General features: G+C 34.7%; 2 protein-coding genes across 2 annotated transcripts; both read left to right on the forward strand.

The window, feature by feature from the left end:
- Positions 1 to 8,298: 8,298 nt before the first annotated feature.
- On the forward strand, positions 8,299 to 10,465 carry LOC130052638 (uncharacterized). The gene is made up of 2 exons (XM_056158182.1): positions 8,299 to 8,573; positions 10,157 to 10,465. Exons 1-2 carry the CDS (start codon positions 8,378 to 8,380, stop codon positions 10,378 to 10,380), a joined length of 420 nt encoding a protein of 139 aa, XP_056014157.1. The 5' UTR covers positions 8,299 to 8,377; the 3' UTR covers positions 10,381 to 10,465.
- A 7,324-nt stretch (positions 10,466 to 17,789) lies between these two features.
- On the forward strand, positions 17,790 to 30,379 carry LOC130053594 (uncharacterized). Its single transcript, XM_056160946.1, has 4 exons — positions 17,790 to 17,843; positions 27,296 to 27,383; positions 28,354 to 28,572; positions 30,156 to 30,379. The coding sequence occupies exons 1-4, from the start codon at positions 17,790 to 17,792 to the stop codon at positions 30,377 to 30,379; spliced, it is 585 nt and encodes a 194-aa protein (XP_056016921.1).
- Positions 30,380 to 59,744: the final 29,365 nt, after the last annotated feature.

A 59,744-nucleotide genomic window follows, 5' to 3' on the forward strand; every position in this document is an offset into this window, starting at 1 on the left:
TGAAATTACCCTCCACTATAACCAAAGGGGTCCTTCCATGTGTTGTAATTCTGTCCTGAACATAACACTCCCTCCACCGATTTTGACGGCGCTGAATAATGCAGGCGTCACTGTAACATTCTCCGGCATGACGGTAAGTCCGACCACGACCGTCACTGATGTTATTTAAACGACAAACCACGCTATTAAACCTTTCAACACAATGACACCAGATCAGAACAGGACGGATATCAGGACGTCTAAGGCGGATGTTGGCCTCTCACAATATGTCGCTTACGGTACAAGGACTTATTCGTCGATGCCCAGGGATGCTTCTAGTGGTCAAAGAAGACGATTGGAATCGAATACACAGATGTGACGTCCGTATATACGTATTTTGCCGACGTGATGTCACACATTGGGTGTGCTGATCATGGACGGTCCAATACGATGTCACTTTGTTGATATCGTTTCCATAAAGCATTTACAGTGTTAATATGGACTGCCTTGCCACATTGCTTTGGGACCCCCAGCTTGCAGCATCCTAATAGCACAAAAACGATCATATTTAATTATGTGAGGCATCTCTCGATAAAAATATATTTCAAAAACCAACGTTTTTCTGTGTCCATACATTGAATAATTTCAATGAATGCAAGAAATTCTGATTGATTACTAACCACATGTCGCTTAACTCCAGAAAAGCGTAATGTGGCCATCAAGGCGAATCAAACGCGATATTTAAAAAACAAAAACTTGAGTAATCAAACACGCTTTTAGTTTGATAAACTATGTTAGTAAGAATAAAGAGAGATCAATGAATACTTTTTATGTTTTATATCTAACTTCTAAGTATACACAATTTCTTTTTTCCGCTCACGGCAGGTGTGACCAGTGGGCAAGTTTAAGACTAATTTGTATCGTTGATGAATTGTCAAATATCCCAAACAAACACAATGTTTTATCAGATGTAATTACATAATTTCTTTTGAATTCCAATTTCAATTTGAATAACGTTTGTGATTTTTATAACATTACTTGAAAAATCATCAGATGTGAATAATTTTTCACTGACAAGGGAGGTATTATGTTTCTGTTAAACTGATTATGGGTGAGTGATACAATACGGATCATCTCTCATTAACTTAAACATGTATAACACCCATGTGCCGATTTACTGTGGAATCAGTTTAATTCGTGGGGGCAAATGTTCATGGGTAAGCAAAATTTTGCTGGTTCGTGGGGACGTAATTTCGTGGATAAGCGATACGATGTCACTAGGAGAGATAACTACTTGGTTTAAAAATATATTCGAGGACACGTAAATTCGTGGGTAAGAGTAACCCACGAAAACCTTAAATATCAATCCCACACGAACAATGATGATTCCACAGTATGCCTTATTTTTGCCTGACAATGACATATATCAGCAGTGATTTCTAATACTTGCAACATAAGAATATATATTTATAAATCTCAATTTCACAGTGGTCGACACTGTCTTAGAAATCATCCATCTATAACAGGAAATGAAAGATGCAGTTAATCTCAGAACTGCTATAAGCAATATACAATAGAGAGTTGAGCAAACACGAACCCTTGGACACATCAGAGATGGAATCAGAAGCCTAGGAGGAGTGAGCATCTCCTGTCGACCGGTATGTTTTAATGGAGGATTTAAAGAATTGATGGAAATGTATTAAATTTTGATGACTTATCAAACTCTATTATATCAGCGTAGCTAGGCGTCGGGTGTTTTTCTGGTTGTAGAGATTTCGATCAAAAACAATCAATAGATATATCAAAGATGACACTACTAATTTAAATATATATTATTTAAATGCGTAGTCATTTATACCTTTGATACATTATGCATGTGCTCTCTGATGTGCGTGTATCTTGAGACAGTCGTTAGTAATTAGTCACTATCTGAATTGTAAGGCAGTGGATAATTGTTTTCCAAAAGCTTCGAAGAGAAAATAATACAATGAAACTATTACAGAGAGTTTTTGAATTAAGTTTTATCTCTTATCAATGGATGGCGAGTATTTTCGCACACTGTGACAATTCAATCATACAAATGGTCAGCAAATCGTCTGCAAATGCGAGATTCAGCTTCAGATATCTGACTTATCATACGATGGGACGAGAAGTTTGTATAAAGGAATGTATGAAATACCCCTGTTGCGTCTCCGTAAATTTCCAGAAAGCACAGTTGAAATGCGAGTTAGTTAACTTTTCTAGTGATATGAATTCCGCGTTTTTATTGCAGGATTTTGGATTTGAACACATAGTTATAAAAAGGACGGAAGACGCATTACCGCTACATGAAATGGTAAGATGGAGCAAAAATAAAGAAAGAAATATCAAAACTGGTGTGTATAAGCTTGATAGTTGATAAAAAGTAATTTAAACGATCCTTGTTCATCATTTGAGAAAGTTGTTTTGCAAATGAATTAATGAGGAATTGAGTCATCAAAATGTTTTTAGTTACTTATTTTCACGTGCGAAAGGGTGACAAGTTTGACATTATTTGCAGCCTCTCATGGAATAGCGATGATGCTTTAAATTGACGGTTGTTTGTATATTGTTTAAACGTTCCACTCGAGAATTTTTTACTCATATGGTGACGTCACCATTGCCGGCAAAGGGCTGCAAAATTTAGGCCTATGCTCGGCGCGTATGGCCTTTGAGTAGGGAGGAATCTTCACCGTGCCACAACTGCTGTGACTCGGGACCTCAGTTTTTGTGGTCTTATCCGAAGGACCGCTCCATTTAGTCGCCTCTCACAACAAGCAAGGGGTACTGAGGACCTATTCTAACCCGTATTCCACAGGATTAGATTGACGGATAAAAGACTATTTATCAAAGATTACATTATAGACCAGAAATATATGTTTTGAATTAAAGAAATAAAGATACGACAAAAAATTACGCAATGTTGCGTTCTTAAAGTCTTTATGTATATTTACAGTTTTTATGGTGCATTATTTGAGTTAAAGAGGCTTTGAGGAATAGTTGAAAAGTTATTTCGAATTTATCTACCCTTTAATATAAAAAAAATTGCAATTCCCGGTGTCATCATTTTGTTCACATGCGATACAACTCGATTTAGTCAGGACTTGTATAACTTCGTTTTATTACAAATTTGCACATTTGCATTAGGTATATTTAAAGGATCCCGAGGGTTTTCCAATTGAAGTAAACCCGAGAGGCTACATGTGAAATGGAAGTCAAGAGGGATTCGTCAAAATGGGGTTTTCGCAACAAAATGTCGGGTATGCTCAACATTAACGCTGATAACAGCACGTATGTGACGTGTCACTGACTGACAAGACACTCTGAGCGGTCCTTTCTGTTCTGCCACTCTACCAACAATGCCCTTCATGTTCCTGCGAACACATCTACTCACGTCGTACCACTATCGGGTTTAGTACCACTATCGGGTTTAATACCACTATCGGATATAAGTCCAGGAACGTAGCGGCCTAATCAACAGCGTTGACGTCGTTCGTTTGAATGAGTTAATTTTCTGTGTGTTGCGTTGCGTGCATTATCCTGTTGAAAAATTAATTCATTGCCTGCTACATTAATGGGACTACCTGCAGAGTTTCATCTAAATTCTGTCTGGTAGATAAGGTTCCTTTCAAAATGAGCAATTGTGAGCGAAAATTATATTAATCGCACCCCAGACCATTCGCTGAATATCTCATGCCCCACACAACGTTCATGAACTCGACAGTGACCCCTAACTCTTATCTTGAGAATTAATGCCGTTAAAGCTGGATCCGTCGGAGACCAAAACAATTGTGCAGTTTTTGTATTGATTTAACCTCTCTCCGGCCAATTGCACTTTGTAGCATCAGTGATGCGATTCACGTTGTAACCCTTAATGAAGTTTTCTGCAGCGGAAACTATGGTGTTTCAATATTCTGGATACTGCTCCAAGATGAATGGACCTACGTAACACCGGATGCTTTGCCTCATTGCAGTCGGAGGAGCAATTAATGCGGTCTGATGATATGCATTTTTCAATTCATTGTTTAAACGCGGCATAGTCTTATTGTTTAATTTTTACTGTTAATAATGCATTTGCAATCACCAAAAGAATTGATATACCATGAGCAAACTCGTTTTACCTTCTTGTTTTGAATAACATAAGGAAAATTCTTTTACAAAGTTGAATAATGATCGTTGGTTCGGCAGGTCATGGATTTAAAAAGCAGCACGACGAATGGTGAGCGATTTTTGCAATAACTGTTATAAAATGTTGTCCTTGTTTTGTGTTTTGAAAGTCCGTCAGTATATGGTATTTCTCATGGTATCCCTGAAATGAAACGATAACAAATACATTTAAATTTCCAAGCAATATCACACTGTGCATTCTTGTGTCAGCAAGACATCAATACATACCCCGATTAGCACGTGCAACAACATTTCATACATCGCAGACCTGTTTGAAATCCTTCAGGTATCTGGTAAGAATAGTTCGATATTGAAATTCGTTCATGAGATTGCGTAATGGATGCCTAGGCTACCTAAAGAGACAGTGCATGTAACTGTTACCTGAAAACACCCAAAACGCATAGGAAAGAGCTCTGAATGTCCATAAAAGCCCTAGGCTGACTAACCGGTTGATCAACAGTTATGAAGCCTCGTCAATATCATTTCAAGAGGTTTCAGCACTTGAATAGTCGGTTTAGAGCTGCGCAAAAAACTGTAAATGAGACACCAATAACACATCGTCCAAGAATAAGGAGAAATGCTGTGCTGAGGCAACACCAAGCATTGTTGCGTAGCAGTGGAAATGCCCATTAATCACCATCAACGTGACGTCAGACTAAAATATATGCAACGACAATGCACAAATAAACACTTATTTAAACAATAAAGTGCTTTCTTTGTTGTTTCATCGGTTGATGAATGTAGCTAGCATTGCAGAAGAAAACAATCATAACCCGCGTTAGTGGGTTATGTCAATGTTTTCTGCAATGATTGCTACCTTCAATACTAGATGAAACAAGAAAGAAATACAATTTATTGTTTATATTTATATATATTTTTAAAATATAAACTAGATTTAAGTACTAAAATATCATGCTTGACCCATTCGTTACGCTAAACGGAACAGCCAATGCACCCTTTGACCTTGATGACGCTTCATATTTGGTAATGATTACAGAGACAGGTGGTACTAAAAAACCGGATCGAACTAGTTTGCAACAAACATGCATTCATTGTCCCAGATGAAAGCAATGTCAATTTCAATAGAAATATAAGAGAAAAGATTCAGTGAATGTAAATATAGAACGATGAATTCTTTAAGGAGTCAACATTCACACTCTATCGCTCAGGTAGGTGTAGACGTGCTTTTGAACGTCACAGTGAACGTAATACCGATAACGGTATGGTGTAATGTGACAGGTTTAGTTTTATGGTGCTGTGTGGGATTTGTAAGGCTCGCTACCAACTTGGAAGGTCAGCGATACATCGACACTGCTTTGCAACCTGTCGTCGTAAGGTTGCCCGCCAATAAAGGTTTTCAACAATTGAGTGTCCGGTGTCATATGGCGCCACCTACAATGGACTATCTTCACCAATACAATGTAAACACGTAACTTTGGCGCCCTTACATTACCGACTTCTCGCAATAGAGCATGTGTGGAACATGTTACTTCAACACAATCGAATGCGCCGAAACGGATTATAGACTCTACTAACTTTGCGTCAGAAATTTTGGAAGAGTGGCAGAATATCCCTAAACTTTAAAATTCCTGTAAAAACTAAGAGAAGAACAAACAGAGTCTTAGACATACCAGATGTGGAATCAGGATGAGTGAGTATCCCCTGTTGACCGTTAAACTCACCGTTAGCCTTATATTTCGAAATTGCCATGGAACTCCTCAGACAGCCTTCAACTTAAAGACCCAACTGTAAGGTAACACCCCCGAATTGTTAGCCGTCTGTCAATCAAACATTTAACAATAGATGTCTGAGGATAATAGGTGGAGTGACGTCTGCAGAAACTGTGGTCTAGAGCTACCCCAGAGAGGTGTTTGATAACAATAACAACCAATACCTTCAGGCATTCTTTAGATCTTGAAGAAGCCCTGTATTCTAGAGTTTTGATAGCCTTGACTGTTCACAACTGCTATTTTCTCGTAATTCAATTGTTTTGATAAAGACCCCTGAACAACGCAATTTTAATATAATTGTAATTTACCCCTCTATATACATGTATTATAAATTACACAATCAATAATCAAACAATAATCTGCCCATGAATTTCTATAACTTGTAACTTATTGAAATAATTTATATCATCAATTTATGATAGTTCTATATTTATAAAAGAAATTATTCGTTGAGCCAATGACTGAGAGTAAAAGAGAGAAAGAGGGGGTGGTGTAGACTGTGTGTCATCTAGCCATAGGGATACAACCATTATACAAACACTATGACCACAGAAAGACTGCAGACGGCCCTGATACCCTTCCTGTGTATATCAAAAGTATACACAGCACCCTGATCTCTTGGCCAGGTAAATTCAAGGTAAATAACAATGACCATAGATGAGCTCCGCCCACATCCTGTGATCCGTGAAGAAACCGTATGATATTTTATTTGGGTCTTTAACGACACGTTTGAATCTGTAGATTAGAATTTGCCAAATGTGACTTTAAAATTAGGTTGTTGAAACCCCTGTAACAACAACTTATATGTCAGTTGGCTACCTTGACTAAAAACTGATTATACACATATTAACATGTTCTTGCAGATAAGATTCTTGTAACGAATCTATGCATCGCAGAATTGAGCAGCAAGAAATGCTAACGGGGCATATTCGTTATCAAATTAAGGAAATTCAAATGACTATTATGTCTTCAGTCTTGACAATTTCTAAAGTGATGATAGCTAAATCCACTGTGTTATCCAATTGAATAGATGTGTACCCTTTCAGTTGCAAATATCAAACGGTATTTTTAATGAAACAAAAACTATTATTAAAAAAATTTAAAGTTGGGTTTCTTTTGCGCTTTAGCATACGTTTGCGTCTCAAAGTTTTGCAGTTCCAATTTCAAGAAATATATCTTTATTTTGAAACTATTTTTTTTTTCAAGATCAACATTTAAAATGAATATAACTCTTATCCTTCCATGATATGACGGTTGTGCTCTGAATGAATAATATATGTAAATTCGTGAAGTAACAAAGGGCGGTGGTGATGGGAACCTGGGGAATTAAAAGAGAATGAAATGAGGTTAACCGTAATATAAGTGAAACATTTTGATTAAAAATGACAGTCTTTCTGTTTATTGTAGAGCAAGTCTGCAGTTCTTGGAAAATGTAATGAAATATTTTACAAATGCGTTTTAACCAAATCAGAAGAAAGACACTGTTTACCAGAAGGTTGGTAATTTTTAAAAAAAATCTTGCGATATATTGATATATTTAATTAAAGGAAATTTTAAATGAATTTTGAGACAACACGGGCTCGATCGCTTTACGTTCTGTCAAGAGCTGTAAACCTGTGATATTTTGATCAATAATTGACATGTTTTTGTATTTTTTAAGGCAGAATTTATTCACAATTTTTACATAAAAAAAGAAAAAATACCTTGCTGTGGCTTTCAACTTGACATTTAGAAACATTAACAAAGTTTAATCTATTAACAATCTTCACCTTCATTCATAGAACTGGAAGAAAAAGACACAACTGAGTCTTCCGCATCTGCTTCTTACTCGGGTATTTTACTGAACATAAACGTTAACGGAACCAACGACTGAATTTTATGACAAACATAATGACTTGAACTTAAATCTACACCCCATATTCATGTAGCAATATTCCATTTATCACCTGCATGGTGTTTATCGTATAGTTTCATTCAAAGTCAATAATTCGCTAATTGTTTGGTCGCTATAATGATCTGATTTGCAAAATTAACCTGTCATTATGTCGAATACTTTATGACCTATTTCATACCAATGGTTAGGTCGTTATTTACACATTGGTTTTAACTACGGCATTGCTCCGTTTATAGGGGCGAATGTTTATCCTCCTGATTCCACTTTTGATGTTTGCTAGGGTTGGGTTTGTCCAACTCTTAATATTGTATTCGTTATAGGATTTACGAGATTGGTAAATGATCATTATCTTCACTTTTTCCTACTAAACTTTCCCATATGACTGACCAGGCACATGCTCAATTAGGAATATAGCATCAATATTCTGCTGTATTTTGTCAGTATGTTGTGGCAATGTCTGATTTTGCAAGTGATTATTTTTTTTTACATGTATGGATAGAGTATGAAACATATTATAACTTCTAGTACAAAACATCAGCTGTCAGTATCTTTTATAATTTCAATAGGTAATCGACTATCTTTCAAAAACATGGCACTGAACAAACTTGCAGAATCCAGTTCAGTTTATAATGGTGACTTCCATGCTCATAGTCCCCTGAAAATGACTGATGGCGAACGAACGGATAAGAATTTGCACTGCGCCGCGACAAAGATGGAAACACAGCCATGGTTTAGAGTCGACCTACAGAATGTACATCAAGTTGATCACGTGGTTGTTTATACCGGTAAGGAGTGATACATGTAATGGTTCAATTAAAAATAAAGAGGTTGGATTGGTCACATGCATTATCATTTACTAAGACTAAAAAAGTAAAGACAAGGAACGGTGATCAACCTCATAAATCTTATAAAGAATACAAAATTAAGAGTAGGGTTAACTGGAACTCTTACACACCATATGTGGTATCAGGTGCCTAAGAGGAATAAGGATTCTTTGTTGACCGGTCACACCCGCTGTGAATCATATACAGTACATGTACCTTGAACACGTAAACGCAGCAATCCGCAATCAAAATCATTATGCAAAGTACGGTTTAACAATTGTGATGAATCACGTCACATCATTCAATCTAATAACAGGTTACATAAGCATATACAATCCTCACAACGACCATATAATTTATCAAATGCGGATTTTCAAAGGAGAGTGTAGAAACTACTATTGCATCAATTTATTTGTCAGTAGCCTACCTCAGGTTCATAATTGAATTTTACACATAACTACATTTGAATTGGTTGAGGGACATAAAAACCGCCCGTGTTTGTCCAACACTCTATTTTGTATCGCTTAGAGGAGTTATGAGATTGATCACTGTACGTTATCTTTACCTTTCATGCAGGTGATAATGGAATATTGCTACTTGAATATGGGAAGTAGACAATAGTGAAGCTGGAGTCATTCCGCTTTGCATAAAGTTGAGTCGTATTTTGATTGTCGTTAATGTCTATGTTTTGGTCAAATAATGAAATATGAATCCGATATGGAAGTTGTATTTAAAGGTTACTGGATTTATCGATTTTACGGGTTCCGGTAGCTCACTACGTAGTATTGCGTTCGTTTGTGACCCGGACGACGTGTCTTGGCCGCGTCACATCTAAGACACAAACCTGGTTATTTATGGTTCCTTCGCTAAAAAGTGAGAGTCACGAGTCTTTCAGATATGACTTTAAAAACGGAGGTTCCATGTCGCGGCAGGCATTGACACGTTATAGAACCCTTACTGCTACGGCCCTGAACGCTAAACATGGGTCTAATTTTATGGTACTTCACTGGTGACGTCTCAATATGAGAGAACAATTCTCAAAAGGTCGTAAAAAGCCCATATAAATAAAAATCAATATATCGAATTTAGAATGAATGAAAATCAATATTATTGACAGATAAACGTCTTCTATCTAAATTTCGACTTGAAGGCCAAGGCAAGAAATTTCGTCTTCTTGGGGTTCGTATGAATTATACCTCATAAAAATGCAAAAACAGGTCAGCTAATAAAGGAACACAATTTTGTCATGACTGTTCCTTCTCTAAGCGTGGCAGTCACGAGTCACATGGCAGTCACGAGTCGTTAGGATATGACCTTAAATTCGGAGGTTCCGTGTCAAGGAAGGTGTTTACACGATAAACGACCTCACTGCTACGACCTTTAACACTATGCGTCTAGGTCAAAAGGTTTAAGTATGAGTTACAATTCTCAAATTCGACGCAAAACATCAAGCCAAAAAAAATATTGTAGGGGTTCTCTATCAAACACATCTACACACAGTAATTTACAGTTTCTTCTCTTTTTTAATAACATTATAATGATAGGATGGAGTAACGGTGAACCATGTAATGCATACCAAGTAAGAGTGGGTGTGACCACATCATGGAGCGAAATGACGTCATGTGGAGAGGGATCACAGGCAAAGGACGAAACTATCGTCTGCAAGGATTGTCTTCTTGGACGCTATGTTCAACTTCAAATGAAATCCGTGGATGCCAGCTGTCATATTGTAACATGCGAACTGGAGGTTATTGCAACTGTTGTATAAATCATTTCTAAATTATAATGATGCATTTTTCGTCTTATATTCAATCAAAGTGTACATTTTAAACGATACCCTTTGTATTTGGGCGATGTAATCATTTTCAGAGTAATTGAAATATAATTTATTAATAAACCATGAAATGATTGTTTTTCTATATTTCAATCATATTTATTATAGCATGTACTGGAACGTGTAAGCGGCTATTAAATTGAAAAGTTTACGTAGAAGAACAAGTAGGAATGTACATGTAATTGTATCAGTAAAGTGTAAAGCATACGATAAATACTATATCGGAATTTTGTGGCGATGCTATGGCACAGTTGTATACAAATACAAAGTATGCACAAACATGCATTAAAATACCGGTATATCCATAAAGACTTTAATGATCTAGGTTACATATTCTTCGAAGTTCATCAATGTCGAATTTATCAAAACGATGGGAGTTAAAACCCTGGAATTGCAACAGTCAATGACATTTGGTGGTACATTAATCAAAACAGCGTCTCTGATATTTTCACTAACATTATCTATCGTTTTACACCAAAAAACCTCCCTGGACAGCGAGTCAAGATACTATTGTTGGTGGCGTCAGGAACTATATATGATTTCAGCTTCTCCATCGTGAACTTCCCATATATATGTAGCAATATCCCATTATCACCTACACATGGTGTTTATATCTTTCAAATGGTTCGATATGCAAGAGCTTGTTCTGCGTATAGTCATGTTTAAATCGAGGCAAGCTACTGACAAACAAGTTGATAGTACAGGAGTTTGAACAGTCTCGATTGAAGTCAGCATTTTTTAAATTCTATGGTCGTTATAACGCTCAAGTTCGTCAATACAACCTATCATTGAGTCAAATGCTGTCTGACATGTTTCATACCGATTGTTAGGCCGTTCTTGGCACACTGATTTTGACCACGGATAACTCCGTTTACCTGATCTATCATTTGACCACCATACTGAGAAAGATGATTTACAACAGTGATTTGCGTACAAGTAGATCTAGATGCTAATATTGACAAGGAGAAAACAGTATGCATATGCAAAAATAACCTGCGTTCAATTGGAATTTGACTATTCAGAGAGAAGGATACAATAGTAATTAAATCATAAAAATAATGAAATTTAAAGTGGAAACCACATTATTTTTTTGATAAAGCAATCTTATTATCATTTTTGAAATGTGATCTGCACGTCGTTGGGAAGTGGAGCACGGCGTTATACTGACACACTTAAGATGCTGCGAGTTCAAGAAGGAAATAAGCTAATTTTATAATTCACTTTAAAGTTAAAAAATACAATATTCTATTATCTATATAATTAAAAGTTCAATTATTTTGTATTTTGTATCTTTAAATTTTTTTAACCAGTTGGTAGAAACTTGAAGCACAAGTTAAACCGGGTATGTTGTTACAAGGTGAAGGTCAATTGATCCGAGTGTGTATTGAATTTGAAGACCAGAAAAGAATTATGTAGTGATTAGCTTCAATATATCCATTTTCTCGCAGTTTATTAGGGTCTCTGTCCAAGAAGTTTTTAAAAAGGTGACTGGACGTTTTTTAAGGTAAAGTTCTTGCTCCAGCGAAAAAGTATTCACGTCTTTTTTCTCGTGCTGTTGAAAAATTGGAAAATACTCAGTCTAAACCCTTTCTACCGACAACTAGTACACCCGAGCACGGCACAAAACATCATACTGCAATATTATTTTCAAGCTGTTAACGTGATAATTGTTATTTTGTCAATTAAATCTAATCTGTTTATGAAATAGCTAATAAATGTTTTCAAACCCTAGGGTGCATATGACGTCACACATAATAGCGCGTAAAATAGCGAAAGTAAATATGCATATGATAGGTTTGAATTTAATAGCTTTCAAACTCGAAAGCTACGCAAAATATTTCATTTAACACACATTTAAAATAGTTTCAGACACGAAAAGAATTGATTTTGCTGAAAAAATGAAAAAAGTTTTGAAGCATGCGTCATATCCTATAAGTTAAAAAGAAATTTGAGTCATATGTTGTTCTGGTTTTAGCGAATTAACGAAAGCAATCAAGATATATAAATAATTTGAACGTTTATCAAATATTTATTTATACCTTTGATGTATTATGGATGTTGACTTAATGATTGAGATGCGTGTACCTTGGGGGCAGCCATCAGTCATCAGCCACTATCTGAAATAAGAATGACGTGGAAGTCATTAAAAGGCAGTAGATAAACTGTTATCAAAATCTTCCAAGAAAAAATATTACAATTAAACTATCAACATATGATTAATTTTGTACAATGTGAAAGTTCAATCACACAGTTGATCGGAATATTATCTGTAAATTCCAGACTCAGCTTTAGAATATTTGACTTTTCATACGATGGGACAACAATTCCGCATAAAAGAATGCATGAAATACTGATCTTGTATACCAAAGACCCATTGCCACTCCATGGAAAGGTTGGTTGGTCGATTGTAAATAGTTTTCACAGATATGGAGATGTCACCATTGGTGGGAAAGGGTTGCAAAATTTAGGGCTATGCTCGACGCTTTTTGCCTTTGAGGATGAGGGATCTTTACCGTGACACGACTGCTATGGCAAGGTACCTCAGTATTTGTGGTCTCATCTGAAACACCGACTATTTTAGTCGCCTCTTACAACAATAAGGTAGTTAGGATCAATTCTAACCCGGTTCCCCTCGGGACGGTAAGAAGGTTAAAAAGAAAGAAAAAACTACTACAAGCTATTGCATATTATACTATTTACAAGTTAAGATGGAAAAACAATTTGAATCAGCGGTATTGGCATATAGCAAGAGTAAATGTGTACATGCTATGAATATAACAATACACATATTTTCAGCGACATGAGTGACTGAAGTATGTGTTACAGACCCGACGAAATTTGGACTATGGAATATTTATACACTGTCCATTAATTTTGGTTTTTTAACGGAATTTCATGAGTTTTATAGGTTGAAAATGTTAGACTAGGGGTGAAAGTCATAAAGAAACAACAATGAACAATTCATGAAGAATGATTTAAATCAAGAAAAAAGAATTAAACACATAGGAAAATCAGAGGAAAGAATGGTAAAGCTACAGGAGGAATGCCTCAAATCCAACGGGCATAGCCTTTTTACCCATGTAAGGTATTACTTACCACTTCAGCAAGAACACCTACTGTATTTCTTAATTTTAATTTTAATTTACGTCTCGTTGAGAATATTTCACTCATATCGAGACCTCACCAGCTGTAGGTAAGTACTACAAATTCAGAACTACATGTATGCTTAAAGCCCAAAAGCTCAGGGCCGTAACAGTAATGGTTCTTTAACGTGACCGCGCCTGCCACGACACGGAACTGCATTTTTAAGGCACTCGTGATTCTCACTTCTAAATGCCGAGCATTTAACAAAAAAGCAAATACTACATATATTCATGCCTTAAGTTTTACGCCGTCATGGCACGAGCAGGACTCCAACTCATGACTACCCGGCTACGAAGCGAACGCTCTTCCATTGAAGTACCGCGAGATAATTTCTCTTCCTGAAACTTCCATTTTTGATGAGTCAATTATACGCTCAGGAGGCGAGTACTCAACTGCCAGTGACTACCTCTGGTTGTACTCACTGGCCAGTTACCCACTGACAATGCTGGTGCTGTGCAGATATCATATCCAACCAAAATCAGACACATACAGACACCCCTGATCTAAACCTCTCATATAAATAATTACATTTGTGTACCACAAAAAAGCATTTATTCTACAAACGGACCACATCACTGTTGGAAGATTTCAACCACAATCCATAGTTATACAACAGGTTCCACAATGAGTCAATTAACAAACTAGTCAGCCATAGCTAAATGGCGTTAGTATCAATGTTTGAATTTACGACCTTGACATTCCATCCAAATAGAACAACTCAAATTGCAAACTTAATTCGGGGGAAATCAAATATAACCCACAACATCATATAGTTCATGTATGATAATTGAATAGTTCTTTATTTGATGAAGATAAGCCTCTGTTAGGTATTAAAAATATATATTGATAATGTTGATGTAAAATTCCAGATTGGAAGATTTCGGGAAAAGCCACTTTTTTTGATCGTCGCAAGCCACGCACATTGTCTCCGTTTACAATACGTCAAATGCCGTAGCTCCATGATTTAAAAAATCCTCGACTTCGTGAATATCTTTGTACATTAATCAACCAATCGTTGAGCTTCCATGATTTTGTTTGGTGGAAAAAAATTATTCGGAGGTCATTGCGTGCTCGTAGCGGTATAATCCGAGGATTGCCGATTGAGAACAAACTGGACACTTTTTAGTTGTTATAACTAATGGACTTTTCTTTATTGACTTCACCAGTGTAATAAACTTATCATAAAGTATAAGTAACCACGCCGCTCTCTTTAGATAGTTGTCCGATCAACTCTAGTCTTTCAGATTTCAACACGTCCACTTTACCCCGATTTCCTCATCAAGTTTAAGAATATGATTAAGTTTATTAACACGGAATTTACAAGGGTAGTCACTGTTATTAATGCGATTTTCATTTAATAAATACTTATAAACTTTACTTGCTTCTGTAAACAGGGATTTGTAGCCTTTTTTTGTCCGTTATTACTTGTAAACAACTACTGAACGTTTTAGATTGAAATATCAGAAATGTGACTATGATTGTCCCCCCCCAAAGATATTGTGTTATTTCATGACACAACATTCATGATAATGGTGGGTTTCGCTGACCATGCAACCACAGTTCGAGGTTGGTTAGGTACTACCGGACTCATAACCGTGGCTAGCGACGATGCATTTGACTATTCCTGGTTCCTGTCGATTGATTAAAGTTCAAATGCTGATTGTTAAAATAAGAAAACTGAATAAACAAAATACTCTACACCACTATAGTTCTAAACATTTTATAAAAATTCACATCATCTAAAATAACTTAATAGTCCAATTAATAGTGCAGGTATCATAAACATTTCTCAGATAAGTACAGTATTGAAGACCAGGACGCCCTGACATTCAGTATTATTTCTTTGCAGATCAACCACTCAACCACAACAAAGAGTAGGTTTTGTAGTTACTGTGTATTTTGGTCAAAGTTCCTTACTTTGCAAAATATTTTTTAAATTAGTTAATTTTTGGCAGTTTTTGCCCCCAAATGTCCAGGGGTCACGGGAGTCCTCAAATTTACAATTTTCATTCCCCTTGTTCCAAAGATGCTTCATACCCAATTTGAAAAAAATAGTTCTATGAAGTTATAAATGTTCAATTGTAAACGCACGGCGCACGATTGTCACCTGAATAACTCAGGTGACCTAAAACAAAATATGAATATGTTGTACGTGAGAAAACATTTGTTGAAATGTAGGGAAATAATCGTAACTAAAACGTGTTCTTCACCATTGAACATATTGAATTAGTAAATGCCATGGAAAACCATTTCGAATTATGTTATCTTTCTGTTACGGAACCACCTAAAAGCAACATAGTCTTATATTACAATTTATGGCAGTAAAGAATAACTCCCTCTATAAAAATGACAAGATCAATAATCAAGGTTTATGATACGTACGATTAGTTCCTGGTACAGAATTGTGGGACAATGAGACTATTAATTAACATTACGTTCATTATATTCAGAAATTCATTCTTCTATGTCCTTCAAAAAACGTAATTCTAGTATATCGGGATATTCTTTTCATTTCCGTCTGTCGGAAAGATGGGTATTTTGCAGTTCAGTCTGTTGTGCATTCTGATAGCCTTATCATGTTTCTTTTAAAATATATGAAATAAAGATCATCTTGGCATGGAAACCAAGTGTTCTGTACAACGAAATTACAATTAATAAGTGTGACTTACATAAATGCAGCTAATTGTAAACAGGACGGTATTATTCAGAACGGGAAAGTGATGTGTACTGTAATATCTGTATTTCTCATAGAGTTGGAGCGTTTTCGAAGTTAGAAAAGGTTGTCTTCAATAAGCAAGATAATGAGAATTAATCAGAGCGTTTTATATTTCACTTTTCATTTCATCTGCCTGTTCCTCCAAGTATCTGCACAATGAGAAAGTTTGAACATAAAAATGGCGACTAAGTTGATTGCAAACTCTAGGTTCAATTTTGCATTCATGAGTTACAATGCAATTGGGAGAAAGTTATGCATAAAGGAATGTCTGAAGTTTCCACATGTCTGTCCGTTAATTTTGATCAAAGCCATTTGAAATATGAACTCGTCAGTTTTTCCAGTGATGTCAATCATGTTTATTTACTCGAGGATTCAAGATTTGAACACATCGTTATCAACAAATCCACAGATCTATCAACCAACAATGAAATGGTAAGTTGTAAATGTATATACAGTGGAAAGCAATGTTAACTATTATACTAAAGTTTGTGACTTGAACGAAGTTCGACAGTTAACATACGGGAAAAACATTTACTGCATCAACTTTATGAAAACAGGATGACTTCATCTTCTCCATCGTCAACCTCTCATATAGCAATGTTGGATTATCACATGTACATCAGGTTCATAACTGATACGCAAGAGGTTGTTCTGCGAATGATCAGTTTTTAAATCGAGGCAGGTTAGTGACAAGCAAGTTGATGTTACAGAGGTTTCAATATTGCCGTTTAAAGTCAACATTTCGCAAATTCTATGGTCGTTATAACGATCTGCAAACCCTCATTAAATAAAATGCTGTCTGACGTATTTCATACTACTTCTTAGACTGTGCTTGGCAGATTGATTTGACTACTGATTACTCCGTTTACCTGATCAAGACATAGGGCTCACGGAAAGTGTGACCGGTCGACAGGGGATACTTACTCCTCGAAGAACCTGATCCTACCTTTGGTATATCCAGGAGTCCATTTACCCAACCCTCTATTTTTTAAATTCTTTATAGGGGTTATGAGATTGGGCACTGTGCGTTATCATCACCTTTTCATTGAAGTATCCAGTGCTACTGGACAGGGAACTCCAGGGAATATTTATATCCACAAATTTTCTGCAATAATAGGAAAATAATTCTGGCTAATCGCAGCTTGTTTTTGATCAAATTTCATATACTGCATATTTCATATCAATGAAGAAAAGGACTCAAATCATGAGACAATGTCATTTATTAAATCTAACAAATGACAAAAACTAAACTACATTTACATGACAATTAATTGGCTGGGCTTAAAAAACAAAATATAGCAATACTACAAATTGACTAGTTAAAGTGTAAAACATACAACCAAAAACATGCTGACTAGTCACATGACACAAATATGACTAATCACATGACATGACAAAAGTAGCCCAGCCAATAGATATATGTTAAGAATACTACTAAATATCAAAAAGGTGGTGCATAAAAAAGGCCATGACTAGCTTAAGCATGTTAGTGGTCATGCTGGAATCACAAATGTGGGCGGTGGACGGGGAAGAGGTGGTTTGTAAAATTCCGTGTCTTCTTCCCAGAGAAAAAATGGCTTGAGTGAATATACCACGTGATATGTAAACATTCATTTGATTGGTCAATATTACAAAGTCCAGTAGTAAGTTGAAGGGGCACCCAAAGGGATGCACAATTAAACAGTAAATTACCTACGTTGTTTGTTATATAAAAATTTTGCATATAAAACAATTTATTGTACCAATAAATGTTTATTTATATCCACAAATTTTCTGCAATAATAGGAAAATAATTCTGGCTAATCGCAGCTTGTTTTTGATCAAATTTCATATACTGCATATTTCATATCAATGAAGAAAAGGACTCAAATCATGAGACAATGTCATTTATTAAATCTAACAAATGACAAAAACTAAACTACATTTACATGACAATTAATTGGCTGGGCTTAAAAAACAAAATATAGCAATACTACAAATTGACTAGTTAAAGTGTAAAACATACAACCAAAAACATGCTGACTAGTCACATGACACAAATATGACTAATCACATGACATGACAAAAGTAGCCCAGCCAATAGATATATGTTAAGAATACTACTAAATATCAAAAAGGTGGTGCGGGAATATTTATCTTTTGTTTTGTCCTTACTGACGAATAATATTGTTTTATCCTGGTTTATAGATTTTGTTACATGCTACTGATGAATACTGACCACGATCTCTTACAGTCGTTTACCTGTGAGAATTTGATGATTTCAGTGATTATTGTTGTTGCGTTAATTTGCATTGCTGGTTTACTAATATTGTTAATGGGTATTTGTTTTCCCGTAAACAATTATACAGGTTATCAAAGTACAAAATAACATCAAAAAGAGAGAAGAAATAATACATGAATAATGCTAATATTGATAATAATCGTTATGATACAAAGGATGCATTTATGTACGTTATATACAAAGTAAATATTATGACGATCAATGCACACATATAATTAACTATTTGCAAGTTCATTTGTATTTCTTAATATTGATTTTAGATACTTTCTTTGTTTATATGCTATTAATGTTTTTAACATTTTGTTTACACTCAACAATTAAAGAAGTTTGAAACACTTAGTCTGTTTTCACACACATACCAACACATGCAAATGAAATATGATGATATAAGCAAAGAAGCAAAGAAAATAGGACTAAAACAAATGACAAAAAGACCAAAATTATGAAGATCAACTTCCGTAACACTAAGTAACATCGTCATGGATGGACAGCCAATTGAAGAGGTATCAGATTTTTGTTATCTTGGCAGCACTCTTAGTAGTGATGGAGAAGTGATGAAAGAAGTTAATATTAGAATAGGAAAAGCAACATCAGCCTTTAATAAACTGTCCAACATCTGGAAGTCGAGAAAAATTATCTAACAAGACAAAGATAAGTTTATATAAAAGCAACATAAGAGCAGGTTTGCTATACGGCGCAGAAACACGGAGAACAAACAGGGCAATTGAAAGGAAACTGAGAGGAGTAGAAGGTAGGCTACTAAGGAAGACCATGAACATCAAATGGACAGACAGAGTATCGAACATCGAACTCACAGAAAGAACAGAAATCAACAACATCAATGAATAAATTAAGAAGAGAAGGTGGAGATTTACAGGACATATACTAAGGATGGATAACACCAGGCACGTAAAAAGAGCACTGGGGTGGACACCGGCTGGCAAGAGGAAACTACGAAGGCCAAAGGGTACATGGAGGAGGACGCTTGAAAGGGAGATGAAAGAGTTGGGGTACAGTTGGGGTGAATTAGAAAGAAAGGCAAATGACAGAGCTGGTTGGTGGACCCTGTTGGAAGCCTTATGTGTTACCTAACACGAAGAGGATAAGAAGAAGAAATTTATGAAAACAAAAAAACTTCTTGATGAATTTTGGTCTTAATTCTTGATAAAGCGGGCCAATAAGAATAAAATGGTATTCGTTTTACATTTTCTATTTACGAATTGTGTGCACAAAGTCGAAACTCTAAAATAGATTTTTGCATGCATAATTGCTCGGTTTGGTAAATTAACACAGATATTATCAATAAGATGATGATACAAAGTACATTTCCCCGAATTCAATAACTTTGCAAACTTTTTGTTTTTCTATATCAAACTTTCTGCTTTCAAATATTTTATAAATATTCGAAATTAACTTCATTCCCAAAATGACCTATACCCAATGAATGTAGGTCTTGCTTAATATTGATAACCTACCCGTCATTGTAAAACACATTTATCCGATAGACTAACTCCAAGCCGGTATTTAAATTTTTTTTAACTTCCTTGTAATACGCAAATGGAATCTGATAAGCTCTACATACACCACGTTATTACATAAAGATCAAGTTTTTTTTTTATACCTTTCCGAAATATGAAATCCCCAAATTTCGTAACCGTATGTCAAAACACTATTAACATAAGTATCAAAACACACACAAAGCATTTGTATGTTAAAACAATGTTACCTTGCCTTATTCAAAGTTATAAAAGTGCTTTTCAACTCTGATCAGCAAAATTTATATAAACTAAATAAAACCGAAATGATTAACTTAACTGATAATATCCGCGTATTGACTTTCATACACCAATTTTTGTTCTACTTAATTAATCCACACCCAACCCCCCCGGTTTGGAAATAACAGTTTTTATTTTTTGAATGTTGATCTCTAATTTCAACGTGTAGCAATAATGATATGAGGTACTCCTGTGTCCAACATTGTCTGAAAATTTTGCGGTGATTCGGCAAATAAAATACCTCTTGTTTACATACCCTCAAACCATCTCTAAATGTACATGTATATTCTACAAACTTGAATCAATCCGAATGGCGCCATTTTTTTCGTATTTGAATAGGTTGTTATTTTGCACTAATGGATTTTTGGAAAGAGTACAGTTGTATTTGATTTAATGTAAAATGCAAATAAAATGTAATAGATCCATTCCATTTGTATTTATTTTAGAGCAAGACTACAGTTCGCGGAAAGTGCAGTGAAATATTTCACAAATGCGTTTTGACAAAGTCAGTTGGAAGACGCTGTTTACCAGAAGGTGGGTAATCCAAAAGATGACGTCATGTATCGATTTCACGTGCGTCGTTATGTCATAAATTCCAATATAACATTCAGTACATTAACTGTAAATAACAATTAAATCATTCACCTATATGTGTGTGCATATTTAGGTCACCTGAGTCACTTAGATGACCTATTGCGATTGGTCTGCGTCCGACGTCAGTTGTCTGTCGTACGTAAGCAATTATACACTTTTAACTTCTTCATAACTACTTTTTAAAATTTAGTCCGAATATGAAGCATTTCTGGGACAAGGGGGGCATAAATTATAAATTCCAGGACTCCTGCACCGCTGAGCCTTAGGAAAGTTTGTTTGATATTCGTAGGATTGGTTAACTATATATCGTTAACCGAATGGTGACTGTATTATCTGCCATAATACTATCCATCTCATTGCGATCCAGCCTCACCCTCCAACACCTCCCAAATGCACCAACGTAGTGAAGTTGAAGTGTGTTGTAGTAACATACATATGCTCTGTATGGGACGTATGGGTTGTCCCATGGTTTAAAAATAAATAAATATAAATAAATAAGGACCATCGTGTACCAACACGTCTAATGACTGTGGTACTGTCTTTTGATGGCCGGACACATACATGTGGTCATATGTCATAAATCATAATCAAATAAAGAAGTAACTTATAAATGATTAATAAAAATGATAAAGAAAATTTAATATAATAATTTTTATTTGATTTGATTTATTTAATAATTATAATAATAATAATTTATGTTTAATATATTATATTTTTTTTTATAAATAACAGAATATTTAATATTTATTTGGATTTGGATTTTAATAGAAGGTAATAATTAGTAATATTAGTAACAGGTAATAGTAATAGGGATGTACATGTAGGTATGTATATACATGTGAAATAACTAAAATATATACAGAAAAGAATTAGGGTAGGGTCGCCAAAGAAAATTTTGATAATAGAGTGCTACTAGTTATTAGTTATTAATTATAAATTTTGCCATACAACAATTTTGAGATCGTCATTAGGCAAGAATTTTGAGGTCATCATCAGGTGCTACACCTCATACCCTGTACCATGTTTCTGTAGCTAGATCCAGCTTATAGCACGACATGGCTCCATAATTCTTATTCGATAGTATGTATTATGTGTATAAAACTGAAGATGCATAATGTAATAATTGGTGAGTTAGTAATAATGTTAAAATTGTATGACAGATAAAATATTAACCATAAGAAGTGGTATACTTAATTACAAAATATATAGATTTAATTAATTAATGAAAATACAGAGTAGATGCAAAATCACAAATCGCATACATCCAACAAGCTTACATATATTAAATATAATAGTATGTAGCAGGCCTGCATACATACAAACTGCGACATTGCATCTAAATGTTTGTCATAAAAAGAGAAGTTTACAAAATACATACGTATAATAACATACCTGAATTTTATGTATATTTGCATATACATGTACTTATAATATACCTGGATTTGATGTATAGCTGCATTTATACTTTAACATACATGTTTATATAAACTAAGACGATTTAAACGCAAAGTTTATATTCCTAATATTAATATGCTACGATATTTATATATGTAATTGTTTACATACTGATAAACATATAGATATACACGATAGAAAACCCGAATTATATGCTTAGTTGTTTATATAAGTATAACACATGTAGTTGTTTATATATTAGTAAGCATATGAAAATTCAACAGTAGAATAATGATGCTTAGTGGTTTCCATACTTATAAACATGCGAAATTGTTTACATATTTGTAAACATGCATATAAACATACGAAATTGTTTACATATTTGTAAACATGCATGATAAAACCTTAGTTATACATATAAGTAAAACTTTTTACTCACCAACCGGAAGGAAACTTACGAATGATATTGGAAGCTATAAATCATGCAAATTGAAGATGGCGAATGAATAGATTAGTTACGTGGCAGCCGCTGTGAAGACGCTCATACAACGTAATTTGTGACGTAATTTGTGACATTGTGACGTTTCATCCACTGAAACCGCTCATACAACGTAATTTGTGTTATTGTGACGTTTCACCCGCTGAAACCACGGTACGATGGCCTATTATATCAATAATAAGCAAAACAGAAGGTTAAGTTAATGAATGCATTGAATATTGAATAAGCATAAATTATCAATGGAATTATAAGGACATGTAAATAATTAAGATTTTGATAGTAAAGTAATTTAACATAATGATATTTAGATTGGAAAAAAAAATTTTTTTAATCGAATTATAAGGACATGTAAATAATTAAAATTTTAATAGTAAAGTAATTTAACATAATGATATTTAGACTGGAATTTTTTTTTTTATATTACAAGACACTCTGAGCGGTCCTTTCTGTTCTGCCACTCTACCAACAATGCCCTCCATGTTCCTGCGAACACATCTACTCACGTCGTGCCACTATCGGGTTTAGTACCACTATCGGGTTTAGTACCACTATCGGATATAAGTCCAGGAACATAGCGGCCTAATCAACAGCGTTGACGTCGTTCGTTTGAATGAGTTAATTTTCTGTGCGTTGCGTTGCGTGCATTATCCTGTTGAAAAATTAATTCATTGCCTGCTACATTGATTGGACTACCTGCAGAGTTTCATCTAAATTCTGTCTGGTAGATAAGGTTCCTTTCAAAATGAGCAATTGTGAGCGAAAATTATATTAATCGCACCCCAGACCATTCGCTGAATATCTCATGTCTCACACAACGTTCATGAACTCGACAGTGACCCCTAACTCTTATCTTGAGAATTAATGCCGTTAAAGCTGGATCCGTCGGAGACCAAAACAATTGTGCAGTTTTTGTATTGATTTAACCTCTCTCCGGCCAATTGCACTTTGTAACATCAGTGATGCGATTCACGTTGTAACCCTTAATGAAGTCTTCTGCAGCGGAAACTATGGTGTTTCAATATTCTGGATACTACTCCAAGATGAATGGACCTACGTAACACCGGATGCTTTGCCTCATTGCAGTCGGAGGAGCAATTAATGCGGTCTGATGATATGCATTTTTCAATTCATTGTTTAAACGCGGCAGAGTCTTATTGTTTAATTTTTACTGTTAATAATGCATTTGCAATCACCAAAAGAATTGATATACCATGAGCAAACTCGTTTTACCTTCTTGTTTTGAATAGCATAAGGAAAATTCTTTTACAAAGTTGAATAATGATCGTTGGTTCGGCAGGTCATGGATTTAAAAAGCAGCACGACGAATGGTGAGCGATTTTTGCAATAACTGTTATAAAATGTTGTCCTTGTTTTGTGTTTTGAAAGTCCGTCAGTATATGGTATTTCTCATGGTATCCCTGAAATGAAACGATAACAAATACATTTAAATTTCCAAGCAATATCACACTGTGCATTCTTGTGTCAGCAAGACATCAATACATACCCCGATTAGCACGTGCAACAACATTTCATACATCGCAGACCTGTTTGAAATCCTTCAGGTATCTGGTAAGAATAGTTCGATATTGAAATTCGTTCATGAGATTGCGTAATGGATGCCTAGGCTACCTAAAGAGACAGTGCATGTAACTCTTACCTGAAAACACCCAAAACGCATAGAAAAGAGCTCTGAATGTCCATAAAAGTACAATGTCTTGTCTTTACAAACGCCCTAGGCTGACTAACCGGTTGATCGACAGTTATGAAGTCTCGTCAATATCATTTCAAGAGGTTTCAGCACTTGAATAGTCGGTTTAGAGCTGCACAAAAAACTGTAAATGAGACACCAATAACACATCGTCCAAGAATAAGGAGAAATGCTGTGCTGAGGCAACACCAAGCATTGTTGCGTAGCAGTGGAAATGCCCATTAATCACCATCAACGTGACGTCAGACTAAAATATATGCAACGACAATGCACAAATAAACACTTATTTAAACAATAAAGTGCTTTCTTTGTTGTTTCATCGGTTGATGAATGTAGCTAGCATTGCAGAAGAAAACAATCATAACCCGCGTTAGTGGGTTATGTCAATGTTTTCTGCAATGATTGCTACCTTCAACACTAGATGAAACAAGAAAGAAATACATTTTATTGTTTATATTTATATATATTTTTAAAATATAAACTAGATTTAAGTACTAAAATATCATGCTTGACCCATTCGTTACGCTAAACGGAACAGCCAATGCACCCTTTGACCTTGATGACGCTTCATATTTGGTAATGATTACAGAGACAGGTGGTACTAAAAAACCGGATCGAACTAGTTTGCAACAAACATGCATTCATTGTCCCAGATGAAAGCAATGTCAATTTCAATAGAAATATAAGAGAAAAGATTCAGTGAATGTAAATATAGAACGATGAATTCTTTAAGGAGTCAACATTCACGCTCTATCGCTCAGGTAGGTGTAGACGTGCTTTTGAACGTCACAGTGAACGTAATACCGATAACGGTATGGTGTAATGTGACAGGTTTAGTTTTATGGTGCTGTGTGGGATCTGTAAGGCTCGCAATACCAACTTGGAAGGTCAGCAATACATCGACACTGCTTTGCAACCTGTCGTCGTAAGGTTGTCAGCCAATAAAGGTTTTCAACAACTGAGAGTCCGGTGTCATGTGGCGCGACCTACAATGGACTATCTTCACCAATACAATGTAAACACGTAACTTTGGCGCCCTTACATTACCGACTTCTCGCAATAGAGCATGTGTGGAACATGTTACTTCAACGCAATCGAATGCGCCGAAACGGATTATAGACTCTACTAACTTTGCGTCAGAAATTTTGGAAGAGTGGCAGAACATCCCTAAACTTTAAAATTCCTGTAAAGAATAGAAAACTAAGAGAAGAACAGAGTCTTAGACATACCAGATGTGGAATCAGGATGAGTGAGTATCCCCTGTTGACCGTTAAACTCACCGTTAGCGTTATATTTCGAAATTGCCATGGAACTCCTCAGACAGCCTTCAACTTAAAGACCCAACTGTAAGGTAACACCCCCGAATTGTTAGCCGTCTGTCAATCAAACATTTAACAATAGATGTCTGAGGATAATAGGTGGAGTGACATCTGCAGAAACTGTGGTCTAGAGCTACCCTGAGAGGTGTTTTAATAACAATAACAATCAGTACCTACAGGCATTCTTTAGATCTTGAAGAAGCCCTGTATGCTAGAGTTTTGATAGCATTGACCTGTCCACAACTGCTATTTTCTCGTAATTCAATTGTTTTGATAAAGACCCCTGAACAACGCAATTTTAATATAATTGTAATTTACCCCTCTATATACATGTATTATAAATTACACAATCAAAAATCAAACAATAATCTGCCCATGAATTTTTATAACTTGTAACTTATTGAATTAATTTATATCATCAATTTATGATAGTTCTATATTTATAAAAGAAATTATTCGTTGAGCCAATGACTGAGAGTAAAAGAGAGAAAGAGGGGGTGGTGTAGACTGTGTGTCATCTAGCCATAGGGATGCAACCATTATACAAACACTATGACCACAGAAATACTGCAGACGGCCCTGAGACCCTTCCTGTGTATATCAAAAGTATACACAGCACCCTGATCTCTTGGCCAGGTAAATTCAAGGTAAATAACAATGACCATAGATGAGCTCCGCCCACATCCTGTGATCCGTGAAGAAACCGTATGATATTTTATTTGGGTCTTTAACGACACGTTTGTATCTGTAGATTAGAATTTGCCAAATGTTGACTTTAAAATTAGGTTGTTGAAACCCCTGTAACATCAACTTATATGTCAGTTGGCTGCCTTGATCAAAAACTGATTATACACATATTAACATGTTCTTGGAGATAAGATTCTTGTAACGAATCTATGCATCGCAGAATTGAGCAGCAAGAAATGCTAACGGGGCATATTCGTTATCAAATTAAGGAAATTCAAATGACTATTATGTCTTCAGTCTTGACAATTTCTAAAGTGATGATAGCTAAATCCACTTTGTTATCCAATTGAATAGATGTGTATCCTTTCAGTTGCAAATATCAAACGGTATTTTTAATGAAACAAAAACTATTATTAAAAAAATTGCAAGTTGGGTTTCTTTTGCGCTTTAGCATACGTTTGCATCTCAAAGTTTTGCAGTGCCAATTTCAAGAAATATATCTTTATTTTGAAACTAGTTTTTTTTTCAAGATCAACATTTAAAATGAATATAACTCTTATCCTTCCATGATATGGCGGTTGTGCTCTGAATGAATAATATATGTAAATTCGTGAAGTAACAAAGGGCGGTGGTGATGGGGACCTGGGGAATTAGAAGAGAATGAAATGAGGGTAACCGTAATATAAGTGAAACATTTTGATTAAAAATGACAGCCTTTCTTTTTATTGTAGAGCAAGTCTACAGTTCTTGGAAGATGTAATGAAATATTTTACAAATGCGTTTTAACCAAATCGGAAGAAAGACACTGTTTACCAGAAGGTTGGTAATTTTTTTAAAAAAATCTTGCGATATATTGATATATTTAATTAAAGGAAATTTTAAATGAATTTTGAGACAACACGGGCTCGATCGCTTTACGTTCTGTCAAGAGCTGTAAACCCGTGATATTTTGATCAATAATTGACATGTTTTTGTATTTTTTTTAAGGCAGAATTTATTCACAATTTTTACATAAAAAAAGAAAAAATACCTTGCTGTGGCTTTCAACTTGACATTTAGAAACATTAACAAAGTTTAATCTATTAACAATCTTCACCTTCATTCATAGAACTGGAAGAAAAAGACACAACTGAGTCTTCCGCATCTGCTTCTTACTCGGGTATTTTACTGAACATAAACGTTAACGGAACCAACGACTGAATTTTATGACAAACATAATGACTTGAACTTAAATCTACACCCCATATTCATGTAGCAATATTCCATTTATCACCTGCATGGTGTTTATCGTATAGTTTCATTCAAAGTCAATAATTCGCTAATTGTTTGGTCGCTATAATGATCTGATTTGCAAAATTAACCTGTCATTATGTCGAATACTTTATGACCTATTTCATACCAATGGTTAGGTCGTTATTTACACATTGGTTTTAACTACGGCATTGCTCCGTTTATAGGGGCGAATGTTTATCCTCCTGATTCCACTTTTGATGTTTGCTAGGGTTGGGTTTGTCCAACTCTTAATATTGTATTCGTTATAGGATTTACGAGATTGGTAAATGATCATTATCTTCACTTTTTCCTACTAAACTTTCCCATATGACTGACCAGGCACATGCTCAATTAGGAATATAGCATCAATATTCTGCTGTATTTTGTCAGTATGTTGTGACAATGTCTGATTTTGCAAGTGATTATTTTTCGTTTTACATGTATGGATAGAGTATGAAACACATTATAACTTCTAGTACAAAACATCAGCTGTCAGTATCTTTTATGATTTCAATAGGTAATCGACTATCTTTCAAAAACATGGCACTGAACAAACTTGCAGAATCCAGTTCAGTTTATAATGGTGACTTCCATGCTCATAGTCCCCTGAAAATGACTGATGGCGAACGAACGGATAAGAATTTGCACTGCGCCGCGACAAAGATGGAAACACAGCCATGGTTTAGAGTCGACCTACAGAATGTACATCAAGTTGATCACGTGGTTGTTTATACCGGTAAGGAGTGATACATGTAATGGTTCAATTAAAAATAAAGAGGTTGGATTGGTCACATGCATTATCATTTACTAAGACTAAAAAAGTGAAGACAAGGAACGGTGATCAACCTCATAAATCTTATAAAGAATACAAAATTAAGAGTAGGGTTAACTGGAACTCTTACACACCATATGTGGTATCAGGTGCCTAAGAGGAATAAGGATTCTTTGTTGACCGGTCACACCCGCTGTGAATCATATACAGTACATGTACCTTGAACACGTAAACGCAGCAATCCGCAATCAAAATCATTATGCAAAGTACGGTTTAACAATTGTAATGAATCACGTCACATCATTCAATCTAATAACAGGTTACATAAGCATATACAATCCTCACAACGACCATATAATTTATCAAATGCGGATTTTCAAAGGAGAGTGTAGAAACTACTATTGCATCAATTTATTTGTCAGTAGCCTACCTCAGGTTCATAATTGAATTTTACACATAACTACATTTGAATTGGTTGAGGGACATAAAAACCGCCCGTGTTTGTCCAACACTCTATTTTGTATCGCTTAGAGGAGTTATGAGATTGATCACTGTACGTTATCTTTACCTTTCATGCAGGTGATAATGGAATATTGCTACTTGAATATGGGAAGTAGACAATGGTGAAGCTGGAGTCATTCCGCTTTGCATAAAGTTGAGTCGTATTTTGATTGTCGTTAATGTCTATGTTTTGGTCAAATAATGAAATATGAATCCGATATGGAAGTTGTATTTAAAGGTTACTGGATTTATCGATTTTACGGGTTCCGGTAGCTCACTACGTAGTGTTGCGTTCGTTTGTGACCCGGACGACGTGTCTTGGCCGCGTCACATCTAAGACACAAACCTGGTTATTTATGGTTCCTTCGCTAAAAAGTGAGAGTCACGAGTCTTTCAGATATGACTTTAAAAACGGAGGTTCCATGTCGCGGTAGGCATTGACACGTTATAGAACCCTTACTGCTACGGCCCTGAACGCTAAACATGGGTCTAATTTTATGGTACTTCACTGGTGACGTCTCAATATGAGAGAACAATTCTCAAAAGGTCGTAAAAAGCCCATATAAATAAAAATCAATATATCGAATTTAGAATGAATGAAAATCAATATTATTGACAGATAAACGTCTTCTATCTAAATTTCGACTTGAAGGCCAAGGCAAGAAATTTCGTCTTCTTGGGGTTCGTATGAATTATACCTCATAAAAATGCAAAAACAGGTCAGCTAATAAAGGAACACAATTTTGTCATGACTGTTCCTTCTCTAAGCGTGGCAGTCACGAGTCACGTGGCAGTCACGAGTCGTTAGGATATGACCTTAAATTCGGAGGTTCCGTGTCAAGGAAGGTGTTTACACGATAAACGACCTCACTGCTACGACCTTTAACACTATGCGTCTAGGTCAAAAGGTTTAAGTATGAGTTACAATTCTCAAATTCGACGCAAAACATCAAGCCAAAAAAAATATTGATGGGGTTCTCTATCAAACACATCTACACACAGCAATTTACAGTTTCTTCTCTTTTTTAATAACATTATAATGATAGGATGGAGTAACGGTGAACCATGTAATGCATACCAAGTAAGAGTGGGTGTGACCACATCATGGAGCGAAATGACGTCATGTGGAGAGGGATCACAGGCAAAGGACGAAACTATCGTCTGCAAGGATTGTCTTCTTGGACGCTATGTTCAACTTCAAATGAAATCCGTGGATGCCAGCTGTCATATTGTAACATGCGAACTGGAGGTTATTGCAACTGTTGTATAAATCATTTCTAAATTATAATGATGCATTTTTCGTCTTATATTCAATCAAAGTGTACATTTTAAACGATACTCTTTGTATTTGGGCGATGTAATCATTTTCAGAGTAATTGAAATATAATTTATTAATAAACCATGAAATGATTGTTTTTCTATATTTCAATCATATTTATTATAGTATGTACTGGAACGTGTAAGCGGCTACTAAATTGAAAAGTTTACGTAGAAGAATAAGTAGGAATGTACATGTAATGGCAAATAAAACTTCAAATTACTCGCCCTTGATTACAGGTGGCGCACGATCCGTTAACGTCCAAGGCGTTTCTAACCTCAAGTTTAAGAGAGCGTCGGAAGGACATGTTTAGATTAGAAAGTTGTTGAATATTTAGTAACGATGTCTGATTACGGTTCGTATGACCTCACTGCGCTCAGAGACGAACTTAGAAAACGCATTGCAAGACTCTCTGAGCGGAAAGGAAAGCACGTTGAGAGTTTCAGCTGTAACCGAATTTTCTCTGTCACATCGATTAAATAAAGACATTCAATGCACATTGAACGTTTTTCATTATAAACTACTTCGTGGTGAAGTTTACATACTTAAACAGTAGTTTAGGTTGAATATATAATATACAATACATCATAATTCCTTATGAGTTGTTGAATTGCATATGTTTAAAACAATAATATGCCCTTCCCCCCTCTCTCTCTCTCGATCGAGGATTAAGAATATCAATTATTAAATATATCCATATATATCTGAAATTCTATTATTAAGCTGTTAAAATGGGTAGTAATAGTGAATGTATATGTATAACTTCTCTTTATGAAATAAAATTCACGATAGAGAAGGCACATGTGTAATATTCCGGAAATTTATCCATCGACCATCTAGGTTCTACATTGTAGTTTTCAATGTAAACATCCGTAATTTAGTCACATGACCTAACACTATAAATACAGCGCGAAACAGTTGTCACCAGTCAGTTATTGTCGAAGCCCAGAGCGAGAAGACGTGGTGGACAAGTTTAAGAGTAAGTTGCAAGTAATAAAGTGATTTACTGAGAAAGACAGTGTTTGATTCCGTACGTTGTAACGGTGTCAGAGTGGAGGCATTGAGGCTGTCCTTTTAATAGGCTGACCTTAGTAGTAAGAGGCCTGCCACTGTCGAGGTCGACCAGATAAAGGCTAGCCACATAATTCGTCTGTCCTGTGTACTGGACTTGACTGACGACCAGGCTGTTGTTCACAGTGTCTGCCTGAATAAGGCTCTACAGTGTGTGCAGCGGTTGAAGGGCTGTCACTTGTACTGTGTGTCCTGAATAAGGCTGCAGTACAAGCGTTAGTCCGAGGTCAGCCAGTCGTTCGCTGAGGGTGGTCATATTGATATTATAAATCATTTGGTGAACCCCTGATCTTTGTATGTTGATTGACTTTCCTTGATTTCATAGTAATTATTAACCTGGGTAGGGTTAGGCCATATTTGTATATATCTGCAGGCCCAATTTCTAATAACATTCCCAATCTTATTTTATCAATGAAAGTTGCTATTCTAATTACACCTCGAACCCTTGAATTGACAAGGCACGGACTTTGATAGCCTTCTTGCGTATAAGGAAATACGTTACACATGTATACAGAGTACATGATATATCATACAACATTAAACAGTTTATTTGCGTGTTTTAACTTATATCACTTACGTGATGACATCACGATAGGTAAACAGTTTGCGATTAACTTTTTTATTAGTCCATAGGGCAAGCGAAAGCATAATAATTGGCAGGTCAAATAAATTTTACTACCCCATATGCTAGTTGTACAATAATGATTCAAAATTTCGAGTTTGTACATTTTAATCGAATATTACAATTTGGATTGCAAGTTTAAGATGGAAGTTCAAGCTTTCTTTCAACTTCTAAATTCACGTCTCCATCCATATACTATGATTGATAAACTATGAGTTGGTTGTACTCTGCATGAAAAGCACGACTGTATCCTGCGTATAGGAATGGTTGTATCCAAATGACGTTTGTCCATGGTGTTACAGGAAACTGATGTAGGCCTACATAATTTGACCCATGTTTACTTTCATGTATAAGGATTTATCATGTTTATATGTACCATGACAGTTCATGATACGAATGATTTAATACTAAAATACATCACTTAACAAATGTAGTACATTTTTCAATTTGAAGGTCAATTTAAATGTTCATACTTCAGATTGAAATCGAAGTTACAAGTGAATATTGAAAAACGTAATGCAATGATTTTTAAAAATAAAAACCACAATGAACAATAGGCCTATGTGTGGCTTTTACTATAAACACAACATTGTATATATGATAGTGAAATTTGTAATTTACTTCACTTGGATAAATTTATAGCTTTATGAATTTGCATTTAATTTTGATAAAAGTAGATATGATTCAAATTTTATTTCTAAAAAATTCAGAAATATCTTAATCTCTTGAGATGAATTTTTCTTCTGGTTTGCGTCAACAGTTAAAATAGGCTAGGACTGGTATTCGTTTCTTTGACGTATTGAACTGTACTTCCGTGGGTCAGTTGATAAACATGACATACCAACATAACTATGATAATGAAAACTTGATAAGTTATGAAAGTTTGACAATTTCATCTCATGCTTTGATTATTTTCATACGTATTGACTATTGAAGAATCCAGACTCGTTTTCCCTGAAATTCAAACAATATTTTACAACACTTTTTGAATTATAACAAAATTAACAATGAAAGTAAAGTGTTGACATCAATTTACAATCCAGTCATCAAAAACGAAAACAAGACCTAAGAATAGTCACTGCCTTACAGTTACAGTCTGATTATAGCCACCCCTCCATTACAGTCGTGTCGTCGTACCGAGTGACGGCGTAGGGGGGTGGGGGGTGGGGTTCTATTAGCAATCGCGTTCATTCATATTTTGACGACCTTGGTTAACTTTAAAACTAATTTTTAAATGACATCTGAAATGTATTTTTGTAACATACTTGGTTTATATATTGAGGACTCAAATTTCCCCTGTTCGATTATAGATCTAGTCTAGAAAGAGGGGGGGGGGGGGGGGTCATAGAATTATAAGATCATTGATGACTGTATCACTAAGGATAGATAAAAGTTCAGCATAAAACATTCATGCAGAATATTACGATCTACAGAGCAAATGTTTAATCCCCCGTAAATACTTTCTGCAACAAAGTCGTCATCTGATATCTGTGAAGTCGGACTGAACTGAAAACTGAAGTTTATAGCGCACGACGCTGAGTGGAACTTGAAACGATCGTTGTCGCTGTCACATTTGATGACAATGAACCAATTGAATTTTTTAAAAGCTTCATATTTCGGGAATTCTACCCCCGCTCCCTATTTGCACAACAAAAACCTTACACTCTCTTATAAATCTTATGTACACCGGAAGTCAACAAGGACGTAAACGAGTCTTGCGCCACCTATGTTTGAAATAGGGGAAACAACTGACAAATATTCGCAATTGTATCAGTAAAGTGTAAAGCATACGAGAAATACTATATCGGAATTTTGTGGCGATGCTATGGCACGGTTGTATACAAATACAAAGTATGCCACAAACATGCATTAAAATACCGGTATATCCATAAAGACTTTAATGATCTAGGTTACATATTCTTCGAAGTTCATCAATGTCGAATTTATCAAAACGATGGGAGTTAAAACCCTGGAATTGCAGCAGTCAAATTTGGTGGTACAGTAATCAAAACAGCGTCTCTGATATTTTCACTAACATTATCTATCGTTTTACACCAAAAAACCTCCCTGGACAGCGAGTCAAGATACTATTGTTGGTGGCGTCAGGAACTATATATGATTTCAGCTTCTCCATCGTGAATTTCCCATATTTATGTAGCAATATCCCATCATCACCTGCACATGGTGTTTATATCTTTCAAATGGTTCGATATGCAAGAGCTTGTTCTGCGTATAGTCATGTTTAAATCGAGGCAAGCTACTGACAAACAAGTTGATAGTACAGGAGTTTGAACAGTCTCGATTGAAGTCAGCATTTTTTAAATTCTATGGTCGTTATAACGCTCAAGTTCGGCAATACAACCTATCATTGAGTCAAATGCTGTCTGACATGTTTCATACCGATTGTTAGGCCGTTCTTGGCACACTGATTTTGACCACGGATAACTCCGTTTACCTGATCTATCATTTGACCACCATACTGAGAAAGATGATTTACAACAGTGATTTGCGTACAAGTAGATCTAGATGCTAATATTGACAAGGAGAAAACAGTATGCATATGCAAAAATAACCTGCGTTCAATTGGAATTTGACTATTCAGAAAGAAGGATACAATAGTAATTAAATCATAAAAATAATGAAATTTAAAGTGGAAACCACATTATTTTTTTGATAAAGCAATCTTATTATCATTTTTGAAATGTGATCTGCACGTCGTTGGGAAGTGGAGCACGGCGTTATACTGACACACTTAAGATGTTGCGAGTTCAAGAAGGAAATAAGCTAATTTTATAATTCCCTTTAAAGTTAAAAAATACAATATTCTATTATCTATATAATTAAAAGTTCAATTATTTTGTATCTTTAAATTTTTTTAACCAGTTGGTAGAAACTTGAAGCACAAGTTAAACCGGGTATGTTGTTACAAGGTGAAGGTCAATTGATCCGAGTGTGTATTGAATTTGAAGACCAGAAAAGAATTATGTAGTGATTAGCTTCAATATATCCATTTTCTCGCAGTTTATTAGGGTCTCTGTCCAAGAAGTTTTTAAAAAGGTGACTGGACGTTTTTTAAGGTAAAGTTCTTGCTCCAGCGAAAAAGTATTCACGTCTTTTTTCTCGTGCTGTTGAAAAATTGGAAAATACTCAGTCTAAACCCTTTCTACCGACAACTAGTACACCCGAGCACGGCACAAAACATCATACTGCAATATTATTTTCAAGCCGTTAACGTGATAATTGTTATTTTGTCGATTAAATCTAATCTGTTTATGAAATAGCTAATAGATGCTTTCAAACCCTAGGGTGCATATGACGTCACACATAATAGCGCGTAAAATAGCGAAAGTAAATATGCATATGATAGGTTTGAATTTAATAGCTTTCAAACTCGAAAACTACGCAAAATATTTCATTTAACACACATTTAAAATAGTTTCAGACACGAAAAGAATTGATTTTGCTGAAAAAATGAAAAAAGTTTTGAAGCATGCGTCATATCCTATAAGTTAAAAAGAAATTTGAGTCATATGTTGTTCTGGTTTTAGCGAATTAACGAAAGCAATCAAGATATATAAATAATTTGAACGTTTATCAAATATTTATTTATACCTTTGATGTATTATGGATGTTGACTTAATGATTGAGATGCGTGTACCTTGGGGGCAGCCATCAGTCATCAGCCACTATCTGAAATAAGAATGACGTGGAAGTCATTAAAAGGCAGTAGATAAACTATTATCAAAATCTTCCAAGAAAAAATATTACAATTAAACTATCAACATATGATTAATTTTGTACAATGTGAAAGTTCAATCACACAGTTGATCGGAATATTATCTGTAAATTCCAGACTCAGCTTTAGAATATTTGATTTATCATACGATGGGACAACAATTCCGCATAAAAGAATGCATGAAATACTGATCTTGTATACCAAAGACACATTACCACTCCATGGAACGGTTGGTTGGTCGATTGTAAATAGTTTTCACAGATATGGAGATGTCACCATTGGTGGGAAAGGGTTGCAAAATTGAAGGCTATGCTCGGCGCTTACTGCCTTTGAAGATGAGGGATCTTTACCGTGACACGACTGCTATGGCAGGGGACCTAAGTATTTGTGGTCTCATCTGAAGCACCGACTATTTTAGTCGCCTCTTACAACAATAAGGTAGTTAGGATCAATTCTAACCCGGTTCCCCTCAGGACGGTAAGAAAGTTAAAAAGAAAGAAAAAACTACTACAAACTATTGCATATTATACTATTTACAAGTTAAGATGGAAAAACAATTTGAATCAGCGGTATTGGCATATAGCAAAAGTAAATGTGTATATGATATGAATATAACAATACACATATTTTCAGCGACATGAGTGACTGACCCGACGAAATTTGGACTATGGAATATTTATACACTGTCCATTAATTTTGGTTTTTTAATGGAATTTCATGAGTTTTATAGGTTGAAAATGTTAGACTAGGGGTGAAAGTCATAAAGAAACAACAATGAACAATTCATGAAGAATGATTTAAATCAAGAAAAAAGAATTAAACACATAGGAAAATCAGAGGAAAGAATGGTAAAGCTACAGGAGGAATGCCTCAAATCCAACGGGCATAGCCTTTTTACCCATGTAAGATATTACTTACCACTTCAGCAAGAACACATACTGTATTTCTTAATTTTAATTTTAATTTACGTCTCGTTGAGAATATTTCACTCATCGAGACCTCACCAGCTGTAGGTAAGTACTACAAATTCAGAACTACATGTATGCTTAAAGCCCAAAAGCTCAGGGCCGTAACAGTAATGGTTCTTTAACGTGACCGCGCCTGCCACGACACGGAGCTGCATTTTTAAGGTACTCGTGATTCTCACTTCTAAATGCCGAACATTTAACAAAGAAGCAATTACTACATATATTCATGCCTTATGTTTTACGCCGTCATGGCACGAGCAGGACTCCAACTCATGACAACCCGGCTACGAAGCGAACACTCTTCCACTGAAGTACCGCGAGATAATTTCTCTTCCTGAAACTTCCATTTTTGATGAGTCAATTCTACGCTCAGGAGGCGAGTACTCAACTGCCAGTGACTACTTCTGGTTGTACTCACTGGCCAGTTACCCACTGACAATGCTGGTGCTGTGCAGATATTATATCCAACCAAAATCAGACACATACAGACACACCTGATCTAAACCTCTCATATAAATAATTACATTTGTGTACCACAAAAAAGCATTTATATTAATGCAATAAGTCTTTTTATTGCCCAGTAACCCATTAATTTGCTTCTTTCTTTCCAAAATCCTCTCATCAATAAAATCACCATATCTTATCCTCCTCTAATGAATAAAAAGCCTGAAGAACAGTTTGTCGTGTGTTGCCACCTTTGTGACGTTTAATAATTTGTTTGAAATTCTCAAAAGTATTATTAACAATGTCATATAATTTTAACAGACAAAAAATGTAAATATGAAAAATAAACTAATTTTGTAAAGGGAGATAATCCAAATTTCCAGTAATTAAAACTTAGACTTAACCGAAAAATTATGAAAATGGGTCTGAAAACGCTTTACAAATTTCAAATAACAACAAAAATTGGCGGAGGAGGGGCGGAAGGAGGTAACTCACAAACTTGAAAAAAACGTCCGTCCTCCAAAGCTGTAGGTGGGAGAAGAGGCAGAGTGACGCACCGCATGGCCGGAATTTTAATTGTTAGAATCTGATTGGTCAATCTCTGCCTGTCCTCAGACACGGGACAAAATAACCATCATCATGCTTAACCATACAATATCTCAGACTATGCCATTCAAGGAGGATACTTATTGATTACTATAAAAATTCTTAAGTAAACTTAAATTTATTTATATTAATGCAATAAGTCTTTTTATTGCCCAGTAACCCATTAATTTGCTTCTTTCTTTCCAAAATCCTCTCATCAATAAAATCACCATATCTTATCCTCCTCTAATGAATAAAAAGCCTGAAGAACAGTTTGTCGTGTGTTGCCACCTTTGTGACGTTTAATAATTTGTTTGAAATTCTCAAAAGTATTATTAACAATGTCATATAATTTTAACAGACAAAAAATGTAAATATGAAAAATAAACTAATTTTGTAAAGGGAGATAATCCAAATTTCCAGTAATTAAAACTTAGACTTAACCGAAAAATTATGAAAATGGGTCTGAAAACGCCACTGACTTGACCGAAACAGGGAAAGTTCAGACCCATGAAGGAAAACTGTGGCAACACACATCAAACCATAAAATTATCAGTAGTGGGTAACAATTACATAATTTGGACATTGCAATATGGGAATAAACATATGTCCCATACTACAACAGAAACACAACTTGTCCATAAGACATGTAGGAAAATATAAATGTATCTATTACAACTCAATAATAATAATGATAAAATTGCTCTTTGAGAGATAAACATATGCCCTCGTTACAACAAAATCAAAGTATTACCGTCATTTGAGGATTTGGTTTGTATGTGATCCTGAGTATTAACAAATGACTCAGGCATAAATGTTCTTGATAAGGGATAAACATATGCCCCATACAAACAGTACATCGCATGTAACATTTCTCACTGTCATTTCACCACCGTCATATATGTGTGTAGCTTGAACATTTACCAGCCTAAGTATTAACAAATGACTTAAGCATATGTCCCCGTTAGGTAATAATCCTGAAACACACTTGGAAGTCAAGGTCCTGCACATGTAAAGAACACTGAGATCTGCCTTTTAGCTCCACTTCAACCCAGACATATATCAACATGGTGTCACATGTCTTATGTAAGATTTAAATGCATCTGATTTCCATCTGCCCAGGAATCTAATCTGACTATCACTCATCCCCCGTGATGCACAGTAAGAGGCCATTCCAATTCGAAAAGAATGTCCTTTGAATCTATTAACATCCAAATTACAAAATATGAGACTCTCTTTTAATATGTTTGAGAATTCGTGCCTTGAGACAGGGATATTTGGGGGGTAGCAAAAAAGGGGCCCTTCACGCCTCCCTCTCATTTTTAAGTAGTAATCTAATGCCCCGACTGGACAATATTTAAAAGAGTTGCACGAATTGATTGTAAGTGTAAAGACTTTACCACCAGAATGTTTATAATTTTGAAAGTGAATCAAAATTTTACTTTTTAGAAAAGTAACCTGTGACATTTGCAAGATATGATTAGCAGTGCAACTTGATGTTATTTCTCCTATTCTGAGGAACCCATGGAAAGCCAATAAAAACATTGCTTGAAATAGTACTTTCTTATAAATATTTGACACTGTATTTTCTAATGCCCCACAGATTTTATGTAGCACTGCAATTGTTATTGGTAAACGAATATCCATTGAAGGTCTTGATTTGCGACAAGAACTTAACAGTTTTTGAACAAGGAAGCATGACGTATTGTCGGGCAAGTTATTGATTCTATGTATATATGCTATTGATGAAATAAATGACACAATAGAAGAGGCTGCATAACCTTCAGCAAATAAATAAGAGATAAACAATGCCAAAGTATCCTGAGACAATGGAAGATCATTACTTATATGAAATTTGTTTGCAAAATTTCTGAAAGTAGCCCATGCCCTTTTATATGCCTGAGTGGAAGCTGGTGCCAATGTTGAATTCAACAGATTCCTCAAGACTGGTTCTAAGGAGGTAAGGCTGGCAGCTGAGGAATCAACATCGGTTCTTTGTCCATCCAAGGAGCCAACTGATGGAACTGCTGAACCTTCAAACGAGACAAACAGTCACATAGAATATTTTCTTTGGTACTAAGATGCCTAGCTTGAAACAAAATGTTAGACTGCAAACAAATGAGCACTAACTCTCTCACCAGATACATTATACATTTATCTTTCGATGATTGTTTGTTAATGATATGCACCAGAGCATAATTATCTGTGTAAAAGTAAATACATTTGTTTTTCAAAATATGACTCCACACTTTAAGAGCTAAAACTATTGGATAAAATTCCAAGAGAGTAATATTACATTTTTTCCAATTAACATCCCAAGTACCATAGAACCAATGTCCTCCTAACACTGCCCCATATCCAATAGATCCTGAAGCATCTGTATACAATTTCAATTCGTTGGAATCTACCCACCTATCCGGTAAGAAAACTGACCTACCGTTGAATTGATCCAAAAAGGCCAACCAAGTATGTAAATCTGCTTTTACCTCTTTGTTTAATCTAATGCGATAATATGATTTTGTAATACCAACAGTGGTATTGATAAGTCGCCTTAGAAATGCTCTTCCTGGCAAGACCACATTACAAGCAAAATTAAGAAGACCAATCACTGATTGCATATCCTTCAAAGTAATCTTTTTGCAAGGCAAAATCTCCTCAATTGCATCCTTACATTTTCTAATTTTATCAATAGGTAGCCGTGCCTCCATCATCTCAGTGTCTAATTCATAACCCAGAAAAGTCATTATCTTGTCTGGACCGAATGTTTTATCCTTAGCCATAGGTATACCTATGTCAGCACAAACTGTTAAGAATGTCTCAAGTTTTTTGCGGCATTCTGTGGCAGATTTATCAACAATTAGAAAATCATCTAATACATGAGTCATAAATTTTATACCTAATTTTTCTTGTGCTATCCACTGAACCGCCGTACTAAACCTTTCAAATATGCGACAAGAAGAACTGCAACCCATCTGAAGACATGTGTCAAAATACCAATTACCTTGCCATGTAAAACCAAAATATTTAAACTGGGATGCATGTAAATTGATAATCCTAAATGCATTAGAAATATCTGTTTTGCAACAATATGATCCTTTCCCACACTCTTTAATGTAATGAATAGCATTCTCAACAGAAGAGTATTGAACAAATGACTCCTCTTCTGGGATGCCATCATTGACCGATTTACCTTCTGGATATGACAGATGATGAATCATACGGTACTCACCCTCTGTTTTCTTGTTAACTAGACCTAAGGGGGAACAATGTAAAACTGGCAATGGCTTTTCTGTGAAAGGACCCATAATTCTACCCAAACATATCTCTTTCTCTAACTTCTTGCTGATAACATCTGGTAAGTCATTTGCTGATTTCAAGTTTTTAGAAACGATATTTTCAATTTCCCCTGTATAACCAATACTAAAACCATATCTAAAACCATTAACTAAAAATTCAGTTTCTATGTTGTCATACCCCACTAACCAATACTCTAACCTACTGGGATTTATTGGCGTTGGACCCTTTTGTGGAATAGGTTGCCTTTGTGGATTTATAATTACCTGTGTAAGTTTGTTTTCCATTACTTTGAAATGATTTTTGGGTTCTAGCTCTGTCCAAGAAACAAAATGGCCGTTGAAGCAGATTTTTACATGAATAAATTGGATGGATGCCACCACAATTAAAACATCTGTGCTGAAATTTGCAAGAAGCACCTAGGGTACAATATCTCCCAGCTTTGTGAAAGGCAAAGCATGCTCCATGAGGAATTTCCTCATACTTACCCAATGTTGAACGCTCTGCTGCAATTTTGCTCAACTTTTTCTCAGATTGCTTGAGGCGAGCATTAACATATATCTCCATATGGACGTCACCCCATTCTACCTCACCTTGTTCTATGAGTTCCCTGAACTCCTTATCATACTCACAAACTTGAAAAAAACGTCCGTCCTCCAAAGCTGTAGGTGGGAGAAGAGGCAGAGTGACGCACCGCATGTCCGGAATTTTAATTGTTAGAAACTGATTGGTCAATCTCTGCCTGTCCTCAGACACGGGACAAAATAACCATCATCATGCTTAACCATACAATATCTCAGACTATGCCATTCAAGGAGGATACTTATTGATTACTATAAAAATTCTTAAGTAAACTTAAATTTATTTATTCTACAAACGGACCACATCACTGTTGGAAGATTTCAACCACAATCCATAGTTATACAACAGGTTCCACAATGAGTCAATTAACAAACTAGTCAGCCATAGCTAAATGGTGTTAGTATCAATGTTTGAATTTACGACCTTGACATTCCATCCAAATAGAACAACTCAAATTGCAAACTTAATTCGGGGGAAATCAAATATAACCCACAACATCATATAGTTCATGTATGATAATTGAATAGTTCTTTATTTGATGAAGATAAGTCTCTGTTAGGTATTAAAAATATATATTGATAATGTTGATGTAAAATTCCAGATTGGAAGATTTCGGGAAAAGCCACTTTTTTCATCGTCGCAAGCCACGCACATTGTCTCCGTTTACAATACGTCAAATGCCGTAGCTCCATGATTTAAAAAATCCTCGACTTCGTGAATATCTTTGTACATTAATCAACCAATCGTTGAGCTTCCATGATTTTGTTTGGTGGAAAAAAATTATTCGGAGGTCATTGCGTGCTCGTAGCGGTATAATCCGAGGATTGCCGATTGAGAACAAAATGGACACTTTTTAGTTGTTATAACTAATGGACTTTTCTTTATTGACTTCACCAGTGTAATAAACTTATCATAAAGTATAAGTAACCACGCCGCTCTCTTTAGATAATTGTCCGATCAACTCTAGTCTTTCAGATTTCAACACGTCCACTTTACCCCGATTTCCTCATCAAGTTTAAGAATATGATTAAGTTTATTGACACGGAATTTACATGCGTAGCCACTGTTGTTAATGCGATTTTCATTTAATAAATACTTATAAACTTTACTTGCTTCTGTAAACAGGGATTTGTAACTTTTTTGTCCGTTATTACTTGTTAACAACTATTGAACGTTTTAGATTGAAATATCAGAAATGTGACTATGATTGTCTCCCCCCCCCAAAAAAAAAGAAAAAGAAAGAAAAGATATTGTGTTATTTCATGACACAACATTCATGATAATGGTGGGTTTCGCTGACCATGCAACCACAGTTTGAGGTTGTTTAGGTACTAACGGACTCATAACCGTGGCTAGCGACGATGCATTTTACTATTCCTGGTTCCTGTCGATTGATTAAAGTTCAAATGCTGTTTGTTAAAATAAGAAAACTGAATAAACAAAATACTCTACACCACTATAGTTCTAAACATTTTATAAAAATGCACTATTTTCTTTTCTTCACATCATCTAAAATAACTTAATAGTCCAATTAATAGTGCAGGTATCATAAACATTTCTCAGATAAGTACAGTATTGAAGACCAGGACGCCCTGACATTCAGTATTATTTCTTTGCAGATCAACCACTCAACCACAACAAAGAGTAGGTTTTGTAGTTACTGTGTATTTTGGTCAAAGTTCCTTACTTTGCAAAATATTTTTTAAATTAGTTAATTTTTGGCAGTTTTTGCCCCCAAATGTCCAGGGGTCACGGGAGTCCTGAAATTTACAATTTTCATTCCCCTTGTTCCAAAGATGCTTCATACCCAATTTGAAAAAAATAGTTCTATGAAGTTATAAATGTTCAATTGTAAACGCACGGCGCACAATTGTCACCTGAATAACTCAGGTGACCTAAAACAAAATATGAATATGTTGCACGTGAGAAAACGTTTGTTGAAATGTAGGGAAATAATCGTAACTAAAACGTGTTCTTCACCATTGAACATATTGAATTAGTAAATGCCATGGAAAACCATTTCGAATTATGTTATCTTTCTGTTACGGAACCACCTAAAAGCAACATAGTCTTATATTACAATTTATGGCAGTAAAGAATAACTCCCTCTATAAAAATGACAAGATCAATAATCAAGGTTTATGATACGTACGATTAGTTCCTGGTACAGAATTGTGGGACAATGAGACTATTAATTAACATTACGTTCATTATGTTCAGAAATTAATTCTGCTATGTCCTTCAAAAAACGTAATTCTAGTATATCGGGATATTCTTTTCATTTCCGTCTGTCGGAAAGGTGGGTATTTTGCAGTTCAGTCTGTTGTGCATTCTGATAGCCTTATCATGTTTCTTTTAAAATATATGAAATATAGATCATCTTGGCATGGAAACCAAGTGTTCTGTACAACGAAATTACAATTAATAAGTGTGACTTACATAAATGCAGCTAATTGTAAACAGGACGGTATTATTCAGAACGGGACTGTGATGTGTACTGTAATATCTGTATTTCTCATAGAGTTGGAGCGTTTTAGAAGTTAGAAAAGGTTGTCTTCAATAAGCAAGATAATGAGAATTGATCAGAGCGTTTTATATTTCACTTTTCATTTCATCTGCCTGTTCCTCCAAGTATCTGCACAATGAGAAAGTTTAAACATAAAAATGGCGACTAAGTTGATTGCAAACTCTAGGTTCAATTTTGCATTCATGAGTTACAATGCAATTGGGAGAAAGTTATGCATAAAGGAATGGCTGAAGTTTCCATATGTCTGTCCGTTAATTTTGATCAAAGCCATTTGAAATGTGAACTCGTCAGTTTTTCCAGTGATGTCAATCATGTTTATTTACTCGAGGATTCAAGATTTGAACACATCGTTATCAACAAATCCACAGATCTATCAACCAACAATGAAATGGTAAGTTGTAAATGTATATACAGTGGAAAGCAATTTTAACTATTATACTAAAGTGTGTGACTTGAACGAAGTTCGACAGTTAAAATACGGGAAAAACATTTACTGCATCAACTTTATGAAAACAGGATGACTTCATCTTCTCCATCGTCAACCTCCCATATAGCAATGTTGGATTATCACATGTACATCAGGTTCATAACTGATACGCAAGAGGTTGTTCTGCGAATGATCAGTTTTTAAATCGAGGCAGGTTAGTGACAAGCAAGTTGATGTTACAGAGGTTTCAATATTGCCGTTTAAAGCCAACATTTCGGAAATTCTATGGTCGTTATAACGATCTGCAAACCCTCATTAAATAAAATGCTGTCTGACGTATTTCATACTACTTCTTAGACTGTGCTTGGCAGATTAATTTGACTACTGATTACTCCGTTTACCTGATCAAGACATAGGGCTCACGGAAAGTGTGACCGGTCGACAGGGGATACTTACTCCTCGAAGAACCTGATCCTACCTTTGGTGTATCCAGGAGTCCATTTACCCAACCCTCTATTTTTTAAATTCTTTATAGGGGTTATGAGATTGGGCACTGTGCGTTATCTTCACCTTTTCATTGAAGTGTCCAGTGCTACTGGACAGGGAACTCCAGGGAATATTTATCTTATGTTTTGTCCTTACTGACGAATAATCTTGTTTTACCCTGGTTTATAGATTTTGTTACATGCTACTGATGCATACTGACCACGATCTCTTACAGTCGTTTACCTGTGAGAATTTGATGATTTCAGTGATTATTGTTGTTGCGTTAATTTGCATTGCTGGTTTACTGATATTGTTAATGGGTATTTGTTTTCCCGTAAAAAATTATACAGGTTATCAAAGTACAAAATAACATCAAAAAGAGAGAAGAAATAATACATGAATAATGCTAATATTGATAATAATCGTTATGATACAAAGGATGCATTTATGTACGTTATATACAAAGTAAATATTATGACGATCAATGCACACATATAATTAACTATTTGCAAGTTCATTTGTATTTCTTAATATTGATTTTAGATACTTTCTTTGTTTATATGCTAGTAATGTTTTTAACATTTTGTTTACACTCAACAATTAAAGAAGTTTGAAACACTTAGTCTGTTTTCACACACATACCAACACATGCAAATGAAATATGATGATATAAGCAAAGAAGCAAAGAAAATAGGACTAAAACAAATGACAAAAAGACCAAAATTATGAAGATCAACTTCCGTAACACTAAGTAACATCGTCATGGATGGACAGCCAATTGAAGAGGTATCAGATTTTTGTTATCTTGGCAGCACTCTTAGTAGTGATGGAGAAGTGATGAAAGAAGTGAATATTAGATTAGGAAAAGCAACATCAGCCTTTAATAAACTGTCCAACATCTGGAAGTCGAGAAAAATTATCCTACAAGTCAAAGATAAGGTTATATAAAAGCAACATAAGAGCAGGTTTGCTATACGGCGCAGAAACACGGAGAACAAACAGGGCAATTGAAAGGAAACTGAGAGGAGTAGAAGGTAGGCTACTAAGGAAGACCATGAACATCAAATGGACAGACAGAGTATCGAACATCGAACTCACAGAAAGAACAGGAATCAACAACATCAATGATGAAATTAAGAAGAGAAGGTGGAGATTTACAGGACATATACTAAGGATGGATAACACCAGACATGTAAAAAGAGCACTGAGTTGGACACCGGCTGGCAAGAGGAAACCAGGAAGGCCAAAGGGTACATGGAAGAGGACGCTTGAAAGGGAGATGAAAGAAGTTGGGATACAGTTTGGGTGAATTAGAAAGAAAGGCAAAGGACAGAGCTTGTTGGAGGACCCTGTTGGAAGCCTTATGTGTTATCTAACACGAAGAGGATAAGAAGAAGTTTATGAAAACAAAAAACTTCTTGATGAATTTTGGTCTTAATTCTTGATAAAGCGGGCCAATAAGAATAAAGTGGTATTCGTTTTACATTTTCTATGTACGAATTGTGTGCACAAAGTCGAAAGTCTAAAATAGATTTTTGTATACATAATTGCTCTGTTTGGTAAAGCAACACATATATTATCAATAAGATGTTGATACAAAGTACATTTCCCCGAATTCAATAACTTGCAAACTGTTTGTTTTTCTATATCAAACTTTCTGCCTTCAAATATTTTATAATTATTCGAAATTAACTTCATTCCCAAAATGACCTATACCCAATGAATGGAATGCTGGACAACTCGCCCCCAAGACAACTCGCCCTCAAGACAAGTTGCCCCCTCTTAGGACAACTCGCCCTCTCTTAGGACAAGTCGCCCCCTTCTCTTGAGACAACTCGCCCCCAATATTATATATAAATATATTATCACATTTTATTTTTATGTTGTGTGTGTGTGTTATTTACACTTTTAACCCTATAAAGATACGTCTTTTTATTACATACTTTAACTCGAATGGTAAATTCTAATAGAATTATACACAGATTTTATCATTGCATTTCAGAAAAAGTTATATTTTTCATAAATCAATTGGCAAGGAAAATTATATTTACTGATCTTCAGGTAATTGATTAAATGTCTCCAATACTGAGAAAATTTTGGGGTTTGGGGGTGTGTGGGGTTTTTTATTGTTTTTTTTTATATCGATATAGTATACAATGTACATAAGTGTAAAGGTGAAGCATAAATATTCTGATACATGTAATTATCTTTTAATGCGTTTCTCAACTAATTCCCGTTGAAAAATAATAAAATTCCCATTTTAGAAATTGTATAACGGCTTTGCTTTACTGATTGAAGTGATTCTTTTTACGCGGGGTGATTCTTTTTACGCGGCGATTTCAAAGTGTAAAGAACTCTGATGATGAGTACCTCATAACGTTTGAAGTAAATTTATAACAGCTTGGGGGAAATCAAACAATTAGATTTAACAACAGACTAGATTATTGATAATTATACTACGTCAGCTGTAGACCAAGCTAATACTCTCCCTATACCAAACGCTAACTTGTTTCCGCTGAAATTATATATTTTACATGTACATAAAAGTGATGATGAATTTACTGAACCCAAACACTGGATTTTCACTAAAATCTTTCGTCTTGCATAAAAAGACACGAAGTTCGGTGTTTATGTGAACACGTCTTATTGTCTGTGATGTATATACTATCTATAAGAAATTCATTAATTTTTACTAAACACCTCGTGGATTTAAACCAAAAATAACAATTGTAAACATGTATTATATGTATGATATGAAGGAGCGAGATATCTCAAGAGAGGGGGCGAGTTGTTCCGAAGAGGGGGCGAGTTGTCTTGAGGGCGAGTTGTCTTAGGGGCGAGTTGTCCCGATGAGGGGGCGAGTTGTCTTGAGGGCGAGTTGTCCTGATACCAATGAATGTATGTCTTGCTTAATATTGATAACCTACCCGTCATTGTAAAACACAGTTATCCGATAGACTGACTCTAAGCCGGTATTTCAAAATTCCTAACTTCCTTGTAATACGCAAATGGAATCTAATAAGCTCTACATACACCACGTTTTTACATAAAGATTTGTTAACATCAAGTTTTTTTTAATACCTTTCCGACATATAATGCTTTATGAAATCCCCAAATTTCGTAATCGTATGTCAAAACACTATTAACATAAGTATCAAAAACCACACAAAGCATTTGTATGTTAAAACAATGTTACCTTGCTTTATTCAAAGTTATAAAAGTGCTTTTCAACTCTGATCAGCAAAATTTATATAAACTAAGTAAAACTGAAATGATTAACTTAACTGACAATATCCGCATATTGACTTTCATTCACCCATTTTTGTTCTACTTAATTAATCCACCACCACACCCCCTCCCCCGTTTGGAAATAACAGTTTTTATTTTTTGAATGTTGACCTCTAATTTCCACTTGTTGCAATAATGATATGAGGTACTCCTGTGCCCAATATTGTCTGAAAATTTTGTGGTGATTCGGCAAATAAAATACCTTTTGTTTACATACCCTCAAATCATCTCTAAATGTACATGTATATTCTACAAACTTGAATCAATCCGAATGGCGCCATGTCTTTTCGTATTTGAATTGGTTGTTATTTTGCAGTAATGGATTTTTGGAAAGAATACGGTTGTATTTGATTTAATGTAAAATGCAAATAAAATGTAATAGATCCATTCCATTTGTATTTATTTTAGAGCAAGACTACAGTTCGCGGAAAGTGCAGTGAAATATTTCACAAATGCGTTTTTACAAAGTCAGTTGGAAGACGCTGTTTACCAGAAGGTGGGTTATCCAGAAAATGACGTCATGTATCGATTTCACGTGTGTCGTTATGTCATTAATTCCTATATAACATTCAGTACATTAACTGTATTTAACAATTAAATCATTCACCTATATGTGTGTGCATATTTAGGTCACCTGAGTCACTTAGGTGACCTATTGCGATTGGTCTGCATCCGACGTCAACTGTCTGTCGTACGTAAGCAATTATACACTTTTAACTTCTTCATAACTACTTTTGAAAATTTAATACGAATATGAAACATCTCTGGGACAAGGGGGAAGGGCATAAATTATAAATTCCAGGACTACTGCACCGCTGAGCCTTAGGAGCGGGACAAAAAACTGCCCAAAATGAATGTCCAATTTTCAAAACTCTTTTGCACAACTGCACATCTGTATGAAAAACTAAATGCAGTGATATAGAGCAGGGAGGTTTCTATCAAAATTGTATATTTCATGATCCCCAGGGTAAAGGTTCTGATATCAAGGTGGAGCCAAACTTGGGATATATTGTTGTGTAAAACGTTTAAATTAGATCTTTAAGGGGACTCATTCACGACCCCCCCCCATCCAATTTCATTTTTCACTTTTAATGATCAAAATCTACTGTCTAATGTGTTTAAAATATTTCACAGAAAATTAAGGTTGTACATTATCACAGAAGCTTACTTTAGAGAGTTTGTTGTTTGCTTTGTAAAGAAAATTTGCGGTTTGTTATTGTTTACAAAGTTTTCAAAAGAAATGGATATCGATCTAACTTTATCATGTCTATTACATTGCTTTTAATTTGAAGAATGCAATTATCTTCCTGATAGCATTCTAAATTTTAAAGCGACCAGGACGAAGCCTTGTCCCTTTCAATGTTCCGGGTGTAATTTTATTCTGGTTACACGTCTCTATATGAGGGAAAAGTCTCGAAAGGGACGTTAAACAAGGTACAATTAATCAATCATTCTGGTTAATTCCCTATGCAGTATCAGTCTCCCTTTATAGAAATGACAAGATAGATGATCAAGGTTCGCCGAACATGAGTTTTCTTCCTGGTACTGAAATGTTGGATTCTAAACAATGAGATTATTTAACACTACGTTAATTCATTTACATAAATTCATTCTGCTATGTTCTTCATAAAAGTAATTCTTATATTGACAGTAGTAATATGTTTGAAAATAGATGTAATGCAGTTCTAACTATTGCGAATTTTGATAGCATTATTGTGTTTGTTGTAAATACTTGAAATATAGATAATCTTCTGCATGGAAACGAAGTGTTCTGCACTACAAATGATAAATGTGATTTTCCTTATACGAATGCTGAATTGAAAATTCAATAGCGGAACAGTTATGCGTACTGTAATATCTTTAAATATTCATCTGTATTTAACATAGAGAGTAAGAACGTTTTAGAACCTACCATTCAGAAAAGGTTGTCGTCGATAAGTAAGAAAATGAGAATTAATCATAGCATTTTATATTTCACTTTTCATTTCACCTGCTTGTTCTGCAAAGTATATGCACAATGGGAAAGTTTAGACATTCAAATGGCGACTACATTAATTGCAAACTCTAGGTTCAATATTACATTCATGAGTTACAATACAAGTGGGAGAAAGTTATGTATAAAGGAATGTCTGAAGTATCACGCGTGTCTGTCCGTTAATTTTGATAGAAGCCATTTGAAATGTGAACTCGTCAGCTTTTCCAGTGATACTAATCGAGGATTCAAGTTTTGAACACATCGTTAATAACAATACCGCTGATCTATCAACAAAAAATGAAATGGTAAGTTGTATATGTATATACAGTCTAGAATAATTTTTATCATCGTCTTAAAGTTGTGACTTAAACGAAGTTCGACAGTGGAAATAAGGAAAAAGGACACCATTCAAGTGTCCAACGCAACTGGACAGGGAAGTCCCGGGAGTGCATCCGTTATGACAAATGATAATGATTTGTTTTGTCCTGGTTTAAAGATCTTGTCACTGTGATATTGCCATCATCACGTGACATAGATCAGGGATATGCCTTGCCATTGCACTTTATTTCTAAGCTATATGACACTTTTTGAAGCATGTTTGTTTTAGCAATCTACAAAATCTAATAATATTCATGTATGCTTCATTTGCGCTCTATCATAATGGTACTTCAACAATTTATGAATCAATATACACATGTAGTTTTTTTCAATGCAAATTGCACGGATGTAGGATTTTTTGGGGGAGAAAATCGGGCTATTGGTCGCATTTAGGTTACACTTCGCACTGGTGGGGTCCAGGAAGCAAAGTCCCTGGAATGTAGTGTGTTTAACTGTATTTTAATAGTGAAATCTGGCGTAAATAAGTGATCAATCGTTTAACTCCTATAAGTAAACACGGACCCCTGGATATACCAGAGGTGGGATCAGATGCTTAGAAAGAGTAAGCATCCCCTGTCGACCGGTCACACCCGCCATGAGCCCTATATCTTGATCAGGTAAATGGGACTATCCGTAGTTAAAATCAGTGTGCCAAGAACGATCTAACAATCAGTATGAAACACGTCAGACAATGATAGGTTGTATTGGCAAATCAAATAGAAATTTAAAGTCACATGCTACAATCTAATTTTGGAATAAAGAATGTCTCCATCTAATCATGTTTGATAACGCTGTTGACTCCCTGTGTCTAGTATATTTTTAATAGACAGACTTGGGTGATGTTTGTATTTTTATGTTTTCTCTGAACGTCCTCGATATACATATTGTAGCACTTATAAGTTTAAGACTTTCTGATTTATTTTATTCACCTAAAATGATATTACATTTATAATCATTTTTCGAAAACTCTCAAAAACCATTAAATATTATCAAAATGCTTTTTAAATGAATATTCAAATTAAATGGTATCTTAATTTTTGTTGGTTTCCATTTTAAAATTAAATACATGATGTATTTCATATTACAATTTCCGTTTGTTTCTTTGGAAATTGTTTTGCTGATTTTATCAAAATTATCTTCTAATAATAGTCATAATACAAAGGATACATAGATAGGGGTGTTTACTCCTCCTAGCCACCTGATCCCACCTCTGTTGTGTTCAAGGTCCGTGTTTGCCCAACTATCTATTTTGTATTGCTTATGGGAGTTATGAGAGTGATCACTGTTCGTTATCTTCACCTTTCATATATACACAGGGTAAATGATAATGAAGATTGATACACGCAAATAATCATCTAACTGCAAATTTTCCATTTTTAACTTTTGTTGCCAATAGTAAACACTTCCCTACTTTATATAATTCTTTTACATTGTTGATACTCTGTAATTTAATGAGCTTGAGCACGCATGTTTTATAAATATCAAACTTTTTTGATGAATTTTGGCCTTAATTCTTGATATTCGTCTTCTATATCATTAACACCACAACATTTACATATTCTGTTGAACACATTTATGTCACTATAAACACCCTTTTCTTTGTACAAATTGTGTGCACAAAATCGAAACAGCAAAACAGTTTTACATATATACATAATTCATGGGTGTAAACAAAATGTTGGTACAATGTGCATTTGCTAGAGTTTGCTAACATATTTTGTTTTTCTATATCAAACATTCCTCCTTCAAATATTTTATAAGCATTCCAAAATCTCCAAATTAATTTGGTTCCAAAAATACTTAAACCCATTGAATATAGGTCTTGCTTAATATTGATAACTCAAATGTCATTATTCTCAACCATATATTCAAAACAAGATTGTAAAATTATGAACGTTTAGTATTTTAGATTTCTTAATTTTGTTGTAATGCACAAATAAGATTTACTAACTTTTACATAAACTTTATTTTTACATACGGATTTGTTAAGGAAAGTCCGTGCTTTTACGTATCCGGTTTTAAATTTTAAACACCGACTAGAAAGTTCCAGTTATAACTTCTTTGTCTGATGTTTGTAGTTAACGAGAACTGTACGAGTCAAATTTAGCATTCAGATGTGAATCTTAGATATATTTACTATGAATTATTATAGTGTCAAGTCCTCACTAGCTCCAATGGTACAAAGCAATGTACTATCTACACTGATCTCTAAAAGGCTCATAGCTTGCAATCTAAGCCTGAACAAGTTAAAAATCATACATAGGCGTGGCCCTCACAGTGGAATTCAAACTGTTTTTGTGAGTTTGTGTTTGGTTCAAAGAAACACAGAATTATAAATCCTCAGAAAATCATCAGTAAAGTTGTTGAATATTTGAACTCTTCTTCACAAGTATTTTCAAGAAACAAAATTATTTGTACATGAGCTGTACATGTTACACTATATCTATTTTTTCTATAAGTATGAGATAGCATGTAGGTATTGTTATGTATGATATGATTGATAGCCAAAAAAAAAAAAAAAAAAAAAAAGAATAACACACCAAAAAAAAAAAAATTGTGAGAAAAAGGAAAAAGGAAAAAGAAAAAACACTCCTTGTGTTCTAATTGTCTGGCAGGACAAAATTTTCAGTATGTTAAATATATATATATATATATATATATATATATATATATATATATATATATATATATATATACAAAGCACTAAAATGACCAACGACACGAACAACGAGATTGTCAAATTTTCGGGACGACCCGTCCCTTCTTCAGGACAAACGAAAAGAATTACATAATGTGGTCAATATCAACAGAGCATAATAACAAAAACTACATATAAATACATCTAGCACTACAACTACACTAATCTACAAACGTATTTACAACGCAGACTACATGTTTTTGGTCTTTAGGCTTGCCAATCAATGTTAAAAGTGGAGCGAATTAAGACATGCCTTATTCGTCCAAAGAGCTGATCCAAAATGTCCGAATAGAAAAACAATAAACTTAATTATAATCTCAAGTGGAACGAGTTAACCCAATTACGTTGACAAATAGTAAAGCTAACTCGTACCCAGAGAGATTCTATTTTAACCATGCATAATTTATAAAACATAATAATAAGTAACAAATACAAAAAAAAAAAAAAAAAAAAAAAAATGAAAATAAGCTATGTAAACGAAGTAAGAGATGAACAAAGTTTGAGAGAAAGATAATGTAAACAACAAGTTTGAATAAGTTAACAAAATGGACCAACTCCAAACAAAAACAAAGAATAGGCAGCCCAGGAAATTGAATCAACATCAGACATTCCCGTACTGATCATGTCTAGGGTGCATGTGTAGAAAAAAAAAAAAAAAGGAAACAGAAAATCACGGAAACTGATAAATGGGTTTTACATGTAAGCAATCGGTTATGAAGTTAAAAAAAATTAAAAAAGATGGACTGATTGTAAACAGAATTGAAAAGAAAAAAAATGTGTGTTCAAAAATGGTCATAGTACCACTGTTAGGGACATGATCAGACGAGTAGGTCTAGATGAAGCTTAAAATCTAGTAAGGGTTTAGCCCGTATTCATCCTGGTGAAGTCAGTAGGTTTGTTGATACCATGCGGTTCAAATGACTTCAAACTGTGCATCCAGAATTTTTCCTTCTGCTTTCTTTCGGTATCTGACCAACTAGGGTCATGATCAATAACCACTACTGTCATGTCCTCCCATCGGTGGTTATTGCCATTGAAATGTGTTGCTACTGGCAAATCTTTTTTGGTTCTGATGGAGGACCCGTGGTTGTTCACCCGTCTGCGAAGGTCTGTTGGAACTTCTGTGCTTTTATATATATATATATATATATATATATATATATATATGTAATATATATATATATATATATATATATATATATATATATAATATATATATATATATATATATATATATATATATATATTGTCATATTCTGTTAATCTTGATTTTAAGACTGTATTTGCTGTTACAATTTACTATTTTCAAAGTGTGCAAAGAATAATTGTAAAACTTAAATTTAAAAATGGGGGTTTACATATTCAAGAGACCATTTTGCAAAATACCTCTGGTCAATTATGGTAAAATATGTTTTTTTGTTAACCTTAGATATGATTCTAAATATTTTTAAAGAAAAACCGGCATGTAAACAATTTAGATTTTGAGAATTATTCTGTGATTTTTTTCTGAAGGATGTGAGCAGATTAAACAGCAATTGTGTATGTTTTCAATTGAATATCTTTAAAAATTCTCTCAGTAAATGAATAGCTATTGGTTTTTATATATTATAGCTTAATATGATGTGCTTTGGTGCATATTTTTAATAAAACATGAGATCTTGCATTCTTGTGTTAGAATTTGGCTTTTGCATTTGGGCGTATATGTGCTCTGTAACACATAGTATAAAAATAAACCCGCAAAGATATGTCTAATATGGGTTTTTTAGTTAGTTTATGAGTTGTTAAAGTTGTTTAAATGAAAAAAAAAATTTGATTGACAGAAATATCTAATAGTATTTACCTACCTTAACACCATTTTTTTTTTTTTACAAACCTCAAATGAACATTTTCGACATATTAAATTGTGTTTTTATGAAATCCCCAAACATAAAAAACATTATCAAGATAAGTAAAGTAAAATTTATATGGTACCAATTTTGATGCACCAGATGCGCATTTCGACAAATAATGTCTCTTCAGTGATGCCCAACCGAATTGTTTGAAATCCGAAATAACAATAAACTTGCTAGAGCTATTTTAGGGAAAAACAGAGTGCCGAAAATCGTACAAAGTATTTGTATGTCAAAACAATGTTTCTTTGCTTTAATTAAAGAGCAAGGTACATTAAGACCCAAATTTCGCCGCAAAATTAGGATAAATTTAAAATGTGGTTTCACTTGGTTTAATCATTATGATTATGCACTAGGGCATTGGCCCTGATGATACATGTGGAAATTTGTGACGTAATATGTTCTGTGACGTCATTTTCCTTATATCCGATTGACATTATTTACCGAAATCGCCGAAATTAGCCGTTTTTATGCCTTTGAAACCATTTTTAAGATCGAGCACATGCAACAACCACAAAGATATTTTGTGTACAAATTAATCATGTTGAAAGTCAGCAATGAGCAAAATTTCGACTTGGTTGGTAAATGAGAAGACTATTAACTTTAACGTTTAACCATTTCCCGCGTTCATCTGTAATACAAATTTCAACGTTGATGGTGTTCATATATACAAGTTTAATGAATAAATAATATGCATATGTACAGCATATTAAATTTTATAAGACTCTACGTAGTTTGTATTGAAGAAGATAGTGTGTAATCAGAGAATTGGAATCTTCGACACAGATATTTCCGATTCCATTTCTACTCGTTTTATGTTTGATATATATACGCAATGATATCAACGCAATTAATGGAACACATGGCAAAGTTCAATCACATACTCTTTTTTATCATAGATGGTTTATGATATGAATTATCCCTCTAAATTGGTGTGCATATACTGTGGCGGCTACAATGAGTATCTAAATACATGTCTAAATATGCCTTGCCAGTCATAATATTCTAACGTGCATGTAGGCTAATTATAACTTATTGGGTATGAGGTGCTTTTCTTCCCTGATCAGCAATATGTTTCGGGGTTTCAAAAACATTTCTGTTTGAACTAAACCACTGCATGCCAATATCAATGTATTGATTAGTATACGCCCATTTTGTGTTACGTAATTTTCCTCCGTTTCTAAATACCACTGTTTTTCATATTCACCTCTGATTTCCACTTGTTGCAGTAATAATATAAGGTATCCAACATTTTCTGTTTTTACGGTGATTCAGCAATTGAAATATCTCCTGTTTAAATACATTCAATCATCTATACATGTACATGTATATTCTATAAACTTAAATAAATCGGAATAGTGCCAGAGTTTTTCTTTTTGTTTAGTTTTGTTGTTGTTGTAATAATGGGGGATTTGAGGGAGTGCAGAAACAAAATATAGACAGTTTCTATAATCAAGTTTAGATGTTATTAAGACGTTTATCAGGGCTTTACAAGCTTCGTTTGTTAAGTAGCGTCTTATCCGCCCGATGTTAAAAATCTGATGGCGACATGACTTGACGACTGGTGACATTTGTTTTTCTGTTGTAAGATGTTGATCGATAAATACGCCTAAATTTTTCACAAATGTTGTACTCTTGATGGTATTGTCCCCAACGTAGAGATGTAGAGTAGGTGCGCAGTCCAAGTTTTATTTCATTGACAAGAAAATGAGTTCAGTCTTGTCTTGCTGTAAATGATACTTCATAACATTGCGATGAAATATTGTTTCAGCTGACTATCCAGTTGATAGTGTGGACCTTGATATCAGGAACTCCAGTGATACTCTAGTTATAAATACATTATTCATACCGGTAAATTGTTTGAATTATGTGAAAGATGGGTAACCTATTTAAAAAAGATATAATTCTTGAATGCCGATGTTTTGTTCTAGAAGATATAAGTTTTAGTACATTTCTACCACTTGCAGTTCAAATAAATTTTAAGAATATGAAATATCAAGTGACACTCTGATTACCTATACCCATAAAATATTTTCAGTTTTGTTGTAATTTATGGACAAATTCCGGATGAGTATCCTTTTATATCTTTTAAAAACAATTAAATACAGTCCCTGAAGCTTTCTACTTTACCATTTTTCCATTCGTTCAGCGTGCGTTCACCGTTCGTTCAGCGTGCGTTCACCGTGCGCTCTCCGTTCACAGTTTTGCGTTCAGCGTGAGCTCACCGTTCGTTCACCGTTCACAAAGCGTTCAGCGTGCGCTCGCCGTTCGTTCATCGTTCAGTCTTTTCATTGTCATTCGGAACACCAAAGTGAAAGGACAAATCTTGATAGCAACTAAGCAAGGCGAAAATGAAAATTGAACTTGTGCGCAAGAGTGGAAGGATACTTTCTTACTATATCAGAAATTTAATTTTGAAGTACAAAATGTCAGGAGTATCCACTGTGAATGTCGAAAGGTTCATTTGAGCTTTTGTTAAAAAAAATTCTAAATGAGAGACGAATATAAGAGTTTGTCGTTATGAATTTAACCCAAGTACCAAAATAAGGCAGTTTCAGGTAATGAAAACCTCTTCCCCTGTGTTGACGATTTAGCATTTACAAGTTCGGGCAAAAGTACTGATTATTATAATTATTTTGCATTGATTGACACGAGTTTTAAACAAGTCACCCCCATACTTTGAAAAATAAAAACAAACAAACGATGCTACATAATGTACCGTATGTACGTGTCAGAATGTCAAATTGATATAGGTATTTTTACACCTATATTTATGAAAGACATTGTCAATAAACTGATATTTACTACTCTTGCCAAATTTGAAACTTTTGTAACATTGTCCTTAATGCAAAGATGTAATTGTTTATCTTGTACGTTTCTGCATTAGCCTTTAAACATTATACAAGTATTGTTCGATCTAACTGCAATCTATGGTCACATTAATAATGAAAATAGTAAGTTTTGTACTTACATGTGCATAAATTCTAGGATTATTTCCTCGGGTCGATGTAGCTGCGACAAATGAATGACACAAAATGTAAGTAGGAATATTTAATACTGTTAGGAGTGTTGAGGTGTTGACACAGGGTATACTGTCCGTATTGTTTGCTTACTGTATCTATCTTGAGTCCTTTCGGGGGTGTTTGTTAATTACAGGTGTCCCAAACGATCGAGCTCGTAAAGTTTGAAGCCATACACTGTACATGAACACCTGTAAATTCTGGATGTCACTACACATGTAGACTATAGTGTTTTCCTTTTCACACGCATTGTATATATACTATACCCATGCATCAGATGTATCTGTACATGTAATGGTATACACAATGTACATACGAAATTTGCTTTTGTTTGTGTATGACTTTTGCGTGTATTAATGTACAATTTGCGATAATTTCATGAAATATATACATGTATACTCGGTACTTGTACAAAAATATATTACATTGAATATATCCAGAACTGTAAAATATGCTTCATCACGATTCCGGTTTATTTCATTTTTTATAAATTGATGAAATATACATGTACATGTATTTTATTACTTGATTATGAAATAAGTAATATCCCAGGGAAAAATCCGAAACATTCCGAGTAAATAGATCATTTTACGTTCAGCGTGCGCTCAGCGTTCGTTCACCGTTCAATTTGCGCTCTGCGTTCGCTCACCGTTCACCAAATTGCGTTCACCGTTCACTCTGCGTTCGTTCACCATTCGCTCTGCGTTCGTTCACCTTGCGTTCACCGTTCGCTCACCATGCGTTCACCGTTCCCTCACCGTTTAAGTGGGAAAGAAGAACGTTTCAGGGACTGTATATCATATCATTATTATGGTATACGCTAACATATTTCGACATTTCGCTCGATAGCTTATCCACAGAAATGCGCACGAACCTAAAACAACAGAAATAAAAAATTATTCTGTCGTAATTGTAATTTTGCATTAAGTAGTAAATTTGATTTACTTACTTCACATATGTGGAAAACATCAACAAGAGAAAAGAATTGCATTTTAAGATGAGGCATATAGGAATGAGAATGTGGACATAGGCTTAAAGTTCATATATATATGGAATTTGGTCAGACAAAAAGCACCATATGGAATGAAGCATTACAAGGAAGCAACATACAATCGGAAAGAGAGAGAGAGAGAGAGAGAGAGAGAGAGAGAGAGAGAGAGAGAGAGAGAGAGAGAGTATCTGGAAAAAATCTGCTTTGTTTTTTAAATTTTCAAAACAGTAATTTGATTACTAAATATGCTATCATTTCAGAAATGTTGTTTAGTGCATCCAGCTGTATAAAAATGTACAGCGCTGTACAAAATACTAAATGTCAAAGCTAAAATCC

Source organism: Ostrea edulis, chromosome 3 (assembly GCF_947568905.1).
Source record: "Ostrea edulis chromosome 3, xbOstEdul1.1, whole genome shotgun sequence".
NCBI classification, from domain to species: Eukaryota; Metazoa; Mollusca; class Bivalvia; order Ostreida; family Ostreidae; genus Ostrea; species Ostrea edulis.

Coding starts and splice junctions, on each gene's coding strand:
- LOC130052638 (XM_056158182.1), top strand. CDS start 8,378: ATGGCACTGAACAAACTTGCAGAATCCAGTTCAGTTTATAATGGTGAC. Junction 8,574..10,156: donor TCACGTGGTTGTTTATACCG/GTAAGGAGTGAT, acceptor TTATAATGATAG/GATGGAGTAACGGTGAACCA.
- LOC130053594 (XM_056160946.1), top strand. CDS start 17,790: ATGTTAGTGGTCATGCTGGAATCACAAATGTGGGCGGTGGACGGGGAA. Junction 17,844..27,295: donor CGGTGGACGGGGAAGAGGTG/GTTTGTAAAATT, acceptor TTTTTATTGTAG/AGCAAGTCTACAGTTCTTGG. Junction 27,384..28,353: donor AAGACACTGTTTACCAGAAG/GTTGGTAATTTT, acceptor TGATTTCAATAG/GTAATCGACTATCTTTCAAA.